The sequence below is a fragment of the Lissotriton helveticus genome, chromosome 8 (genome assembly GCF_964261635.1).
Source record: "Lissotriton helveticus chromosome 8, aLisHel1.1, whole genome shotgun sequence".
Taxonomy (NCBI): Eukaryota; Metazoa; Chordata; class Amphibia; order Caudata; family Salamandridae; genus Lissotriton; species Lissotriton helveticus.
In genome coordinates, this window is record NC_136069.1 from 452963546 (window position 1) to 453035634 (window position 72089).

Genomic DNA, 72089 nt, shown 5'->3' on the forward strand with positions numbered 1-72089 from the left:
CCGGGCTCGCCGTAATAATTTACGCATACTGGGGATCCCCGAGGGAGTGGAGGGGAATGATCCAAGGAGGTATATGCTATCCTTGTTTAAAGACTCATTTCCTGAGCTTGCTTCATGGGATTGGGAGAAGGAGATTCAGCGAGTCCATCGCTTTCCCTTTACCATCAACAAAAGGTCACAAGGATCAGAGAAATTTCCTAGAGCAATGCTTGTCAATTTCGGAAACTTTCTTTTACGGGAAGCCATCTTTGACTTGGCAAGACCGACTAAAAAAGACAATACAAAGGATATGCCTTTTTCAGCAGACTCGATTTTGCCCATGCAACGGTCGAGAGAAGATGGCGACTACGGCAACTTTTTTCCCCATTTGAAAAAATTGGCGCTACAGTCTTCTTACTGAATCCAGCCAGACTAAAAGTTATATTCAACGGCACAACGAGAAGCTTTTCCAGCGAAATTCAAGCGCAATCCTATTTGGAAGAGATCTCCGACCACAGTAAAGACAAAGCAAATCTTTCCAAAGGGAAAAAATACAACAAATAGTGATCATATGTTTACAGCCAATGGGTCGAGACATAGGTAGAGAGGGTGAGCTGAGAATCTCCTTAAAAAAGTGGGTTGACAGGTAGTATTATAGTGGAATAATTAAATGCCTATAAACGACAACCGTTGATTAAAATCACCGACTAGGATTATCAGCCCTTCAGAAGTTACAGGGGTTAGGGCCTAGAGCCACCAACTTCCGAAGGATCAGCGAGATGCCAACAACCTGGGCCTACGGGCAACAGGTAGCCTCATTAGATGGAAGGGGAGAGGGGGGAGAGTGGGTGGGTCTTAGCTGTTGTGGGGAAGACGGGGGAGGGGGAAGGGGGCCGCGGTACAGGCAAATTAAAAGGGTGGAATCTATGATCAGGCTTAAAAAGATTAAAAAAGGAAAGAAGGGGAAAAAAAAACAAGACGTAATTTTATTAGTAGTACACCAAAGTTACTAAATAAATGGCTAAATTGAGAATATTAACCATGAACATATGTGGGCTCAGCGATATAAAAAAAAAGGCAAAGATTAGCAATAGGTTTACACTCAATAGGAGCAGAAATAATATGTCTTCTAGAAACGCATATAGAGGGGTCACGGAGACATCTGTTTAAAGACCTGGGATACAGAGTAGTTGTCGCCACCACCCAACCAAATAAAACTCGGGGGGTAGCTATTTTAGCGCGAGGTGGGGGTTTAAGTTTTTTAAGATCAGCTTCAGACCCATATGGCAGATGGGCTATTACAGAGTGTCAAGGTATAAGTGGGAAAAAATGTACTGTCTCTTCAATCTATGGCAATGTTACAGACGATCCCACATTGTTACAGTTCCTATCTAACGAATTGGCACACTGGCCTGTTCCTATGATCATGTGTGGGGATATCAACATCAATCTCCCACCAATTTGGCTTTCTGATCTAACATTTAAATATCTAGGCCGGAAACCTAGAACTTACAAGGCCTTGTTGGACATTTGTCATGTTCATGGGCTGGTAGATTGTTGGGAGATGAAAACACCGCAGAATCATGGGTATACCTTTTTTTCCCACCCCCATCGCAAACTGGCTAGATTGGATTATATATTCATCTCTAATGTAATCCTATCTAAATGCTCTATAAATAGGCTGCCGAGGGTTTTTTCAGACCATAATCCTCTTCTTTTGAGTTTTGATATTGACATTACTAAATCTGATCGCAGTAACTGGACCTTTGAAAGAGCTCTGCTAGCCAACGATAAATATTGTACCCATATGGAACAATGGATCCCAGAATTTTTAAGTTTCAACATGGGTAGCGCCCCGCTGGAGGTAGTATGGGATTCATTAAAGGCAGGGATAAGGGGGGAAAACCTTAGATTTTCTATCCAAAATAACAAAGAAGCCAAACAAAACTTAAAAGATCTAGAGAAGAATTTTGCCAGAAAAGAAGAAGATCTAATTAGATTACTTCAAGGGGGGAACAACATTGAAGAGGCAATTAGAGATGTAGCGATAGCAAAAAACTTAATATCTGAAATATTCACCTGTAAAGCAATCATCAAAGCTACTGCTAATAGGGAAAAAATCTATGAATGGAGTGAACAGATAGGGCACCAATTAAGCTGTTAGTGTAAGAGAACAAAATTCTAAAAATACGATCAAATCTATAAGAGACCCCGTTCTCGGCCTAACTCATGATACAAACGATATAAGGACGCCTTTAGGCGATATTATGCAGAGCTTTATTCTGAAACAGATATTAAACAAGATAAAATCGACGAGTATCTATTTTCGGATATAAGGCCCTACCTATCCAAAGCAGATGAGGGACTTCTCGCTGAAACTCCTGACTGGATAGAAATTTTACTGTCCATACGCAGTCTTCCATCTGGTAAGGCATCAGGCCTAGACGGTATTCCCGTGGAATTTTATGTCAGATTCAGTAGCCCACTCAAAGACATTTTAACCCAGTTGTTTACCCAGGTCTTCATGAATGGAATCCTCCGGCTTCTTGGGCATGTGCAAAAATTATAGTGTTCCCCCAAAAAAATAAAGATCCCACAGAACTAGGCACATACCGTCCTATTACCCTAATTAACAACGACTCCAAAGTATATTCCAAACTGTTAGCAAGTAGATTGGCACCTCTAATTCACAAAATTGTATCTGTTAGACAACACGGGTTCGTCCCTGGAAGATCAACTACAGATCACGTCCAGAGGGTGATAACTCTCTTTGACATTGCCGAGGTAGCAGGAGACCCTATGGGCCTAATTTTATTAGATGCTGAAAAAGCATTCGATAGGGTCTCCTGGGAATATCTATGGTCGGTCATGGCAAAGAGTGGGATCAGGGATCATTTTATTCAAGCAGTGCAGAAAAATTATATTGCTCCCGAAGCGGTCGTTATGATTAATGGGGTAACATCGGACATCATCAAAGTGACGAGAGGTACAAGACAAGGGTGTCCTTGTTCCCCTCTACTCTTTGCCATTTACATTGACCCCTTTATCGCAAAGCTAGAAATGAATCCGTCCATACTACCTATTAAGACATCGAATGATGAAACTAATACTCTAGCCTTTGCAGATGATGTTGCGATTGTTACATCTGATCCAATTACAACAGTAAGGATAATGGAGGAAGAAGCTAAAAAGTTCGGGGAGATTTCGGGATACAAATTAAATCAAACTAAAACCCAGATTGTAATAAATAATAACATCAGTTTGGATGATGCAAGAGTCACTGATAATGCATTATATCTTGGCATTAATATCACATCCGATCTGAATAAACTAGTGGCCCTCAACCTAGACCCTTTAGTGAAACAGACTAATAAAACATTACTGAGACTTCACAACCTACATTTAACAATAATCGGAAGAAGCAATCTCATTAAAATGGTTTTTTTGCCTAAATTTTTGTACTTCTTCCGGACAATTTGTCTTAACTTTGACCTAACACTCTTTAACCAAATAGATAATATGCTATCTCGCTTCGTCTGGGGCTATGGAAAAACACGAAGAGCTTATAAACATATCACACACTCAAGGGATAGAGGTAGCCTAGCCCTCCCTAATATTACATTTTATTGGTGGGCTACAACCATCAAATACAGTCGTTTACTGCTAACCCCCAAACAAGAGTTTATGCCCATCAGCTCGACTCCAACTCCACAGGAACTCATTTTGGGTAATAACGCCAATAACCACCTTTGGAAATTATCCTATGAATGTCATGTAAAAAAAGAACGATTTAAAACACTTAAGGGTATCTATACAGTCTGGAATATGGTTCGGAAACATCTGGGGATTGGCAGATTTTCATTTTATACTCCAATAGAAAACAACACCAATCTGCCCGAAATTTTTATGGATTCCTGTATGCGGAGATGGGTTAGTTTAGGAATATCGAAATTCGGATCATTTTACAATTCAACGGGTTTTTGTTCATTTGAATCGCTAAAAAATAAATATGGGCTGAATTCGCATGACTTTTTTAAGTTTTTGCAATCGAGAGATTTTATTCTCAAAAAGGGGGGATCTAATGGTTGCTTTAAAAAAATTCCGACAATTAACACTGTGGTCAGCTCCGCCAGTGTAAAAATTGGAGACATTTATAAAGACCTAGTTGCTGTACTACCAGACGATATCGATAAACATGCAAATATCTGGCAAAATAAGATCAATATCACAGAGGATTTAGCCCACAAAGCACTCGAACTATCCAGCACTATTTTAATGTCGACCAAGCTACAAGCTCAGTTCTATAAAACTTTTTTCGACCTTTATTATACTCCCGAAAAAATTTCAAATGGGGGGAAGGGAAGGGGACTCTGTCCCAGATGCAATCGACCTAAAGTCGATCTGATACATATGCTGGCTACATGTCATACTTTAGATAATATTAAACGAGAAGTTTCCAACTTCCTATCTGAAATATTCGATGTCGATATAGAGATTAGCACAGCAGAAATCATGTTAGGAGAAGACCAAGTTAGTAGACCCATTGCCATGCAGGGACTCATATATATTGCTATGGCAGTCTTAAGAATCTGTTTGACTTCCGCATGGCTGGATCAATATCCACCAACATTTCAACAGTGGCGGATGCGCTTTTTAGCTACATATAATCTTGAAATTGCCATTTATAGCCGGAAAGGTATCAGGAAAAAAATAACGGGATTAAAAATTTGGGACCCAGTTAGATTATGGCTATTGAGCCCAGCATAGAATCAATACGGTTGAGACGCATCGAGTGTTTTGGAATGTAACGATGTATTTCTTTTCGCCTTTTTTTTATTTATTTTTTTTATTCCTTATCCTTCGAAGCCTGTATATTCCTTTTTTTATATATATATTTGTTTTATTTTAATTATTATTTTTTTTTTTTTAAATGTCTGTATAATTTTTTTATTTTTTTACTGCTCTATTTGTACCGGGCGGCAGGGGGGGGAGGGAGGGGTAATGGCGATGTAAAAATAAAAAGTTAAAAATCTCAATAAAAATGTGTTAAAAAAAAAACAAGTTCACTCACACTCAATATAAAAATTACTTGCTTCTTTGATGAAAAACCATTCAAATTAGAGATTAAATTTGAAATGAAGAAATTTGCTGGCTAACGCTTTCTGAACAAGCTTAGCCAACATGAACCATCTTCAGTCATGGGTAGCCCTTATGCTGGACGAATTCTTTCCCATTCGAGAACCTGTCCTGATCACCTTCATTCAGCAAGACCAAACTTCAGACTGTTAATCAGATACCTGCCCTGCCAAACATTTTCAGCAACTGGAACTATCTATAAACGCAGAGATTCTCTCTCCAAGGCTGTGCCCCATCATGTTGGAAAACAGCACTGGTTCGACCACTGTTGAAAAAAAAATTCTCTGAATTGACAATTCTAGGCAACTTCCAGCCCATCTCTTTGTTGTGCTTTGTTTAAAAAATACTTCAGAATAGTATTCCCCCAACTACAAAACTAGCAGGGTCCATCCAGGCCACAGCACTGAGTTGGTTGCTGTTTTATTCCTAGGCGACCTTCATAAAAGGACTTATGCTGGGGGCTCAGGGACCTTATTCCTCCTGGACCTTTTGGCAGCATTTGATACTATAGATCAATTCAATCATACAGAACAGACTATCTGTTATCAAGATCAAAGGCCCTGCCCTGTCCTGGCTGAAATTATTTCTCTTGAACTGTAAACAAAGGATATTCAAACCACTAAGCTTTTTAACCTCCTTGGATGTCAGTTTTGCTTTTCGACAAGGTCTGTGCTTTTGTCGCTCTTTTTTGACATTTTTGGGTCCTATTCAGAAAGGTAAATTTAAAAGAGAGTAAATCTATGTATGTAAATTAACTCTTACACTTTGTAGTAAATTTACCCTTTCTTGGCTATTCACCTTTTACAAGTGCTAGTTTACTACAAAATGTAGACTTACACATCTCCACAGCCTGAATTCCGGGGAGGAAGTAAAAAATGTAAAACATTAAATTACATTTATTTTAAATAAATACATGTATATATATTTAACATTTGATTCAAAGAATATATAATTTTAATAAGCAAAAAAAATTAATTTATAATAAAAAAAAATCTTAAGGGATATTATTTTAAGTCCCTTTCTCCATTATTTTCTATTTGAGGGTGTTTCAGTAATTGTGAGTGGCCACGTGTGTTGCTGGACTTACTCCAGGCCTGAGGTGGAGTACATTTGCAAGTTTTTTGGGGCATGTTTGGCTGTAGTAACTTTACAAGTGGAGAGGTGTAGCGCAGAGGAGAGGGTGACTGACGCTGGAATCTGGGGATCATGGTTCGATCCCGGCATCGGCGGCAGATTAGCCCATCACCATGTAACTCTGGGCAATAGCTTGCTTAATCTTCCCGACAGCCCCCAGCGCCTGGAGACCCTTGCGGGTGATTGTTTGCACTTTATGTTATGTTATATTTAATTTATACAGCGCTCAGCTACTCGAAAGTGTCCTGGGATCGCTTCAGAAAAAGAAAGAAATGCACACCCAACAGGTTAAAAAAGCAGTGTTTTTAGTTTTTTCTTGATATAGTGGATCATGGGTGCCCCGAAGAGCCAGGGGCAGCAAGTTCCAGGCAAGATCTGCTTTACGCACAAAAGAATTTCCGCCAAGTCGCTGGCGATTAAACTTGGGGGTCTGCATCAGCAGATGAGCAGAAGAGCGCAGCTGTCTCCCTGGTATATAAAAGGCAAACCTCTTCTGAAAATAGATAGGGCCTAGACCATAGAGGGCCCGATGAGCAATTGACCACATTTTAAACTTGAGACGAGATTCAACTGGGAGCCAATGCAAGGAGTGCAAGTGAATGCAAACAGTATACCTAGATGACAGACCCAAAAGAAGTCTGGCTGTCGAGTTTTGCACAACTTGCAATTTCTTCGCAGGGAAACCTGGATTGCCAACCAAAAGGGCATTGGCATAATCTAAATGGGACAGAATCAATGCACGGACCACAGTTTCTCTGGCACTGCTTGGCAAAAAGGGAAGAAACTTCCTCAAGATTTTCAAAGTGCCAAAGCAAGTACCGGCCAGTTTCTTCACTTGCGTTACAAAGTTAAGATTTTCATCAAACCAGACGCCAAGATTTTTTGCGGCGCCTTTCCTCTCAGTAGGACGAGGAAAACCAGAAGGCCAGAGCCTCTCTCTAAAATCCGTTGTGAAAGAGCCATACAGCAGCACTTCAGACTTTCCTTCATTACATTTCAGCTGTGCATTCACTAACCAATGAAAGACTGAAGATAGACAGTGTTGGGCTGTCACAACCGAATCGTCCTCCTTGCTCCAAGTAAACAACAACTGGGTATCGTCGGCATAGGCCATCAACTTAGCCCTCAATGACTCCGCAAGATAAACCAGCGGAGCCACGTAGATGTTAAAAAGGAGAGGGCTAAGTGATGACCCCTGCGGTACACCAGTAGTCACCTGCATAGGTGCAGAGGCACACGGAGGACGCCAGATCTGCTGCAGCCGACCCTCCAAGAAGGACGTGATCCATTGCAAGGCTGTGACAGATATACCTATTTCTGAAAGGTGGTCAAGGAGCAGGGAATGGGGCACAGTATCGAATGCCGCTGAGAGATCTAGCATAACCAAAGCTGCTCTCCCGCCGGCATCTAAACACTCCCGAATCGCCTCGGTCACCTCTAACAGTGCTGACTCCGTGCTATAAGAGGCACGGAAGCCGGATTGTGCCGGATGAAGCAAACCTGCCCCCTCAACATAGTCGGTGAGTTGCAACATAACTACCTTCTCGCATACTTTAGCCAGACTTGGCAGAAACGAGATAGGGCGGTAATTCTCAGGCAACAGAGGGTCAAGTGATGGCTTCTTAAGAAGGGGCAGAATCAACGCATGTTTCCATACCTTTGGAACACAAGCTTCACGCAGTGATTTGTTTACCATAAAATTCACTTCTAAATTAAAGGTATCAGCCACATCAGACAGAAGCCTGGCTGCACACGGGTCATTAGGTGAACCGGACATAAGGGTCTTAGGGATCCTAAAAGAGCTATCGGAATCCACAGACCTAAATTCAGAAAAGGTGGGAGCAGGTTCTGCCATTGGCATTGGCTGCGCCAACACAATACTGGAATTCCTGGGAGAAGTTGAGAACGTCTCTTGGATACTAATTATTTTGTCCCTAAAGAATTTCGCCAGGGTGAAACAAGTGCAACTGCCGCCTGGGTGCTAGGGGCCAAAACGCTCTGCACAATAATAGCAAAGATTTCTTTAGGGTTGTTGTTGGCCCGCTCCATGCGAGCGGAATAATGCGGGCCTTTGGCCACTCTGATCACCACATAATAAAGTTTTTGTTTAGCTCTAAGAGTGTTTTTATCAGTTGAACGGTGGCCATTAGAGCGCCGGGCTCTCTCTACTATTTTGCACGCATATTTCAGAGTCCTCTGCTCAGGCGTCAACCAAGGCTTAGAAGGGGACTCTTTCCTCAACTTTGGCTGACATGGTGCCAACAGAGTAACCACGGAGCTTGCAATCCAGTCAGCAAACTGAGATACATTTTCCTCCTGATCACCCAACAGGGAAGGCCAGGAAGCTGCCAGAGAATCACTCAGCAGGCCCGGGTCCAATTCCTAGTGGATGGAGGACGGTGGCAGTTGGCTGGTAATGAAGAATTCATCATAGCCCATGAAAAGAATATGGGAAAATGATCCAACCAGGCGATCAGCCTCGACCTCATCACTGTTATAGGGAAATTAGCACAGATGGTATAAAAGTGTGCACTCCTAGATGGGTAGGAAGCATAACTCTTTGTGAAATATTGGCAAGGTGAAGGACGTCCAAAAGAGCTGTAGAATCAGTCATCTCAGTGTGGTCAAGGTGGAGATTGACATCCCCCAGAAACACATAATTTGAGAATGGCAGTGCACGCTCTGCCAGCGCGTCCCCACAGGTATCCAGAAAGACCCTGGCTGGCCCAGGAGGCTGATAAATCAAGCACTCCCCAAAAAGTAAAGTGGGCTGAAAGTTGTAAGCTAAAATCCAGAACCGCACAGTCACCCCCAAAGTGTGGATATTTCGCTGTAGAGGGTCCAACATTCCCTATACCAAATAGCTACTTTACAAATGTGGATTATTATATTATAAGTGTAGTTTGTGAATAGGCATGCTAGTGTGTGGGTGTATGTCCCTTCATAGCCTTCTCATAACGCCTCCTTACTCCTCCCTAATCGTCTCCCATTTAGTTGTAAGTATTCCCTATTTTCAGACATCTCCCCTACTATTAAAAGGGAGGCATGCATGTGCAGATATCTCCGCAATCGGGTCAAAGATTTCCACGCAGAAAAGATAGGAGAGGTGTGGGGCACACACCATCGCACTTCAGTTAGTTAATAGAATTTTGTGGTATGTGAGCAGTACTTTTGTGTGTGCTAATAAATGTAATACAAAATGTAGTTTGCGAATAGGCCCCTAAACGTTAGTGCATTTGCTTCACTACCTGAGAACTCCTGCCCAGATTTCCAAAGTTGTCAAAGACCATCGGGTAGCAAGCAAGGTCAAAGTCAAATGATGTGTGTGACGTGGGGTTGGAAGCCTGCATGGGCCTGGGCTGCCTTTAGGTGGGGTTACTACAGGGCCTGGCTGCAGGGCAGGCCCTGTGTCACACTTCTCGATGTACATGGTCAAAGGATGTGCCCAGAATGGGGTTGGTTGCCTCAGGGTGGGTTGGTCACAGGGCCTGGCCGCAGGTCTTTAGCCGTGGACAGCGTGGGGGTTGGCCATACGACCTGCTTGCCGTCCCTGTGGCATTTAAAATTGCAATTACACAGTACCAAGGGCTGTTTGCAAGGAGTGAAAATGTTTTCAAAATGATATGAATGCAGAGAGGGAAGCCTGCTATGGGCAGTAAACCTCCACCTTTGCATTTGTTAAGTGCTGGTGCAAAGTGCATTAGCACATGACCCTGTCCATTAAATGGGTAAGGGCCACAATGCGAACAGAAGTGGCACATTGCAGAATGGACAAAGGGCAAGTGTGAATGAACTCATATGAACGCTGTTTGGCACCCCATCCCATGACCAAAGGTTTATCCTTGAGGAAGCTGTTCTTCAAGGGCAAAATCCACATTTCCAATGTTTACTAACTGACATTGGTAGTCAGTAAACTTCGGATTTTTGCAACCTCTATCCATCCATACACTTCCTTTTCTACAGCGGGAAAGAGTGACTGCCCATTTACAATCACCTTTTCCAACAATTCGCACCGACTCGCAATGTTACCAGTTTCATGTCCATTTGTGAGTCGCGCTAATGTTAGGACACATACATTTTTGTTTTTGCCTCTCAACGCCTGCCCTTGTGCTCAGTGCCAGCTGTGCGAGAGAATAAATGTTTGCATCATCCAATCCCTGGTCATTATTTATCCATAATTCACCAGCTGTGCATGTTTGTGCAGAATAAGACAACGTCCGATTGCCATGTGACTGCTATGTGAAGCGATTTTCAACGACCCTGCCTATAAAACAAAATTTAAATGAAAGTGAGCGGTAATAGCAGTGCAAATAGCAGAGTAATTTTTTTTTCCAGCAGTCCTTGGACGCAGGCCCTCTGTAAGGGATTATATTGCTTGAACTAAATAGAAAGATAGGCCTATCTGGCGAGCACAAAGCTCTGAGCTTTCCGCATTAGCCGGTTTTCAAAAGCATTCATTCTACCACACGTAATGTAGCAAGGTCAATGAAATACCACTGCGCTTACATAACAGTGTATTTACAGCACACTTGCAGCTACGGATGCAGGCCAAATATTGCATTCGTCAATCACGACGCTTCTTCGATGTGAACACAGTACCACAGAAAAAGTTTCCAAGCATGTTGAATGCGTCTGGTATTTTGTGAAAGAATGCCAACGAACTAGTGCCAAAAAACAGAAAGTACTACAATTGCATAAGAAGCAGCCATTATGTTGAATTTTAAAGAACATTGAATTGCTGTGTTTCGTGACATTTCAAATCTAGCGCGAATAAATATTCAAACTTCTGAAGCAAATCGTACACAGCTGACATTCAACTAACTGGACTTTTTGGATCAGAAGAGATGTAAACAAAAAGCTTCCCTGCAGGTAAGGCAAATGTGTTTTGCAGAAGAAAAAAGGATCATTGAAACATTATTGAAAACAACATCGAGATTCAGAAACGTTGTGTCACAAATATCGATTACAGAAAATATTGTTTCCCTATATTTATAATAGTAAGTACAAAAATATCGATGTCAACACTAATATCGTTAAAAACATACACAATATCGTTTTTTAATATACATGATTTAAAATAGTAAATCTTAAATATTTAATTATATACCATTGATATAATGTAAATTAAATAAATGTACATAATATTTAATCCTAAATATAAATGTATACTTATATAGGCACACACATATGTGTGTGTCAGTTTATATATGCATATGTGTAATGTAACACTATTATTAAAAATATATATTTTACAATATATTCAATGTAGGGGTTATTTAGGTTATTAATTTACATCTACTACTATGAAAAGCATATATATATATATATATATATATATATATATATATATATATATATATATAAATATTGACTGACGAAGGCTTCTGCCGAAACGTTTGTTTGCTGCAAGAAATAAACTCGCTGTTTATTGTCATCACCGGAGTGCTGTTTCCTTTCCCGATGTGGAGGAGGTTTTGAGCGTTTTATATATAAATATATATGTATATATGTGTCTGTGTGTGTGTGTGTGTATATATATATATATATATATTACCTACTGGCGATAGCCAGTAGGTATATATAGTTAGGACCTAGCTACCATAGGAAATCCGCAACATTCTTTTGGGAATAACTTTGGCGCCGGTTGAGGAATTTGAGTGTAATTTTCCAAAATTTAGGCCAGCTCCGCTCCGCTTCTTCCCTGGAAGTTTCGGGGGGATTCGTCATGCGGGGGACGAGAAAATAGGGAGGTCCCAAAACGTGTTTTCCCCATGTTAATTTCCATAGGACGAATAGACAAGGCTACAGCCCGAACCGCTGAATGGAATTACACCAAACTTTGCAAAATTGTAGGGACTGGTACGCAGAAGTGCCTTTTCTATATTTGGTGAAAATTGCTCCAGTGGTTTTTATGAAAATTAACTTCAAAAACACATATATATCTATATAACCTTACTGTAAGCTTACTGTAAGCTTACTGTACTCTGTACCTTCCCGAGTACGAGCTGCATTCTGATTGACTGCCAGTGTCTGTCAACACTCCAATACAGAAATTGTTGGCAGCCATCTTGTACCTCGGTAGACTGAGGCACAGGAAAGCTGAAAAACAAACATGTAGAACTCAAAAAGGGGGCAGGGAAGAAGCACCCTGACCCCCTAGGCCTGCTCAGGGGGTCCCACAAGGACCCCCAAGGCAAAAAAAATAAAAAATTGTTTTCAAAATTCAAATTCTTCATCCAAGAAGTGTTGGCACCCATCTTGGGACCAATATACACGATAGCACCTCATTTAAAAGCATTGCAGTTAATAGAAGGTTTTAGGACTTTAGTTACATTATAAATCATTTGTTGATGGTACCATACTCTTTTTAGGAATTGTGGTGTGTTCTAAGGTGATTTTACCATGTGAAAATGCCTTCTGCTGGGATATCATGAATCATGTTTGAAAGAAAACTATTATCTCATGCTTTTCCCACAGTGGTTTGGAAGGGGATCTATAAGCTAAACTGAAAGCATATTTTCTGTAAATTCACATTATCTTTCTCAGTCATGTGAGAATGAAGTCTGACATTCTCAGTAAAACATGTACATCCAACAAGGACAGAGACTGTCAGTTGATTCCTTTGTGTTCTACTGCAGCTTCCCAGAGTGTTCTAAAGAACAACTAGAGCGCTAACAGTCCTACTTATTACAAAGGTATGGCACACCTGAAGCCATCTTGATTGGAATAAAGTGGTAACTCTTAAAACATTTAATTTAAAAAGGAACAAAATGAGGGGGTATATTTTGCCATAGAAAGTATGATTAGTGCTGCACAAAGAAAAATTAGGGCACATTTTGAGTGACTTCTCAAATCCTCTTCTATTTCATTAAAAAATCTGACATGCAGTCTCCCAAGATGGCCACCAGAGACAAAAGAGCCCAAATGTAGCCCAAATAGCACCCAGATGTAGCCCAAGTATAGCCCAATGACAGAATGTCCCAGAGTGTTCTAAAGAACAACTAGAGCGCTAACAGTCTTACTTATGACAAAAGTATGGCACAACAGAAGTCATCTTGATTGGAATGAAGTGGTAAGTCTGAAAACATTTAATTTAAAAAGGAACAAAATGAGGAGGTTCATTTTGCCATAGAAAGTATGATTAGTGTTTCAGAAAGAAACATTAAGGCACATTTTGAGTGACTTTTCAAATCCTCTTCTATTTCATTAAACAATTCTGACATGCAGTCTCCCAAGATGGCCACCAGAGACAAAAGAGCCCAAATAGCACCCAGATGTAGCCCAAGTATAGCCAAATGACAGAATGTCCCAGAGTGTTCTAAAGAACAACTAGAGCGCTAACAGTCTTACTTATGACAAAAGTATGGCACACCAGAAGCCATCTTGATTGGAATGTAGTGGTAACTCTTAAAACATTTAATTTAAAAAGGAACAACATGAGGGGGTATATTTAGCCATAGAAAGTATGATTAGTGCTGCAGAAAGAAAAATTAGGGCACATTTTGAGTGACTTCTCAAATCCTCTTCCATTTCATTAAAAAATTCTGACATGCAGTCTCCCAAGATGGCCACCAGAGACAAAAGAGCCCAAATGTAGCCCAAATATCACCCATATGTAGCCCACGTATAGCCCAATGACAGAATGTCCCAGAGTGTTCTAAAGAACAACTAGAGTGCTAACAGTCTTACTTATGACAACTTATGGCACACCAGAAGCCATCTTGATTGGAATGAAGTGGTAAGTCTGAAAACATTTAATTTAAAAAGGAACAAAATGAGGGGGTTCATTTTGCCATAGAAAGTATGATTAGTGCTTCAGAAAGAAAAATTAGGGCACATTTTGAGTGACTTCTCAAATCCTCTTCTAATTCATTAAAACAATTCTGACATGCAGACTGAAACATGCACTTTGAATACCTGCAGCAGACTTCCCTGGTGAGCAGTAGCTTTACTACAGTGATATAATGAGCAACTAGAGTGCTAACATTCAGAATTTATGGCAAATGTGTGACACATCTGAATGCCTTCTTGATGGAACCAAAGTAAACAAGCATTGAAAATGCAATAGATCTCGCCCTCGTTTAAGTTAAAGCCATTCTGTTTGTAATGAGGTGGCTTTTTAGCTTTGCTTTTAATAGTGTTTTTCAAACCTTTATGTAAATAACATGCATATGTATGCATATATGTATATGTATGCATGCATTTATATTTATATTTATATAGATATGCAGATTATATATGTTTATATATGTATGTATATATATATATATACACAAACATATATATAAATGCATATATATGCATATATATGTGTATATGTGTGCGTGTAGATAGACCGAGGCACAAGAAAGCAGAAAAACAAATGTGAAGAACACAAAAAGGGGGCAGGGTAGATACACCCTGACCCCCTAGGCCTGCCCAGGTGGTCCCACAAGGACAAAAAAGGCCCACATTTAAAAAAATAAAAACTGGTCTGTTTTTTTTAAAAATTACCCCCCGGGGGGACCAAATCGCGGTGGCTTAGTGATAAAGAAGTATGGGGGATCCACAATCCCCCCACACTGCCCCGGGGACCGCCACCCCCATGGGCAAAGCAACACAGCCCCTTGGCACATACTGGAGGCTCCTGGTGGGCTACTTGGCCCTCAGGGACTCCCAGTATGCAAGGGGAATTAGTTCCTATTTTGCAAACACGCCAGGGGTTGCGCTGCAGAGAGGTGTAAAAAAGGGTGTAGCCTCATTACACCTCTCTGCAATGCAGCCCCCTGGCGCATACTCCAGGTTCCAGGTGGGCTAGTTGGCCCCCAGGGTCCAGCAGTATGCAAGGGGAATTAGTCCCCCCTCTGCAAACACGCCCGGGGGCTGCGTTGCACAGAGGTGTAAAAAAGGGTGTGGCCTCATTACACCTCTCTGTAATGCAGCTCCCTGGCTTATACTGGAGGCTCCTGGTGGGCTAGTTGCCCCCCAGGGACCCCCAGTATGCGAGGGGAATTAGTTCCTCCTCTGCAAATGCGCCAGGGGTGCGCTGCAGAACGTTGTAAAAAGGGGACGTGCCCTCTGAACACCTGCCTGCAAAAATGTAGTAAATCAGTATAAAAAAAAACCAATTAATATATTTAAAAATTGTCATTTAAAAAACCTTCGAAATTCAAAGGAAAAACCATAGGTGTCAGGCCTTATATAGTTAGGAATTAGCATTTAAAAACCCTTGCAAATTCACTTAAAAAACCATAGGTTTCAGGCCTTATATAGTTAGGAATTAGCATTTAAAAAACCTGGCAAATTCACTTAAAAAACCAAAGTTTCAGACCTTATATAGTTAGGAATTAGCATTTAAAAAACCTTGCAAATTCACTGAAAAAATCATAGGTTTCAAGCCTTATATAGTTAGGAATTAGCATTTAAAAAACCTTTGAAATTCACTGAAAAAACCATAGGTTTCAGGATTTATATAGTTAGGAATTAGCTTTTAAAAAACCTTTGAAATTCACTAAAAAAACTATAAGTTTTAGGGGTGTTATAGTTAGCTGGACATTTCACTCATACAAAACTATTGAAATTGCTCCTATATAGTTAGTTGTAATAACTATATTTCGCGCACCCGCAATCCACTGCTGATGATGTCACATATTAGATCATTCATGACATGGTCAGTGACATCACTGATGACATCTCAAATGACATCACTGATGACATCATCCACGTGACAATCAGATATACCTTTTCATACACTATTAACATTTTTCACCACTCTTTGTAAAATAGAGTATCATATTTGAATCCATTGTCACAGCAATACAAGCATCTAAAAATCCACTCAGTGATTCATAGATGTATACACACATCTAATCACTTACCTGTAGATTCACTCATACATGCTGTCAATGAACAATAGAACACTATCAAAAATACTTTTACACCTATATCGACATTAAACAACAGCACACATCCTATTCACATATGAAGTTATCCTACTCACTTATGCAAACAATGGATCATACTTACATATTTACTTAGCAAAACACTTATACAAACACCACTTCATCTATTCATTTAGATAGTAAGTCATACTTAGTGAATTATAAAATCATTATTACAAGTATACAGTTATCCATACAGTCACTCACACAATCATTGAGTCTTATGTATACTTATTTATATACAACAACTGACACATACACTGCCTTTTATTTTTCTAGTTTGTTGGACATGTACCATTGAGAAATATATTTGCTCATCACCACACCCATAAAGAGATTCACTCACCCAAACTGTTAGAACATGTAGTTTTAACTTCATATATCTACTGAATCAACTATTCAAACATCTTTGGACAGTCACACACCCCCCACCGAACCACACACACTTTCACACTCCCATACAAATACTCAGTTAACTAATCAATAACTAATATAGACTTTCACATAGCTAGTAACCAATTGTAGAATCAGTTTACACAACAACTGACAAAGTGATACAGATATTCACACAGTTTAGTCACTATCCACTATATTTAGTGAGACATTATAAATTGGTCAAGTAAACAGTCAATTACACTGCTACTAAATCCTCCATCCAAATATTTATTTATATATATCCACTCATTCTTCAATGCAAATTGCTATATATATAATGCATATTTAAATAACGAAGCAAACCACATTCACTGGATGATGTCATCAGTGATGTCATTTAAGATGTCATCAGTGATGTCACTGACCATGTCATGAATATGTGACATCATCAGCAGTGGATTGCGGGTGCGCGAAATATAGTTAGTACAACTAACTAATATAGGAGCAAATTCAATGGTTTTGTATGAATGAAATGTCCAGCTAACTATAACACCCCTAAAACTTATAGTTTTTTGAGTGAATTTCAAAGGTTTTTTAAAAGCTAATTCCTAACTGTATTAGTCCTGAAAGCTATGGTTTTTTCTGTGAATATATATATATATATATATATATATATATTCAAAATATCCACAGAATAAGTGTCTTTGCGCTCTCAGGCAAAAAGGCAAAAGGGATCCCAAATGTCAATAAAGCAGTTTATTACACAACGCGTTTCAGCAAAGAAGCCTTGTTCACGTGTAAACTCACAAGGTGAACACCAGTGTTAAATAAAGTTTTACGTGCTACAGACCAATAGTCAACACAAAGGTAGGACTAACAGAAAGTAATAGTAATGGCAGACATGTTGGAATGGTCAGTAAAAAAGGTTATTGGCATCATGCCACAGGGAAGATTGCCTCTCTTGTTCATAATATAGTTGCCACAATTAATTCAATGAAAAATGCATACATTTCAATATGTGAAGAATAGAAGACAAATCCTTGTAAAATACAGAAGCATTGCGCATGTTTCAAATTTCCGTGAAATACAGAAGCAATCGGCATGCATCATTTTCAATGGTGAGATATTAAAGTAACATTAGTATTACAAATTCTTAGAAGTAGACATTGGCAGCACTTGTTCGAGGCAAAACACGGAGGGCCATCTGTTGGAACTGATAAGTCATTGGAATTTCCAATCTGCAGACAGGTATATATCTGTTTCAGTATATGTGGTATTAAATTACTGTGTGAGTACACCAGTAGAGAATATCAGTATACTCTAGGTCGTATATAACAAGTGAAATACAATGTAGTTGATCACATGAATCTGTTCACAAAATTTTAAGTATATATATATCGAACATGCTTGGACTCAGATTCAGTTGGAAAGGATATATATCAACAAAGTGCGGCATGGTGGAGTGCCTAAACTGAAAATAGCAATAAAATAGCCACAGAGTCCCGGCTGGTACCCTTGGAAATTTCTCATCGTGCTGCCCTACTGCCAACCCAGCTGTAGATTAGGGGAGTCAAGTCTACCCAGTGATGTGAAGGTTCACAATTAGCCAGTATGTCTTTTATATGGAAAAGTCGAACCTCAGTAGTTGGTGTCTCAGAATGTGGTACAAACTCGAGCAGTGATTCCTGGAGTGCAAAGGTTGGGTACGCCCGTGTAGGTGAAGTCCAGTGGTGGGCCCCCTTCTTTCCTCCTAAGGAATGAAAGAACGAAATCAAAATGTGAATTAGAAGTAGAAATAAAAACATAATTGATAAATATAAACATTGAAAGAACATCATAGCAAAAAAGAGTATTAACAGAAAAAACATCATGTTCATAAAATGTCAGAAGAGGATATGAAGAGTCAGACACATAGCATCATATTGGTATCATTCAACAGATACTGGATCATAGATAATCATTATTCTCTTAGATGGATTGCCAGTTCCTCATCCATGTTGAGACCTCCCAGGAATCTAGTTTGGAACTCAATTATCAGTTTAGACTCTCGTTTTCTCAGATTAAGTACCCTATCACCCCCTCTTGGATGCCTGGGGACCTGTTCCAATATGAAGAAATTTAAATCAGCAATATTGGAATAGTGTTTCTGTTCGAAATGGCGCGCAACAGGGTATTTGGGGTCTTTGTTGGTGATGGCCCTGAGATGCTCAAGGATTCTTTTTTTGGCAGCACAGCTAGTGCTACCAATGTACCACAGTTTGCAGGAGCATTCGATGACATATATAACAAAAGTGGTACTGCAGGTAAAGAAAGAGGTCAGATTCTTGGTGATATCATTATATTCTACAGATCCCCTGTATTTGCTGTGTTTGCAGGCTTTACAATGGCCGCAAGGGTAGAAACCCACTAGACCATGTTCAGAATTACTTTTAGTGTATTGGGTGATGTCATTTCTAACCACTAAGTCACGTATATTTCTGCCTCTTTTGTAAGTGATGGTAGGCCGATCTGCAATGTTGTTACCTAAAATGGAATCAGTTTTTAGAATCTCCCAATTTTTTGTGAGAAGTTTTTTGACTTGTTTAGACTCAGAACTGAAAGTCAAAATGAGTCTAGTAGACTCGTCATTCTCAGTCGTGTCAGATGGCCGATTGTTTTCAAGTGTTTCGGATCTTCCTATCGCATCTGCTCTTTCTTTGGCCTTTTTGAGGACCCAACTGGGGTAACCTCTGCTTTTAAATCTAGTTATGATGGTTGCTTGCTCCCTCAAATAGGCATCGTTAGAGTTACAGTTTCTTTTCGCCCTTGCAGGCTTCAGGATGGCTGCTTTGTGCATGTAGCACACTGTTTCCTGCCGTGGCCTTGCGATACAAAGAAGTACAGATTTTTTGATCTCTAATCTCCAGTTTGACATCTAAAAATTCAGTTTGGCTCTCGCTGATGTTACCAGATAGGCATATGTTATAGCTGTTACAGTTAAGTTTGGTGATGAAGTCTTGGGCCTCAATTTTGGTACCTCTCCAGATAATGAAAAGGTCGTCGGTGTAGCGAAGCCACACGACGACCTTCCCAAAATCGTCTGCTAGTGTACTACTGCCATGGATTTCCTGCTCCCAGTATCCCATGAACAGATTGGCTAAGCTTGGAGCGAAGCAAGAACCCATGGCAGTACCACTGATTTGCCTGTAGAGGGCGCCATCAAAAGAAAAAATGTTGTTTGTCAGACAGAAATACATCATTTCCATTACCATTTTGGAATATTCACGATAACATAACGGTCTATTAATCAAAAAATGTTCACAGGCTTGAAGACCATGTTGATGGTTAATTATCGTATAAAGTGATTGAACATCCAAAACAATAAACATATATTCAGGTTCCCACACTATATTTTCAATTTGACAGAGAAAATCTTTGGTGTCTCTAATATAGCTGGGTAATAAGGTGACAAAGTCTCGAAGAAAGTGATCCACAAATTTTGAAATGTTTTCACTGATGCTGCCAATGGAGGACACTATAGGGCGTCCAGGGGGATCAGTGGCATTTTTGTGGAGTTTAGGTAGTAGGTATAGAATTGGAAGTTTAGGGAAGTCTTTCTTTAGATAGCGGTATTCTTCCCAAACAAGGAGCCCCTTGTCTTTCCATGTCTCTAATTTCTCCCAAATATCAGTGATGCTCATATTATAGGCATCGATGTTAACGGGAGTATAGAACTTGGTGTCACTAAGTTGTCTGAGTGCCTCATTTACGTAGCTTTCTCGATCCAGGATAACGATGTTTCCACCTTTATCCGCAGGACGTATCACTATATTGGTATCCTCATACAGAGCCTTGAGTGCCTTTCTTTGGGAGAACGATAGATTGTTTCTGAAACCTCTATTTCTCCGGGTGTTATTCATTTTCCTAAGGCCCACCAACCCCTTAATCATGCAGTCATGAAATGTGTCTATGCAATCATGTGGGAGTGAGGGCATAAAGGTTGATTTGACTCTAAAGTTAGTTTTGGCATGTGCATCTTGAGTCAGGCTCATATCGTCAAGGCATTGAGTGATAGGCATGGGTAGATCATCACTGCGAATATCAATGTTTTCATTCAGATCCGACATGACCAATAGAGTATCAGCATCCTCAATAATTAGATTAGAGGAGACAGTGTTGCTTATATTGTTGGTGGTGCTGTTTTGACCCAGTCTTTTTAATTTGTGCCATTTTTTTAGTTTTAATTTACGCACAAATTTGAAGACCTCTATTCGTGTGTCAGTAAAGTTAAGCCTAGTGGTGGGACAGAAAGAGAGGCCTAAACAAAGTGTCTTTTTGTCAGTATCAGAAATAGTTCTTTTGGATAAATTTACCACAGTTTTATTTACCGTTTGTGCATCCATTAGTAGTTCTTGTTGGAGCGTGTCTTTCTGGTTCCCACTGCGCCCTTTGTTTTGTCGGTGTTCCCACCGTTGTCTGAGTCGTTTCTTCCGATTTCTCCTCTTCCTCGGCCTCTGCCCCTTCCACGTCCCCGTCCTCTCGGTATGGGAGATGAGTATTCCTTCTGGTTGTGTTTTTCTTTGTGGCGATTTTCCTTCATCACCCGGAATTCGTCTAAAAAATTCTTTCTGCGTACAACTTCTTCGCTGGACACACTTCCCATTGTTGCATCAGATTCCGTGTCACTGATAGACGGATGTTCTTCTAAAACCTCGCTAGTGTTACCAGCGCTTCTGGAAACATCATCTTTCTTATATAGATAATCGTACTTGCGGCTGAAAGTAAGTATTCTTCCGCAGTCGTAGTCAGCATAGTCGCGATTCATTTTGCGTTGTTTTCGCAATTTGATCTCATCTTCGTGTTTTGTGAGGCGTTCTTTCATGGCGTCTAATGTTTTCTTCAGAGTTTCCTCATCCATTACTGTGGATAATTCCGAAATTATATCTCCAATCTCTTTGAGGAGACTCTCTCTGTCAATCCAGGCATACTGGATTAAGATTTCCAACATTCCCTTGGAACTTGCTGCCGAATGTTCAGACCAAGCCTTCAACATTAATGGATTGGGTGCCTCGTATGTGGGAGTGATGAAGATTCTCAGACCGCGGGGTACCATGGATTGATCCACATAATTTTGGAGGGAAATGGCTTCCCACCACTTTCCGATTTCTGCCCGTTTCAGCTTTTCCAATTTCTTAAGTTTTGTTTCAATTGGCTGATTCTTAGGTTCTGATGCCTTAGTACTACCAGCGTTAGTCATACCGCCAGGCTTTCTGGAAAAAAGAGCGAGAGCAGCCGCTCGTCTTGTCGTTTCCTCTTCAGACATGATTATGCTCGAATCAAACTGCAGCTGTTTGGGAAGAATACCGCTATCTAAAGAAAGACTTTCCTAAACTTCCAATTCTATACCTACTACCTAAACTCCACAAAAATGCCACTGATCCCCCTGGACGCCCTATAGTGTCCTCCATTGGCAGCATCAGTGAAAACATTTCAAAATATGTGGATCACTTTCTTCGAGACTTTGTCAGCTTATTACCCAGCTATATTAGAGACACCAAAGATTTTCTCTGTCAAATTGAAAATATAGTGTGGGAACCTGAATATATGTTTATTGTTTTGGATGTTCAATCACTTTATACGATAATTAACCATCAACATGGTCTTCAAGCCTGTGAACATTTTTTGATTAATAGACCGTTATGTTATCGTGAACATTCCAAAATGGTAATGGAAATGATGTATTTCTGTCTGACGAACAACATTTTTTCTTTTGATGGCGCCCTCTACAGGCAAATCAGTGGTACTGCCATGGGTTCTTGCTTCGCTCCAAGCTTAGCCAATCTGTTCATGGGATACTGGGAGCAGGAAATCCATGGCAGTAGTACACTAGCAGACGATTTTGGGAAGGTCGTCGTGTGGCTTCGCTACATCGATGACCTTTTCATTATCTGGAGAGGTACCAAAATTGAGGCCCAAGACTTCATCACCAAACTTAACTGTAACAGCTATAACATATGCCTATCTGGTAACATCAGCGAGAGCCAAACTGAATTTTTAGATGTCAAACTGGAGATTAGAGATCAAAAAATCTGTACTTCTTTGTATCGCAAGGCCACTGCAGGAAACAGTGTGCTACATGCACAAAGCAGCCATCCTGAAGCTCTGAAATGGAGCATTCCCTATGGGGAGTTGCTAAGGGCGAAAAGAAACTGTAACTCTAACGATGCCTATTTGAGGGAGCAAGCAACCATCATAACTAGATTTAAAAGCAGAGGTTACCCCAGTTGGGTCCTCAAAAAGGCCAAAGAAAGAGCAGATGCGATAGGAAGGTCCGAAACACTTGAAAACAATCGGCCATCTGACACGACTGAGAATGACGAGTCTACTAGACTCATTTTGACTTTCAGTTCTGAGTCTAAACAAGTCAAAAAACTTCTCACAAAAAATTGGGAGATTCTAAAAACTGATTCCATTTTAGGTAACAACATTGCAGATCGGCCTACCATCACTTACAAAAGAGGCAGAAATATACGTGACTTAGTGGTTAGAAATGACATCACCCAATACACTAAAAGTAATTCTGAACATGGTCTAGTGGGTTTCTACCCTTGCGGCCATTGTAAAGCCTGCAAACACAGCAAATACAGGGGATCTGTAGAATATAATGATATCACCAAGAATCTGACCTCTTTCTTTACCTGCAGTACCACTTTTGTTATATATGTCATCGAATGCTCCTGCAAACTGTGGTACATTGGTAGCACTAGCTGTGCTGCCAAAAAAAGAATCCTTGAGCATCTCAGGGCCATCACCAACAAAGACCCCAAATACCCTGTTGCGCGCCATTTCGAACAGAAACACTATTCCAATATTGCTGATTTAAATTTCTTCATATTGGAACAGGTCCCCAGGCATCCAAGAGGGGGTGATAGGGTACTTAATCTGAGAAAACGAGAGTCTAAACTGATAATTGAGTTCCAAACTAGATTCCCGGGAGGTCTCAACATGGATGAGGAACTGGCAATCCATCTAAGAGAATAATGATTATCTATGATCCAGTATCTGTTGAATGATACCAATATGATGCTATGTGTCTGACTCTTCATATCCTCTTCTGACATTTTATGAACATGATGTTTTTTCTGTTAATACTCTTTTTTGCTATGATGTTCTTTCAATGTTTATATTTATCAATTATGTTTTTATTTCTACTTCTAATTCACATTTTGATTTCGTTCTTTCATTCCTTAGGAGGAAAGGAGGGGGCCCACCACTGGACTTCACCTACACGGGCGTACCCAACCTTTGCACTCCAGGAATCACTGCTCGAGTTTGTACCACATTCTGAGACACCAACTACTGAGGTTCGACTTTTCCATATAAAAGACATACTGGCTAATTGTGAACCTTCACATCACTGGGTAGACTTGACTCCCCTAATCTACAGCTGGGTTGGCAGTAGGGCAGCACGATGAGAAATTTCCAAGGGTACCAGCCGGGACTCTGTGGCTATTTTATTGCTATTTTCAGTTTAGGCACTCCACCATGCCGCACTTTGTTGATATATATCCTTTCCAACTGAATCTGAGTCCAAGCATGTTCGATATATATATACTTAAAATTTTGTGAACAGATTCATGTGATCAACTACATTGTATTTCACTTGTTAGATACGACCTAGAGTATACTGATATTCTCTACTGGTGTACTCACACAGTAATTTAATACCACATATACTGAAACAGATATATACCTGTTTGCAGATTGGAAATTCCAATGACTTATCAGTTCCAACAGATGGCCCTCCGTGTTTTGCCTCGCACAAGTGCTGCCAATTTCTACTTCTAAGAATTTGTAATACTAATGTTACTTTAATATCTCACCATTGAAAATGATGCATGCCGATTGCTTCTGTATTTCACGGAAATTTGAAACATGCGCAATGCTTCTGTATTTTACAGGGATTTGTCTTCTATTCTTCACATATTGAAATTTATGCATTTTTCATTGAATTAATTGTGGCAACTATATTATGAACAAGAGAGGCAATCTTCCCTGTGGCATGATGCCAATAACCTTTTTTACTGACCATTCCAACATGTCTGCCATTACTATTACTTTCTGTTAGTCCTACCTTTGTGTTGACAATTGGTCTGTAGCACGTAAAACTTTATTTAACACTGGTGTTCACCTTGTGAGTTTACACGTGAACAAGGCTTCTTTGCTGAAACGCGTTGTGTAATAAACTGCTTTATTGACATTTGGGATCCCTTTTGCCTTTTTGCCTGAGAGCGCAAAGACACTTATTCTGTGGATATTTTGAATACATTAATGCAACCGGACTGCTTCGCCGGCATCTGCGCCAACTTCCGCTGGGTTCCAGCACTCCAGAAGAAGCTGTTTGTTGTTCTTTCATATTTATATATATATATATATATATATATATATATATATTTATATATATTCACAGAAAAAACCATAGGTTATAGACCATATATAGTTAGGAATTAGCATTTAAAAAACCTTATTTTACTCACACAAAACCATTGAAATTCCATATATAGTTAGTTGCACTAACTATATATCGCGCACCCGCAATCCACTGCTGATCATGTCACATATTACATCATTCATGACATGGTCAGTGACATCACTGATGACATCACTGATGACATCTCAAATGACATCACTGATGACATCACTGATGACAACATCCAGTGACTGTATGTTTCTGTAAAGTTAAAATATGTCTTACATATTGAAGAATGAGTGGATGTATAAGTGTCTGGATGAAGGATTTAGTAGGTGCGTGACTGACTGTATGAGTGAGTGATTAAATGTGTCTCACTGAATGCATGGGTTAGTGACTAAACTGTCTTAATTTGTGCATCATTATGTCTGTTGTGATGTAAACTGCTGCATGTGTTGATCATTAGCTATACGAGAGGCTATATGTGTTATTAATTGGTTGCCCAAGTATTGCTATGGGAGATTGAGTTTGTGTGGGGGTGGCTGGAAGGTGTGTGACTCTATGCATAGATGTGTGAGCAGTTTATTCACTAGGTGTATGAGTTCAAGACTGCATGTGGAAACAGCTACATGGGCAGTTGACTGTGTGCATGAGTGTATTGATGAGTGAATGGATATCTCAATGCTACATGTCATAGTAAGTACATATGTTAAACACAGTACATGTGAGAGTTGGCATATATAAATAACTGTGCATGAGAGCCACTGAATGAGTGAGTGGTTGTATCGATCATTGTGAACTTGTATCAGGGATTGTATAAGAGAGTAAATATGTGTTAGTATATGTTTCAATAAGTAAGGTGTGTTTAACTGTATAGTTGAAGAAATGGAGGTGAGATTGTTTCTTTGCATGACTGACTGGGTGTGTGAGTAACTCCATGGATGAGTGGCAGTGTGTGAGTGTCTGTATACACTGAGTGTATCTAAGGTTATATTAGAGTCTGAAGAGGTTTATCGTATTAGCACAAGAATGATGTCAAATGAGATGTCATCAGTGATGTCATCAGTGATGTCATTTGAGATGTCATCAGTGATGTCATCAGTGATGTCACTGACCATGTCATGAATGATGTAATATGTGACATGATCAGCAGTGGATTGCGGGTGCGCGATATATAGTTAGTGCAACTAACTATATATGGAATTTCAATGGTTTTGTGTGAGTAAAATAAGGTTTTTTAAATGCTAATTCCTAACTATATATGGTCTATAACCTATGGTTTTTTCAGTGAATTTCAATGGTTTTTTAATAGCAAATATCATAAGCTGTCGAATGTCAACTACGTGGTAAGTAAAAACATTTTCGTGTTTATGCACACTGATCTGCTTTGAATGCTGCCCCCCACCCCTCATTTCTATTAGGAGTACTCTCTCTTTGCAGATAGTGAAGGGTAGTTAACGCAGGCCTTTGCCCCCGTTGCCCCCGTTGTAATCCGTCGTGCCTGCTTCTCTCTCCATTTGATTGATTGTTCTCTTTGGTTCATTCTCTATTTACAAACAAGCACAGAGTCGCAATACTCTGTTTAGTCTTTGCAGATAGCGAAAAATCGTGTAAAAAAACAAAAGGAATCGAGCAAAATCAGTAGGCCACTAATGGGATCTCTTTTTGACCTCCCTAAAATAGAAACATTAGGAACAACCTGTTGATAATACCAATGTGTATGTACATAAGCGGCGTTCATTTGTGTTCACAGTACCCCTTGTTGATTGTTTGAATCGAGCATTGAATTGTTCGAAGTTGATTCTCTTAAGAATCTTCTCTGCCTGCAAACGAGGAAGAATAGGAATATTCTCTCTCCCTTTGCAGATAGTGAAGGGTAGGTAACGCAAACCTTTAACACGTCGTGCCTATTTCGTTCCTCATTGATTGATTGTTTCCCCAAACATTGACTGTTTGGGAATTGGTTCTTTTTGGAGGTATTCCCTGTTTGCAAATATACGTAGGAAAATCTTTGCAAATAGTGAAAGGGTACGTAATGCGGACCTTTCTCCCCCGTTGTAATCTGTCATGCCTATCTACTCCCCACTGATTGATGCACCTGTTTCACCCGGACCATTTACTAGAGATACGTCATCTGGCCCGACCAGAGAGCACCCCTAGTGAAAAGGACATATGCAATAATAACGAAGTGATCACTGTATCCTGTTAACAGAAACTTTAGCATGAAACAACCTGGAAAGAAAAGAATAGGAAAACGAAAATCAGTAGGCCACTGATGAACATGAACTTTTATTAAACAACGAACAAAGAAACGATAACATAACGTAATGATAAAACCTATTAATGTCCTAGAAACAAGAAAACGTTAAAATATGCCAGTGGTGAGAGACCAGAAAAACAGTAAGAGAAACCAAATCACCCCTCGCTGTCCCACCGCCTGCCACGCCAAAAAAATCGATAGACTAGGGAAAATGCAAGTCAGTAGAACATCCGCCCCCACTCTGGAAACTTCCAAGGTGGGTCAGGGTTGCGGCTACGCCCAGCCGGGAGCAGCCCATATAAGGCGGGTCCTGCTGCCACGCCTCGGCCAGGAGATCCTAATGTAGGGTGTAGCCGGAGGAGAGGCCGAGGCCAGCGGGACCCGGCCAGGGGATTGCCTTTACAACGCTGAACAGTTGCAGGGGGGGGGAATGTCTCCTCGACCCTCCCCTCTCTCTCCCAGTCCGGCCGCGGTGGCCCTTGACAGTTTCAGGTAGTCCCGCCACATGCTCTTCCGGTCCGGCCACCAACGGTCGGGGGGCCGAGGCCGACGGGATCCGGCTGCAGCCGATAAACCAAGAAACCCGTTCATGGGGCCAGAGCCAGGGGCGTCCGGCCGACATCTACCGGAAGCCCGGCCCGAAGATGGACGGGACACTTCTTCTTTCTTGAATAATGGCTGCGACAACACTGGGGGGGGATGTCTTGCACATGCCTCCGACCCCCCCCCCCCCTCGTCCTCATCGCCTGGTCCGGCCATAACAAATCTCAAGCGAGACGCCGTGGGGTGCACTGGGAGGGAGAGACGGTGCGAACAGGCCTCTCCCGCCTCCCCAGGTGGAGGCTTCCCAGCTGCACCCTCAGCGCTCCAGGCGCCCGGAAAAGGGTTCTTCCACTGTGGCCATGCTGCAACGTCTCGCCCGGCAGGGTGGAGCCCGTCCGCTCATTTGACCCCGCGATCGCCAGTAGCTACCGAACTCTCAAAATGGCGGTCGACCTGGCAAGAGCGGGCCCAGCATAAAGAAATGGCCCGGTCACTGGTTGACTCCACCACCGTAGTCCTCCACGACCTTGAAGATTCTAGAGGAGCCGCGGGAGTCTCCGACCCCCGATGGGGAATGACTGCCATGATCGCCCGTGGAGTGACGAAACTGTATCCGCGGGACGTCGGCGCTCCCATGCTGGCGCCAGCCTCACTTTGAATTACTAGAATCCTGCAGACCTCAGTTCCGGTGAAAGCACAGTGTGACCCGGTAGGAAAAATTGTTGCACCCCCTCCCCTTTTTGACTGATAGTTCAAACCACCGATCCTTTCCTTTGCCCTTTTAACGGAACTTTGGACTGCCTCCCCCTCTTTTACATTTTCTAGAGAAAACAAAACATTAACCACTACATTAGCATAGCAGTTGACACCAGAACTGTATTCAAATTGAAAACCAACAACATCTTCAACAGAATCCTTTTTGTTTCTGCTGTGACCCTGCTACAGCACAGGCATTGTCCCCAGCAGTAATTCTGCAATGCCGGTAAGAATAGCTGTGGTGCCTACTGGACTCACTCACCCCCGCGGCGCCCCACGCCGTTATTTGCTGGGCGGCAACTTACTAGACATCACTTTCGTGCCATCTAGATTTCAGCGCGTTCTGCTGCCTTGGAACTATTCGCACAACAGACTGCTACTGACGACCCACCCCCAGGCAACATCTTCTGAATTTTCATAATTTGAAAGAACTAGTAACATGTCCTCATCAGGAATTCAAAAGAAATTGCCACGGTCTCTTCGTTGTTTAAATGTTTTTACTGTTTTTGTTTTGTTGTATATATTTATATGTTATTAAAGTTTTATATTCCTACTACTTTGTTGGAGTGCTATATATTTTTAATGTGACACATAATTGTAAAAACTTTGATGTACAAAGAGTCATTCCTGGAATCTTCCACTTCAGGCTCGGTCCCCTCCCCAATCACAATACAGGATGGTTTTCAGATAGTAGGAACACGTGTGGTGTGACGGATCTCATCGGGTGTGGGCCTTGATCTACTATAACTCCTTTGAAGAGGGGTGATTCTTTACAGCTGGGGCCATAAACTACATCTGCAGGGCTAGGTGATAGCCTGGACAATCGGACACAGAGGAAGAGGAGTGTCAGAGGGTGCGGTAGTGAATAGGGCGAAAGGGAGGTGTCGGGCGGGCACAGAGTGTGATTTTCAGGGAAGAGCAGCGCAGATGGGGGGAGGTTTATTGCCGATGCATAAGACAGAGAGCGGGGGTGACCAGTGCCTGGGGAAGATGCTTGCGAGGGTGGGGAGCCATGCTACGAATCGACAGCGTGCAGAGAGTGGGTCTGGTCAAGGCATCTAAAATGGCTGCCGTGCACGACAAAAGTGTGGCATTTCAAAAAAGGCAAGATGGCGCAGACAATGTTTTTCAACACTTCCTTATTTCCTTCGAATCGAACGTTAACAGACGTTGGTGCATATTACCAAAGTTAAGCGATATTTATCGCTAACGATGCTTACCAACGAATTTTTTACCGCTAAGCATCGTCAGAAATTATCGAAGATAAACCTTGCTATTATCAAGGTTTATCGCAAATGCGATAATAAACGGCCGCAATGCATGAATATCGCTAAAAAGTCAGCGATATTCATGCATTACCGAGCTAATGCTCTTAGCCATGTTATCCACCTCCCATTGGATAACATGGCTAAGAACTGCTCAGGGCAGGTGTTACTTTTTGGAGATATTCGCGCTTAGCGCGAATATCTCAAAGTTGGTAATAGGAGATAGATATCTTGCATGTTGTAATGCAAATTATTGTGATATATGGAACTCATACCATAATCTCTCAGGAAAGCAGAAACTGATCCTTTTGGGACCGCCTAAAAAGGCCTAGGGGGTGAGGGGTATTCTACTTTGCCCCCTTTTCACGTTCCGAACTATTTTATTTTACTCTCTTCTGTAATTACACAAAATAGCAGCGATAAGATGCATCGGAGACACACAGTGAGAGAAAGGAGGCCGGAGATGAAGAAGAGATGTCAAATACACATTGGAGATAATATAGTGGCAGAAGGGAAGTAAATATGAGTAAACTTACCATGTAACATAAAAATGTTGCACTCTATACTATAAGTCTCATTTTATACTACAATCACTTCGCTACAACCTCATAAATTAAAAATAAAAATGAATAATGTCTCAAACAAGTTTTGATTTCTAAATATAAATTTATTCTTCAGAATTTTCTAAATTTGAAAGAACTAGTAACATGTCCTCATCAGCAATTTCCTCATGAAAAGTCTGCAATGATGATTCTTGTAACTCTATGGTCTCCAAACATTCGATAAATTCGCCATCAACAGATTGATCAAAAAAATCATTCAAGTCATCTCCTCCTTGTGACAATATTTCATTATTGGTGCTGTCAATTTCAATCAATGTAGTGGAATCATTCAAGTCATCTCCTCGTGACAATATTTCATTATTGGTGCTCTCAATTTCAATCAATGTAGTGGAATCATTCAAGTCATCTCCTCCTTGTGACAATATTTCATTATTGGTGCTGTCCATTTCAATCAATCTAATGGAATCATACAAGCCATCTCCTCCTTGTGACAATATTTCATTATTGGTGCTCTCAATTTCAATCAATGTAGTGGAATCATTCAAGTCATCTCCTTGTGACAATATTTCATTATTGGTGCTGTCCATTTCAATCAATCTAATGGAATCATACAAGTCATCTCCTCCTTGTGACAATATTTCATTATTGGTGCTCTCAATTTCAATCAATGTAGTGGACAATTCAAAAGAAATTGCCACGGTCTCTTCATTGTGAGCCATTTTATTTTGAAATTGCTTGCTGTAAATTGCAGAAAAAAATAATCACTTTCATTTATCGTTTTTAGTAATACATAATATAAAACTAACTTTATCAAGTATTTAGTATAACAGAAGGACTGCAAATAAATAACAGAAAACATTTTTCAAATTATCTTCAAGTGTACAACATAGTTCCCCTTACAAATTAACAACTCACCTTTTTAAAAGTAGGAGAAGTGTTAGTACTGTGTAAATCAAACACCAGATATTCACCACCAAAAATTCCTCACAAATGTACCTCAGACAGTAGTATCACAAAATGGCTGTGGTTTCCTCTCATTTGACATATATACATAACCAATTAACTTTCATCACACACAAATACAAAACCAAAGTAACATTTTAATTGGTTCTAAATTTCAACACTTTCAAATGTGTTTTCCCCATGCAATTTTCCATAGGACATTTACATACGTCTACAGCCTGAATGGCTGAACGGAATTACACCAAACTTGGCAAAATGGTACATCAAACCTAAGAGGTCAGGAAGGATCTACTATGCCCCCTTATGGTCATTTCCCCCTTCGCTTTGGCCTCCTCTTGTCTCTCAATCCTACCGAGAGACAAGATGGCGGCCGCTACGGACTGTTTGGAATGTTGACAGACGCCGGAGAACCAATCAGCTTCGCAAAGCTCCGTAACGCGAAAAGTACGCGAAGCGGAGCGCTGTTACAGATATATATCTTTTTTTGAACGTTAATTTCTCAAAATCCACTGGAGCACACATATTGAGACCTAGCAAAGGCACATCGGGCTACCAGTCCCTAATATTTTACCAAGTTTCGTGCAAATCCATTCAGCCGTTCTATTATTAATATTATATTTTTTTTTTGCCCCGCGGGGCCCTTTTAAAACCTCCACATCAAACCTAGGGGGTCAGCGAGGATCTACTATGCCCCCTTATGGTCATTTGCCCCTTCGCTTTGGCCTCCTCTTGTCTCTCGATCCTACCGAGAGACAAGATGGCGGCCGCTACGGACTGTTTGGAATGTTTACAGACGCCGGAGAACCAATCAGCTTCGCTTCACAAAGCTCCGTTGCGCGAAAAGTACGCGTACTGGAGCGCTGCCCGGTCCGCTGTTACAGATATATATCTTTTTTTAAACGTTAATTTCTCAAAATCCACTGTAGCACATATATTGAGACCTACAAAAGGCACATCGGGCTACCAGTCCCTACAATTTTGCCAAGTTTCGTGCAAATCCATTCAGCCGTTCGGGCTAAAAGTGAGGCCAACCGCCCTATGGAAAACTCAATGTTAAAAACACGTTTTGGGACCCCCCTTTTTTCTCGACCCCCCCTGGACGAACCCCCCCCCAATTTTTAGGGGCTGCTCAGAAACAAAATGTGCCATTTTCCTGAAAATTTCAGCCAATTCCGTCCACAAACGCCAAAGTTATTTGACATAGAAGTTTCAAAAATCCCATAGAGAAAAAATCCTAACTATATATACCTACTGGCAACCGCCAGTAGGTAATATATATATATATATATATATATATACAGCTCACGGCATCCACAGGTCCTCACCCTGTTGAAGGATCGCAGCACTCGTGGGGGTGGTTCACAACAAGTTTATTAGTAAACCTAACAGCATAGTAAGACGCGTTTCGGCATCGGCCTTCCTCAATTTGTTACACAAAGGTGTGTGGCGGCCATTAATTCTTTATAACCATTGCATATAGACATTTCATAAAAATGAACAAGGGACACAAACACATCTACTCAAGGTGCCGCCATATTCTAACGTGCAAAACACTCTCGTAAAACATCTAAGATGTCAAACTGGTTAGAATACCATTATATAATAATATTCTAGAAATGTACATGTCTATATACCTGTCTTTATAACTACGATCTTGCCCTGAATGGGCATTACCCATGCATGCGCCCTTGTTTGTATCACATTCATCTTGCCCTGAATGGGCTGCACAATGGTTATACTACTGTATTTCTCCATCATTATAGAAACAATAAAATTCAAATTTCATCAGTTCATAGCAGGTTAAATGGCCATCCGGCCACAAGTACTGGCTAAATCATCTTTAAAATCATAATTCCTAGATACAATTAATTTCAATTGTGGCCAGCCGGCAACAAATACATATCAGACAAATCAAACATATCAAAAGACATAAATACGACATATTATCCCAAATGTACTGCTAATTCCTCGTGCATGAAAGTCCCTTCGGTGTTTTGCTCTGGAGATCTATAATATAACGCAATTCTAATCGCCTTAATTTCTGTAAACGATCATCTCCTCTTGCATTAACTGGAACACTATCTAAACAGATGTAAGACAACAATCCCTGTTGCATTTGTGTTCTTTGTCAAAATGCCTAGCCACAGGATAGGACTCATCGTTGTTATTGATAGCCCGCATGTGCTCCAAAATCCGCAATATTACAGGATGAGTTGTGCTCCCTATGTATCTGAGCTCACAAGGACAACTAAGACAGTAAATTGCATAAGGGGTAGAACATGTTAGGAATTTCTGTATGCGTCTAGGTGTGGCCAATCCTGGTACCTTATAGGTAAGTGTACGTTTGCTGTATTTACAGGCTTTACAGCGCCCGCAAGGATAGAAACCATTCAAAGGTGGCAATTTGGGTTGTGCTATATGTCCTACATGATGGCTTTTGACTAAATGGTCCTTAAGGGCTCTGGCTTTTCTGAAAGGATTGGTAGGCAAGTCTTCCCTAATAGTAGGATCAGTGAGTAAGATGTTCCAGTTCTTACGAAGTATTCTCTTCAGTTCACCTGCATTCTCAGAAAATGTGGTGAGTACTCTAAAGGCACCATTCTTTCTCTCTTTTTTATGGGACAGCAATAGATCTTTCCTTTGAATTTTGCTGACCTTTTTGAGGGCTTGTGTGAGAACACCCTCACTGTAACCCCTTATTCTGAAATGTTAAAGACTCGATCTGGCAGCCTTACGAAACTCTATATCATTCGAGTTATTTCTCCTGATCCGTAACAGCTCACCATACGGTATGCTTTCAATCAACTTTTTGGGGTGACTGCTCGTTGCATACAATGTCGAGTTCCCCGCTGTGGCCTTTCTGTAAAGTTTGGTCTGAATTTCGCCTCTCTCATCTATGTACACTGTAAGATGCAAGTAATTAACTGATGTTTTGCTAATTTCTCCTGAAAATCTCAAATTCATTTCATTCCTATTCAGTATTTCTATGTAGGTGGCTGCTAATTCTGTAGGACAATCCATAATGATAAAAAGATTGTCGATATAACGATGACAACCGACAATTCTGTTGTTCCACTCTTGATTGACATCGGCCCAGGCAACATGCTCCTCCCACCAGCCCACGAACAAGTTCGCGAAACTGGGGGCGGAGCAGGTTCCCATAGCCACTCCCGACATTTGCTTATAAAGCTGTTTACCAAACAGAAACATACTGTTATTCAAGCAAAACATTATGAACTCCGATAACATTTTGTTGTGTTCATAAAATCTTACAGGACGTTTATCTAAGAAGCTCTGTACAGCCCTAAGCCCATCATCATGTGCAATGCACGTGAATAGACTAGTAATGTCCAATATCATCATGCTATAAGTGTCTTTCCATTCAATGTTTTCAATGCAATTCAAATTTTTTTTAGTATCTTTCAAATATGACCTCAAAGATGTCACCAAAGGAGAAAGAAAAGAGTCAATGTACATTGGTAGGTGTTCAGTTAAACTACCATTTGAGGCCACAATAGGTCTCCCAGGCGGATTATTCTTGTCTTTATGGACCTTAGGTAGATAATAGAAGGTCGGGATGATTGGACACAGACACCTTAGGAATAAATATTCATCACTATTTAACATGTTGATATTATACCATTTAGAAATCATGTCATGGTATTCTTTGATGCTGTTGTTATATATATCTTCATTCACTTTCAGATAAGTGTTGGTATCACCTTATTGTCTCAGTGCTTCTGTTTCATACTGTCTGTGTGTAAGAAGTACGATATTTCCTCCTTTGTCTGAAGGTTTGCATATCAAGGAGGAATCCTCACACAGCTTTTTTAGTGCTTGTTGTTGTTTTGAGGTAAAATTGCCCCTTTTATCCGTGTGTTTGTTCTTATTTCGTAAACGTACCAGATCTCTTATAACTGCGTCAGAGAAGCTGTCAATGGCATCTGTTCCTGTGATGGGCATGAAGTTGGAGGCAGGTTTAAAAGTTCTCTCTTACTCTGAGGAATATATCAACCAACTACTGGACAATTCTAGCAACAACTTTCTTTCATCTGATGTCCCCTCCATCGACCTCACTTTTAAGGATAAAATCTCGCGTTTAGAACGTCTTGAAAAGAAATTGATCAGAACTCGGTGGCAAGGCCACCTACTAACTAAATATCTCAAGGAAAACATCATTCCTATCGGTTTACAGATTAAGATCGAACCTGCCATTTTCATTGAAGTCCCTAAGTTTAGGGAAGGCTTTAGTCACATCTCTAACAACTGCTCACGCCATTGGATGGTGTTGGGTGTGGAGACTGCGGCTGAGCAGGTCAAAGTAATTGCTTCAGAGATTGCACAACTTAAAGCTGAGATCTCTGCCCATGCCAGTTTTGCCTCTGCCAAAGATACCCTTATCAATCTAGACACTTCCCTTAAGGACTTTGAATTGGTCACCCAGAATAAGAAACTTGAAAAGTTAGCACGTGATTTGAGGCTATACGATAAAAAAAAGACTTATCCATATCTGCAGGACGATTATTATTGTCAGGATAATCAAGGCAGATTCACGAATAGGGGCCGCAGCTCCTTTCGCGGACGGCGGAACTATTCAACGTTTTCCGCCTCGTCCTATAGTTCTGAGGGCAAACAGGACCAAGCAGGCCCAAGCCACGTATATTCCGGACCTAATAATACTTATCCATTCCAGGATTTTGGATATTTTCCACATCAATTCAATCCTTTTTTAGTCCCTGGCCCGGCTATCTGGAGACCGCCCAGAGGAAGAGGCAACAACTGGCCCAGAGGTCAAGCGCGTGGCCAATAACAGAACGTACCAACATGGGATGTGGGCCGAGGCCAATCTACCAAACATGTCCAATTCCAACCCGAGCAGCATGGGGAACGGACAACACGTCGCAAGACCTACCGGTGGTAAGGGTGTCACCCCTATCCACCACTGTGGTTAATATATCCTCGTACGTCCTGACCGATGATGAGCTGAAAGTGCTCAATAAAGGGCTATCGTACGTTCCTACTCACATACCTCACAACTTCTCTGTCAAGACTGAATTGTGTAAATTTTTCCGTAAGATTAGATTAAAATATTTTTTCAAAAATGCACCTTCCAACCGCAAACAGTCTTACACCGGGCTTAAGTTACCATCCTCCTTTGTTCCACCGGCACATGCCATGTCTCATAAAGTTTTGGCATATGAGGCAGTAGTATGGAGAGATGTTTGTCAAACACTAGACAAGAGAACGTATGTAAAATTCAACATCAGTCAATCTGAGAAAATGGCCCTACAGTCACTTGCGTCCAATAATAAGGTGGTCATCAAGCCCTTGCCGATAAAGGCGGTGCTATTGTGGTTCAGGATGTGGCGATGTATGAGAAGGAGATCCTTCGTCAATTGGAGGATGGAGTCAGTTACCATCGACTTCGGTCAGATCCATCCTCTTCTTTGGCTCTTGAAATATTGGAGATAACTAAGGAAGGTTTAGAACTTGGTTTTCTCACAGAGCAAGAGTTTGAGGGCCAGATGTAGGTAATTTTTATTTACCGACCTCTTAAATACCGAGTCATACCGACTCGGTATTTAAGAGGTCGGAAAATAAAAATACCGAGATGTAGGTAATTGCAGATGTGCAATTACCGAATCGGAAACAGTCGGTAATTTCCGATGTGGTAAATACCGACCAGTCAATGCCCATGCATTCCTATGGGCTTTGAAGCCCATAGGATTGATTGGGCATATACCGGTCGGTATTTACCACATCGGAAAATACCGACTGTCACAAGGGTGCAGGGGGTGTCACTTTGACACCCTCTGGCACCCCCAAAAGAGGCTCGGGTGCCATGTGGCAGGCATACCTGCCCTAAGGGCAGGTCTGCCTGTCATATGGCATAGGTGTGCATGCACACATGTGCATGCACACCAGAAACGGTATTTTACCATCAAGTAGTATTTGATGGTAAAATACCGATGTTGTACTGCTTGTGGGACTCAGAAGAGTCCCACCTACATACCAATTGTCCGGAATCAGTAATGATACCGACTCGGTATTTTACATACTCGGTAAATTTACCTACCGGTAAATTTACAGAGTCTGTAAATTACAGGGACCTACATGTCAAATTGCTTTTACCGGGTGGTAACGGCCGAATTCGGCCGTTACCACCCGGTAAAAGCCTACCTACATCTGGCCCTGAGTATCTTAACCAACCCAACCCTAGACTCCCTACTATATATATGCTCCCCAAAAATTCACAAGAGCATGTCTGACCCCCCTGGCAGACCCATTGTCTCCGGCTGCAGTTCCATGTTGGAACCTTTGGGTAGATACGTCGATCACTTTCTTAAACCCATTGCTGAAAGCACCAGCACGTATCTGAGGGACACAATGCATGCTATCGGCATTGTAGAAGATCTTCCTTTTGATACAAACAACCAAATATTGGTTACGTGTGATGTAGTTTCACTGTACACGTGCATCCCGCAGGACGAAGCACTTGCCGCGATGACCAGATCTCTGAACCAACGCCCTGCCCCAATGGCAGTCCCCACTGAATTCATTATAGCGTTACTTAGACTTGCCATGACAAAAAAAAATGTTGTCTTTAAAAATCAATTTTTTCTCCAGACTAAGGGGGTCGCCATGGGGGCTCTCTTTGCACCGGATGTGGCCATTATCTACATGGCTACCTTCGAGGAGAATGTTGTCCTTAACCATCTCAATCCATTCAGAGACCATCTTGGTCTCTGGATGCGATATATTGACGACATTCTCTTCGTCTGGAATGGTACTCCCAGCCTATTAACAACTTTTCACAACTGGTGAATGATCAGTCCTCCCATCTTCAATTTACCACACATTCAGATCCCAAGAAAATAGATTTTTTGGACATTACTATTTTTGAAGATTCGGGTTGTTTAAAAACAACCCTGTACCGCAAACCGGCGGAACGAAATTCATTGTTACAGTACAATAGTCATCATCCCCGGGCACTCCGTGATAATTTGCCTTTTGGGCAATTTCTTCGCATCCGAAGAAATTGCTCGTTCAAGGAACATTATATGGAACAATCTGAAGATCTATCGAATCGTCTCCTTGAACGTGGTTACCCCAAGAGACTTATCCGCCGGGCCAGGAAACGTGCTTGGTTTAATCCGAGGGAAGATTTACTCATCCCAAAGAGAAAGAGCGACAGCCAGAATGATCGCATAGTTTGTGTAACTACTTTCTCTACAAAGAGCAATGCTATTAAGCGCACAATCAACCATCATTGGGCACTTGTCGCAGATGATATAGATCATAATGAACTTCCCCTTCATGCTTTTAGAAAGGCCAAGAGTGTGTGTGACTCTGTGGTTCGATCCTTTCTACAGAGTCCAGTAGATCCATCACTTGCAACTATGTGGAATCTGCCACTCATTGTTGGTCATTATCGGTGCGGGACATGTAAAGCCTGTGACAGTGCAATACAGACCAAAGAATTTGAGTACCTAAACATTAAAACATCTATGAGGTCTCATACCAATTATAATTCAATGAACATCATTTATGCCATTGTGTGTCCTTGTGGCCTGATATACATCGGCCAGACCCAGCAGAAAGCCAAGGTCCGAATTTTACAACATATGAGTAAGATCCGTTGTGAAGTTCAAGGGGCGCCCTTGGTTCAACACTTTAAAGCTGCCCTTCACTCTCCAGAGAGCCTGAAGTGGGTAATTCTAGAACAGGTATCTTTGGGCCCTAGGGGTGGCAGTATTGCTGATATTCTAAATATAAGGGAACTCAAATGGATGTTCCGCTTCAACTCCATCAATGAGGGACTCAATGAGTTTGATAGTTCGTTCTCTCAGCTGGCTTTGCTCCATTAGACCATTCCCTTCTTTTTATGAGTCTTCACTATGTACCATTATCCCCACTGTTGATGTGATCTCTATGTATCTAGGGACTGATATGTGCTCTGTTCAATTTCAACCATATACTCTGTTCAATCTATATTATGTGGACACCATCAATGTGGTGGCCTTTACCGTCTTGGGACAGGTACGCCTATATAACGACGTCCGATTTTTTAAGTGTGGTTGTCTTAATGTATGTATCATTAATCAGATTTGTTTATTTGTGAATTGGTCTATACCGTCCTGAGACAGGTACACCATACTTTGTATTCTATGCGTGTTACTCTATTGGACTCTGTGGGTTCTATAATTATTATCATGATGGACCACCTTTTATAACCATCCGGTAATATTTCCATTCTTTGCACTTTTGATGAAGGCTCTACCCATAATAAGTCCCCTGAAGCTCGAATTGTTACTCATTTTGTAACGACTGGTTCTGGAGCACTGACATCCAAAGTGTCCCAATCCTTGAACCTTTGATTATTTGATTAATTGGTTGATCACAGCTTGGTTTGAAAGGCTCTCTTAGACCCATCGATCACAATCACACCATAGCGATTCGCTTAGATTCATTGAAGTTTTTACCGTTTAAAGATGTCCGCCAGTGTACATTGGTTTTTCTACATTCCTTGCCCTCCTTGATTTCGATGCTGGTTTAGACCACGTGATCGCATTCATAGGCAGTAGCGTTCTGCACTCCCGGTCAAGCTGTTTCAGATTGTTTCCTCGATACGGAACCACGCATTAGGTATGTGTCCGCAATTGTGTGACTGGTAATCATGATGTTCAAGAGGCACAGGCTTTATAATATTGTGGTTTTCCATCGATTTTTATAAGATTCCTCTCTTATCCCATGCAGATGCTGGTCTGAATAGTACGTGGGATATTGTTTGTAATCCACATCTCGGCATTCGATTCCTTCGGTTACCGGTAGGCGCCCACCCACTCTATCTGATTTTGAGCATTGGCTGTCTAAACTGTGTTTTTGAGGTTTTTCCGAATGGTTAAGTGTTTATTGGTTCTACATTCACAGAGATGCTATGATATTTGAGTGAACTAGCAACCATCTACACATTCATGTGCTGATTCTGCCATTTACACGCGGCTGTCCCCTTATCGACTGTGACAACATTTGGAATTGAACTTGTATTTTAACTGTAAGTTTTCTGACTGTAACTTCCATTTGTCTTTTGTTAGACTGCCGGTTAGGTATTGTCTTAGGTAATTTTCTTTTCATTTCCATTCAGCATGACGCGTCTCTTCGATGCAATTAACCTATATAGGCATTGTCATCATCCTGCTTCCAGAGGTTGATTTAATTGTCCAGATTCTACGCCCTAAGAGGGGTAGTTCTCTCTCCACCCTCTGAAAACGAGCATCCTGGTATGTCTTGTTTTCTTAAATTTTTTATTGGATGTGCTTAGTAGTTCTGAGTAATTACTTTTATGGAGTTACCCCTAATTTGTGAATTCTTATACTAAAACAGGTCTGTGTCCCTGTCTTCTGTCCTGATGAAGACCCCACTGCAAGGGATCAATTCAAGCCTGCTTCTCTAAAGGGGTCGAAACGTCGACTATTTTCCTGTTTTCCAACTTCATTTCAACATTGTGTTATTTATTACACTCATGAAGTCTGGTTTTTTCTAGGTAACAATTGAACCAACGGTCATTTATTTCTAAAATTGAAATACTTGTGTATATAATATTGTGTGGCCCTTTTGGCCCTTGTGTTTATGTCACTTATCCCTCCCTATACTCACTATACTCACTGCACACTTCCTTCCCCCTTCCCAGAGCACGGAAATTTAAAGAATTTATTAATTTTGTATATCAACTGTTACCAAAACTTTTGGCTCAGCTTCATTGTAATAAAAACAATGGTAGCGGATTGACTCGTTTGTTTATATATTTAGATTGTCGGTTTATTAATAATTTTGTGTGTACTTACTGGGGCCCCTCTCTCTCAGTGCATTAAAAGTACTCGCTCCTCCTTTTTGTTGCACTTCCATTTCCATCAATGATTGAGTATTGCCTATGTTCCCATCAGTCCCTTGATTGATTTCCTGGCGTAATCCTTCCATAGTTCTCACCGCCACCGAATCTCTGCACTGCAAACCATCCTCTACAATTCCTCTTGTTTCAGGAGGTTTTGCTGGGGGCGGTTTAAGTTTGAGAAATGTGTGCAGTTTAAGTTTTCTCGCATACTTTAAGATATCTATTCTGGTTTGGGCAAATTCGAAATTTCTTTGAGGACAAAAGGAGAGTCCTAATTTCAAAATCGATTCTTCCTCTACGGTGAGTGTCTTAGATGTAAGATTGATGATGGTTAAGTTCTTATCAAACACTCACACCCAGTCATAAGATCTGGGTTTAATCCATCACCGTTCTTTAGCCCACTCTGCCACCCCAGTTCAGACATGGCTATATGCAAATCAGTCTGACCCTGTGCCTCATGGGAACAGTCCAGCCTGAACTGCCAAGCCATGCCTTCCCTGGACCGGAAACAAGCTTCCGAGGACCGGATCTTTTGACTGGGTGTGAGTGTTTGATTGGTTCAGATGCTCCGTCCATCACAACCCCCTTTTGTACCGCTTTGGCCTCCATAAGTGTGGCAGGGTATGCTCAGACGTGAGTCCCTTGCTCACTTTGCCACTGGATTCAAGCAAGCCGGGCTGAAGAAGGCTGTAATGCCAGAAACCGGTCCTCGGAAGCTTGTTTCCGGTCAAGGGAAGGCATGGCTTGGCAGTTCGGGCTACACTGTTCCCATGAGGCACAGGGTCAGACTGATTTGCATATAGCCATGTCTGAACTGGGGTGGCGGAGTGGGCTAAAGAACGGTGATGGATTAAACCCAGATCTTTTGACTGGGTGTGAGTGTTTGATTGGTTCAGATGCTCCGTCCATCACCACCCCCTTTTGTACCGCTTTGGCCGCCATAAGTGTGGCAGGGTATGCTCAGACGTGAGTCCCTTGCTCACTTTGCCACTGGATTCAAGCAAGCCGGGCTGAAGAAGGCTGTAATGCCAGAAACCGGTCCTCGGAAGCTTGTTTCCGGTCCAGGGAAGACATGGCTTGGCAGTTCGGGCTGGACTGTTCCCATGAGGCACAGAGTCAGACTGATTTGCACATAGCCATGTCTGAATTGGGGTGGTGGAGTGGGCTAAAGAACGGTGATGGATTAAACCAAGATCTTTTGACTGGGTGTGAGTGTTTGATTGGTTCAGATGCTCCGTCCATCACCACCCCCTTTTGTACCGGTTACACCAGTAAAAGGCAGGTGTTAATTCTCTACTGCTAATGCGTCTTATCGCCTGTTTTTGGATCGCATCGCAGATTTGGCTGGTTGTTGAAAATATCGTGAAGTGGTTTTTTCATGTTTTTTTGCGTGGGAATTGCTACTCTGCATATAATTAGCGTTAGTTGACGCTCTCATCCGTGGCGATGTTTTTTGTGGAAGCTATCACTGGAAAACTGCAGAGATCGGCAGTTTGCACAAGGTTGAGAATGGAATGATAATTCTTTTGCCACTTTTGCTGTGCTAAAGTGCTGATAATTCGGTGATAAGTCCTTGAGAATACGGCCCATCATTTGTTTTGCTTTTTTCATCCGTATTCGCACACCCAACTACTTAAAAAAATTTTTTTTATTTTTTGGGGCCCTGGGGGTCCTTTTGGGATCCCCTGAGCAAACCTAGGTAGTCAGGGTGTTTGTACCCTGCCCACTTTTCTTGTTTTTTCAGCTTTTTAAAAAATCTTTTCTTGTGATTAGAATGTAGCTACAACAAATTGCTAATAAACACAAGAGTTCATTTTAGAACCACCCTATAACCCAACAGTGGGGACTTATCAGCGAGTTATCGACACTTTAGCACAGCCAAAGTTGTGAAAGAATTATCGTCCCATTCTTAAGTTGGTGCACACTGTCACATTGCGCACAGGCTGATGGCACCAATATAGCGGACAACCAGCATCCCTCCGCAGACAAAGCTGCTGGCTGTGCTACACCTGTTGGCCTCTGGTACCTTCGAATCAATAACTGCCAGAGTCGGAGGAGTCTCACAGCCAGCCCTATTAAACTTCCTCACACATGTTTTAGATGCATGTCCACAAAAGTAACGGCGGGCACCTGTATCCACACCACATGCTTGTCCCAATTCGTAGTCTTCCTGCGTAACCAACCCCAACCTCAGTGGGATACGCAACAATGGACGAGGCCATTACCCTAGTTAGGTCAGCGGGCCATGGTGCCCTCATGGCGAAAACAGATATTAACTCCGCCTTTCCTCTCCTCCCTGTTCACTCGGATAGCTTTCACCTGTTGGGTTTCCAGTGGGAGGGGTAACTTACTTCGACAAGGCGATGCCAATGGGCTATTCAGTGTCCCGAGCATATTTTGAGCAAGTTAGTACCTTTTTTGGAATGGGCTTGCATGGCCTTGTGCCTCTGTTCTCCAGATCCAAGAATGTGTTTTCTGAAATGGATGTGCACCAGGTCATGAAGTCCAGTAGTCAACAGTAACAGTACTTTATTACAAAAACATGAATTAACAACAAGAAAACATCAAACAACAAGTGACATTCCCAATGGGGAACAGCATCAGGAAACTTGTGGATCCAAATAACTGCAGATCCTCCTGGAAATCCCAATACAATTTAAGATTCTGAAAGTCCGGATTCAGAAACCTGTAGGATAAATGGTGACAATTGTCAAGCGCTAGTATGGTCACAAACGTAATCTGGTACAATGTATTGCATTTGGATAAACCGGAATACTTACAGGTATGATCAATCCTGCACAAAAAGAGCGTAACAGACGTTTGTGATGTCATAACCTTCGTAGGAAAGAAAAGGAAGGTTATGACCACATAGACTTCTGTTACGGTCTCATTATGCAGAATTTATCATACCTGTAAGGATCACGGTTCACTTCAGCTTGATACACCTGCAGCTTCACTTCACCCACACTGTGCAGGAATAGCTGGAGACCAAGCAAGGTAACCATGCCATAGCACGTTTCTCAAACATGTTGGGGGCAATTGATTGTACGCATGTACTACTTGTGCTCCCTGCCGACACTGCACACAATCACCGCAACAGAAACCACACGCATTCTAACAAAGTGAAGGCAAAACTGGACCACCGGGGCCTGTACACTAATGTTGTCGCAAATTTCACAGGCAGTGTGCATGATTCCTTCATCTTCTGCAACCAACCCATGCCCTAGTCCCCAGACCGGTCTATCGCCCAGCGAGGACTGTCCGACCCTGCGCACCCAGACCTCAACGCTCACCTGCCGCCTCTGCCACCGGCATGTGTCCAAGAGGGTCCACCAAGTGCCGGAGCAATGCCTCCGCCGTTGCTGAATTCTGTGGCATAGGTCCCCAGCGCATCCTACTGCACCGTGCCAAGGAGTCTTGTTTGTACAGACTGCTGCCTTTGGTGTACACATGGTCCAGCTGCGTTCACAATTCATATCCGGTCTTGATTGCCAGGATGGCGTATCGAGGCCTACGCATCATCGCAGACTGCACACCCACTCAGCTCTGTTGGCACTAACTCAGTGCATCTTAAGTCATCGCCACGTGGCGGCAGGCCCGTGTCGGCCAAAATGCCTCGGCTGCCACTAACTCTGTGCACCTCAAGTCATGGGCCCTTTATGATAGAATATCATGGTGCGGACGCCATCTTGTCACCTCCGGCAGTAGAGAATGTGATGTGGTAGGTCCCTAGGCCCACATGCATAAATATTAACCGCACAGACACACCCATATCGACAGTGGAAATGGTGTCGAGCACGTGCGCTAGGCCCTGTTTATTGGCAAGGTCACATGTCCTGTGATGCTTGTACTGGATGGGTGTGGCATGCTGACAACTAGACCTGTGATCAGGAAAGCACTAAAGTGAAGACCTGGGACATGTAGGGTTGTTGTCCCCCCCGGTAAGCGTAAGTGGAGTGAGCTAGCCTGGCGTATGCCAGTCCAGCGTAGGGATGTGAACAATGACCCCTGGGCTTTGGGCGTGGTTCTGTCCTTGGCTGGACAAGGAAGTAAGTAATATGTGTATTTCTGTTGTAGTGTCGGCACCACCCGGAGCTCTATCGCTAATGTTGCACCTTGTGACTCAAGTCCCACAGCATGAGCAACATGGACTTAAGGGGATTCACTAACCCTACATTCATCCATACTTCTACACTTGAATGATCATAGGCACCTGTGTGAATTTGAATGTGTAATGCATATTCAGTGGAGTGTTGTCTTAAGGTATTTTCTTCTCTTATTTTTGGGATAGCCAGTACTATGTAATCATCCAATCACCCCGCCAATCCCCAAAACTTTACCATGCACTCTCCTTGCAGTACTCTAATCATTCAGTAGGGACCCATGTACTCAAGTAATGACCCAGGCACTAATACATGCACTGCTATAATCCTCTGTACACTACCCATGCAGTCCTCTAACGAACAACACACTACTCATTTGCTCCTTCAATTCCCAGCTAGTACCTATGCAGTCTAGCAATCATCTTGTCACTTCCCATGCACTCCTCCAATCTGCCAGCCAGTACCATGTATGTATCCAATCACTCCACCAATACCCGAGCAGTTATAAATTCACTATGCGCTTTCCTTGCAGTATTCCAATCATTTAGTCAGTACCTATGTACTCATGTAATGACCTATGCACTAACACATACACGGCTGCAATGCCCTGTGCACTACCGTTGCAGTCCTCTAACCACCTACACATTTGCTCCTTCAACTACCCATGCAGTCCAGCAATCACCCTGTCACTATCCATGCACTGCTCCAATCACCCGGCCCCCTTTCTCGACCACTCTGCAAACACGACTACTAGTTAAAAAACCTTTGAAATTCACTGAAAAAACCATAGGTTTCAGGTATGTTATAGTTAGGAATTAGCATTTAAAAAACCTTAGAAATTCACTGAAAAAACCATAGGTTTCAGGGACGTTATAGTTAGTTGTTAGTACAAAACCAGAGAACTTCGGCCGTTATAGTTAGTATCAGTATCAGTCTGTCTGTTGGTGTGTAAGCGACTGCATTGGTTGGTGAGTATCTACATGAGTATCTATATGGGTTATTGATTGGTTGTCATTTGAAATGTTATCAATGATGTCATCAGTGATGTCACTGACCATGTCATGAATGAACTAATATGTGACATCATCAGCAGTGCATTGCGGGGGCGCGGGTTATAGTTAGCTGAATTAACGATAACGGTCGAATTTCTCTGGTTTTGTACGAGTAAAATGTCCAACTAACTGTAATGGAGGGTTCAAAGGCAACGCCAGAGGAAGAGTAACGAGAAGCAGGAAATGGTAAATTCTAACATGCCCAATGATAATACTGTCAATAATTTCTCCACTACAACATTAACTACTGCGGAAACTCAATTACCTTCCCTAGGACTGACATTTTGCCCGGAGAGCAATTTCAATTACACTCAATCCTACATTACCTGCCCTAACATTTAAAAGGTCACCTGATATGAGAGATAATTTGGTAAGAAACAGCCCAGAAGTCATTTCTACTAGCTCTTGGCTATCACCCAAATGTGTTTTTTTAAATGTAGCTCTTGCAGGGCCTGTAAGTTTGGGACTAGTACAAAAGAACACATTACTGCATTCAGTGATACCCCTATTAAGATACAGGGGTATTTTACCTGTCGCACAGACTTTGTGGTCTACGTGCTTCGGTGCATGTGCAGCTTGAAGTATGTAGGGAGCACCAAGCTCCAGGTGTACAACCTCATACTACAACACCTCAGGGCCGCAGTCAATTCTGATCCCAACTATCCTGTTGCAAGATACTTGAAATTAGCCCATAATAACAACTTGAATGATTTGGATTATTTTGTCATTGTCATTGGGGCTGTTCCCAAATCTATTCGTGGAGGTAATGGAGTACACCAGTTAAGACAAGTTGAATCAAAAGTTATCCTCAAACTCAACACTAAAATGCTGAATGGGCTGAACATGGGCGAGAATCTGCACAATTTCTTATAAACCCTTTTTACTATATACTTGTATCTATTTTATGCTGAAATCCTTTAAGTATGGTTATGCACTAAACTTATAATTCCTTGTGTCCTTTAATGTATGTTTTTTACTTGTCACTTCCAGTCAAACTCTCCCTGTTCATCCTTGATTTTTTCGACCCTGTTTTTACAATATCCACATGCATTATTGTGGTTTGTTATTTTAGGACTTCATTATCACTCGCTTTCAATTACTTGTTTTGGTAAAGTAAGGGCATTTGCCCGTTGCTACAGTCGTAATGCTGCTAGCCATTTACTGTTTTTTTATATGCAAGTGCGCCCCCGGGACTCCAGGGGACATTTTACGCTTTTTAAAGTATAGCATTTAGGGATTCTTTTACACTAGCACATTTTGCACTTTTTTGCACCTTCAGCTACGCACCATTGTTAAGTAACTAATAGACTTAAGACAGCGTTTACAACTACAGACTATTTGCACTTGAGTATGAGTTTACATGCAATATTTTGCACAAATTAGTTTTGAGGGTTTATTGTTCCTTCGTGTTTGCCGACTATGTATATACATTAGGTATTCAATACTACTCATTTTGGTTATTGGCATTCATGAATGAAATATTCATCTTCCCTCCTTCTTTTTAATGTGGTTCTGAATATTTCTTGTTTTATATTTCAATATTTGTATTTATAGTCAATGCAATTTTTAAATATTGATTTCACATTGAAAATTAAATGTTTGTACTTTTTACTCGATGTGTAGCGATCCATAGTATGTTCTTTATGTCTACATGGCACAATACTTTGGTTGAATTGTACACAGGTGCGTTGCTTTTGCTAATTTTTTCTAATCACCCACACTATTTAATCACATGATGTCTTGTAGGGCGTTATGTGAACAAGACCGAGCTGTTTCAGTCGAAACGTGTCATGCTGAGGCACTGGCCAGGACTGACTGGTTGCTGTAGTCATGGATTATAAATAAAGCACAGAAGTTTCTTAATTTCGTCCCTTGTGGAGTCCATACAGGACTTGATTGTGTGCTTCCCGGACCACACTTCCCAAAAATGCACAGTCTCATTTGAGCCTCCCATCGGTGGGTGTGTTATATATAAAATGGGGAAGTGGGTCGGCGGTTGCGCACACCGCTTCCGTTAAAGCCCCTGAAGAGAAGCACATGGAGCTTCGAAACGCGTCAGGCAGATCCCGTACGGAGCGGCGTCTACGAGTGGATCCCCGTCCTCACCTATACATAAACCAAGCTGCTGTTCGCGTGCTATTCAAAGGTGGACACCTTCGAGCATTAATATATATATATATATATATATATATATATATATATATATATATATATATATATATATATATATATATATATATACATCTACACATGACCACTTGCAAAAAAGTAATCCTGGGACACAGCGGGGTAAGTATCGGGAGCCCTTTATTCACAGCAGTGTACAGCATGACGCATTTCGGCGATTTGGCCTTCTTCAGATGCTGGTAACCTCCAGGTGACGCCTTCTCCCTCTTTTGAACCTCCTTGCGCACTCCCATAGGTGGGAGGTCAGCTGATCCATTGGTAGTTCGGGCAGAGGCAGTACTATGTCCAACTACCTCTCCCTGCATGCACCAGAAGTAGTCCGTGTGGCAGCCGGATCGTGCTCACATGAGCGCTGAGTGTGCCTCGCAAAAGAGGGGCCGTGTTGTTGCAGGCGTGCCCATATCTCTTGTGCCCAGGGCTCCCTCCGGTCCCCAACGCCTCCACCTCCAGCAGTAGAACAAGTGGGGCCCTGAAGCGGGAGGGAATCAACCCGCCTCCCCGTGCAGTCACAGCCTGTCAATGACAGCGGTCAAACAACTTGCTCGTAGCTGGGGCGGTCACAGGGAACTATCGATACCTCGATTCACAGCAATGTCCCTGGACTCTTGTGAGACGGGTCCCAGTACCGCGTTCCTGGCAGACTCTGTTCTTTGTAGCGCTGTGTCAATTGTACCTTGGTTGATGATTCATCAGGAGAGTCTAATTAAAAACATCCCCTACGGGGAATTCCTCCGAATTAAAAGAATTTGTTCAAGCAATGAAGAATGGAAAAAACATCAACAAAAAGCTACAACTAGATTCAAAAAGAGAATGTACAACCAAGGAACAATTGACACAGCGCTACAAAGAACAGAATCCAAACTCAGGTCGGGGCTAATAAGAGAAAAAACAAAGTCGACAGAAGTAGAGAACAAAATAAGGTTGATAACAACATTCTCAACAAGCAACAAACAGGTGAAGCACATTCTCAGGAAAAATTGGCATATTCTACACATGAACAGTACTGCAGCAAAAATTGTAGGAGATCACCCACAGGTAACCTACGAAAGAGCTAAAAACCTGCGAGATAAATTGGTTCACAGCTATTTCAAAATACCCAAAAACCCAGCTTTTTGGTTTAAACCAAAGGGATTTTATAAATGTTCGGGATGCAAAGTTTGCGCGATCGCCACAAACCAAAAAGATATTCAGAGGGCTGATAAACGAACATGGAAAATACAACAACTGATAAACTGTAAGAGCCAATTTACGGTGTACATAATAGAATGCCTCTGCGCACTAAAATATGTGGGCAGTACAATGTGCGAACTTAAAAAACGAATCCTTGATTATGTGAGGGCGACAGTGAACTGTGACCGGACCAACGCTGTGGCAAAGCATGTGGAAAAAATACACAAAAGTAATTGGAAAGAACTTAAATTCTACGGAATCGAAACAGTAGCAGGTCACCCGAGAGGAGGTGATCGTGAGCAGAAATTACGACAAAAGGAATCCAAGCATATCCTTAACTTCAGGACTTTAACCCCTCATGGTTTGAACCAGGATGAGGAACTGCATTACCACCTCTAGTCCTTACTCCATCTATCAGCCCCAGTATCATATGGGTGAAACTTTGATCCCTCGAAATACCGTATCAAGGATTCCACCTAGGATGGAATTCCTTTTAACTTATGTATGTATTTTTTTCTTTTCACACTCACACACATTAATTTCCTTAATTCTAACCACGCCGCAGAAAACACAAAGATAGATCCCAACACCTTAAACGTCAATCAGATTCATGATAATCATAGCTAGATCAAGTGTTTTGGGAAAACTTGGGGGACATGGAAGTTATCAAAGGCCCACTGGAGGGAAAAAGCGGAACAAATGGGTTGCGAATTGTCAAATGACAGGATATGCAGCCCCTATAATAACGCTAACCTGATTATAGACCTACTGGAAGGATAAAGCGGGATACAATTAGAACGCCAAAATAAGAGTCACCCCATAAAAGAGACCCACGATAAACTGAGATAAGGATATAGCTATTAGAAAAGTTAAACATTGGGGGTATAATATCTATCACATAATGCTTAGAGAATTAAGAACTACATATACCAACATACTTAGCGGCGTAGGAGATGGAGTTACGATAATCAGGTGACTTCCTGTTGCACAGAAACATTTTTTTCACTTTTCCTCACTTTTTATTTAAACACACAACAAACAAACAATTCGCAAAACTAAGCCTCGTGAGAAAACGGCGTGGGCCGCGAAACGCGTCGAGCAGGATGGTGGCTTTGATTTGAAATGCAAAATAAATACTAAAAACGAATTGGGATTACTGGCCGTCTGTGAAAGCTGAGAGTGCGTGAGATATTTTGCCTTGCAGAAAAACGGACTGGATATATATATATATATATATATATATATATCCCAAGAGCCGCTTGAAAGAATCGGATGCCGCGTGTTGTCCTCCAGCATACAACGAAAAGCAGACACGAACCTAAAGTAAGTGCAGAAAGTAGCGTTTATTTCTCGCTAGTCAGCCATAACGCGTTTCACCACAGAAGTGGCTTGATATATATATATATATATATATATATATATATATATATATATATATATATACACACAAAGTTGTAGCTGTTCCCAAGCCTCTATGTCGGCGGGCTCACGGCAGGGGTAGCCACCCCCTTAAATAAAACACATCCAAACCTGCGTATTCCTTCCTTGAATCAAGGAAAAGAACAACACAGGAGCCGTGGCCTCTATCAAAGTGCAGGTTTATTCCAGACACAACGTCCTACGCGTTTCGGAGTGAATCTACTCCTTCATCACGGGCAAACTTTGTACATTTCAACATGGATAATAAAGTAAAATAATGTGTCACGTGATAAAACAACATAAACAAAATACTTAGTACTCATACTTCCTTCAATTAATCATATCGAGTTGCACAACATATATTGTTCATTTAGCATATTGTATGTTGTTTAGCGAGTGGCAGCTTGCCAGAATCATATTCAAAATAGTGTCAATGACCCGTGTTTGTGGAAAACTAAAGCTTCAGTTCGTTTGTTTAGTCTTTGACAACATTATAACAATTGGTTTCATGCTATGTCAACAAAATTAATATAGTCGTTGTCCAATGCTTTACTAAATAAAGTAAAAATGATTAATCACACCAAGTTCGGCAAATGCGAGACTCGAACCCTCGGTCTCAAAAGACAAAACATTTCTTCAGCCTGTTAAACGCTTGAGCTAAACAGTTTTACCGTGCTCAGATTGGAATTTACGTAGTGTCATCAACATTGCTTTTTAGTATAAGAAACCATGCTCCATGTAAAGCTGGAAAAACTTATATATAAACAGTAAACGACTGAAGGTATCGCCCTAGTGGGCCAAAACTGCTCATTTAGAGCACAAAATAGTTCATAAGTTCAAGTTGTAGTTGGGTCAGACATAATCTTGCCCCAGTGGGCAAATGCTCTTGGTCATCTGGGTAGGCCTTCATCACTCACTCTTGTACATACATCTGTAACATATAGGAAGATAAGACAAAGTCCTGTTAAAATCTTCCTAGGCAAAAAGGTGGTTTCTGAAGAGAACGCACAAAATTCTAAAAACAGCAATCAGAATATTAGCAGCAAAATTCATTACAATTAATTAAACTTGAAATCAATGTAGATGCACTGACAATTCTTCGTCCATATTTAATCCATGGGGCACCATGGTGTTAAATCTGATAATGAATTTGGACTCTAGCTTCCTAAGTTCCAGCAGTCTATTGCCTCTCCTCATGTTGGGGGAAACACAATCAATAGCTGCAAATTTGACAAGGTTGGCATTGCTTTTATGGTACTCATGAAAATGACGGGCTACCGGATAGGTATTATCATTCTTACTGATTGCCCTTAAGTGCTCTAACACTCGTTTTTTACCTTTGTGGATGGTGCTCCCAATATAATACTTTGAACATGGACATTTGAGGGTATAGATGACATATTCGGTATTGCAATTGAGGTGTTTTTGTATGACCCATGGAGCCTCATTGTTATTGAATTTCAAAGATTTAATGCTACTGCTGAATTTACAGGCCTTGCATTGATTACAAGTGAAAAAGTCTTTGACCGCATTCTCTTTTCTTGGGGTTGGGATCATATTGCTGCACAGCTGATCACGTAATGACTTGGGTTTTCGAAAGGTTAAGGATGGGTAATCTCCTATGCAATCTTTCAGGTCATTATCAGTTTTTAAGACCTCCCAAAATTTATTGAGGCATTTTCTAACTTCCCAAGCATGTGTGTTGTAAGTAGTGATGAATCTTATTGCTTCTTTGGGCTTACTCAAAGATTCATCTACTTTGGGAAATATAAGCCCTTGTGATTGAGAGCATCCGCTCTATTGATAGCTTTTTTAACTATTTTAGAACTATAGCCTCGTGTCAGGAATCTTTCACTCATGATTTCTTTCTCTTGTTCAAATTTCTTAGTTGTACTACAGTTTCTGCAGGCTCCTAACAGCTCCCCAAAGGGTATGCTCTGTATGAGATTGCGTGGATGGCAGCTGTCCGCGTGAAGTAGACTGTTGCCAGCCGTGGCTTTTCTAAACAGAGAGCTCTCAATGGTATTGTTTTTTATCTCTATTTTGAGATCTAGAAATTCCATGGAGTCTTTGCTTATCTGATGTGTGAATTGGAGATTCATTTGGTTGTTGTTTAATGTTTTCACAAATTCAATGGCTTGTATGTCAGTGCCACTCCACACACACAAGATGTCATCTATATAACGCAGCCAGAGGACGGCGTGGTCTTTGAATAGCCCGATCTTGTGGACAACCTGCTCCTCCCACCAGCCCAGGTATAGACCTGCGAAGCTGGGGGCGAAGCAGGTTCCCATCGCCATATATATTCCACAAGCCTCGCACCTCGCACAGTTACTGCAGAACCACGAAAAGACGAGCATAGAACCCGGTTTGGTGCTATTTTTATTTATTCGGAAACACCACCAGCTGCTATCACAACGCGTTTCGGCAGATCTCTGCCTTGATCACATGATATATATATATCACATCAGGATCCCAGGGATACAACCATCCACAGGAGTGACGCAACACCAGGAAACAGACTCTGCAGGCAAAGTTGAAAGTTAATGATGATTTATTCTAGCATCAAATGTCCAAATGACGCTTTTTGGCCGCCAGACATTCAGACTTGCTCACATAGCACTGCAATGGTAAGTTAGTGATATATACAGGTGTAAGTGCCAGTGTTTTTACTATGTCCATCATAGTGACTGGACTGTTTTGCAACGTGTGGTGACTGTGTGTAAGATGCTGTAAAACGATGGGATGACATCACAAATTTTACTACAATGAGTAAAGCCAGTGTAAACAGTATATATATATATATATATATATATATATATATATATATATATATTTCTCTAAGGTAATTTCCATAGGAAACATCAGCCATGGCTACAGCCCGACCTGCTGAACGTAATTTCAAAACAATTTGGCGAAAGGGTAGCTCTTGGTTCAGAAAAGCACTTTTTTCGTTAAATGGTGTAACTCAGTTCAGTAGTTCTTGAGAAATTTGTATGTAAAAAATATTGATGACCGCTGTGGATCCATGAACCCTCCCAATCTCGAGCCTGACTCTGATTGGCTGCCAACACTTCAAACCAGACAGTGTTGGCAGCCATCTTGTGACTCAGTTGATCTGAGTCACAAGAAAAAAGGGGAAAGAAGTATTAATATGAAGAAAAGGGGGCAGGGTAGAATCACCCTGACCCCTGAAGGCCCAAAAAAAGCATTGGTTTAAATATTTTTGGTGGGATTCGTGCAGGGTCTGCAAATTCTGATGACATTTTTTAAAAACACGAAGCACAGTCTTTTTGGGGGGTGGTGGTGCTACCTCACTGGGGCAATTTAAATGATATGCAGGGTGCCTGCGCCCCCCAGCCCCCGGGAGTACCACCTCCGCAGGGCTTTTCATTAAAAAAAGGCATGCGGGGCTCCTGCCCGCCCTCATGCTGTCCTGGAGACCACCACATCCCTGTGGCATTCACTAATTATGGGTGGGAGGGCTTCACAGGCCCCACAAATTCCGGGGACTGCCACCTCTCCGGGGTTTTAAAAAGTTTAATAAAGTGTGCGGGTGCTTGTGCCCCCCACACTGCCCCGGGAACCACCACCGCCCCAGGACTTTTTTCTTTAAAGGCTGACGGTGCCTCGTGCACCCCCGCAGTCCCAGGGACCTCCACCTCCCAGGGACTTTTTTTAATTAACAAGGTGTGGGGGGCTCGTACCCCCCACACTGCTCTGGTGACGACCACCCCCCTGGGGCATAAATATGGTTGTCCGTTGCAGACTCCTGGTCCCAGGGACCACCACTTCTCTGGAGCTTTACATGCATTGGAGGGGGCTGCACGGCCCCCCTCGTGGAGTCCTCCATGGCCCTGGGGACGGCCACCCCCCCCAGGGCTGGTTTCAGCAATGTCAAAGGGTACCCACCCCTGGACATTGTAGTTTGCTATGGCAGGATGGGAGCACTGCTCCTGCCCTGCTATAGCAAACTTCTGCTTCGCTTCATGGAAGCAAGAGCAGGAAAACTGCTTTTGCTTCCATGAAGTGCAGCAAAGGGAGCTGATTGTCAGCAGTTCCTTTTGCTCCAAAGCAATGCTGGCTCCCGTGGGAAGGTGGAGAGCCAGCAGGGACTGCCGGAGCATTGGGGCTTCCCCCTGTGGTCCCCAGATTGAGGCCAAGCCCTGTGGATGCGGTCCTTGGGGCTTAAAATGGCCAGGGAAAGAGGCCTCTCGGCTCACCTCCTTTTAAAAAATAAATTAAAATTTTGGCCCTGGGGGATGGGGTCCCCATGGCTGAAATCAGACTGAGAGGAGAGCCGGGTGGCTCCTCTCACTAAAAATAAATAAAAAATAATTGGCCAAGCCCCGGGGATGGGATGCCTGGGACCAAAAAAGGCCTGGGGAGGGGACCACTTGGGCCCCCTCCCTACAAACAAAAAGGAGAAAATGTCTGGGCTCGGGTATGGGGATCACTGGGGCCAAAATCAGCTCCACAGCCCCTCCCCCCTTTTAAACTAAAGAATTAAACAAACGCCCAGCCCTAGGGGATGATGTCCCGGGGCTGAAATCGTGCTTAGGAGGGGACCACGCTCCCCTTCCTTTTTTAAGTTGCTCAGGCACAGGGGGATAGGATCCCCGGGGCCCTAAAGAGTCAAGGGAAGGGGGGCCATACAGCCCCCTTTCTGAAATAAAAAGAAAACAGCAATTTGCCGGATGTCCCAACCCCTCCCTGGACGACTCTCCAAAGTCGCCTCCTGGCACAATCTTGGTTGGGCAATTAAGTCCCCGTCTCTACTGAGGGTACTTAGGGGCCAACTAGCTTGCCAGGTATCTCCAGTAAGCCCTACGCAGCTGGTTTGCTGAGAGGTGGTAGGAGGCCATTCCCCTATTTGCACCACTCCGCAACTGAGCTACCTCTTAGCAATCCATCTGTATGGGGCTTACTGGAGGTAACAAGAGGGCTAGTTGGCCCCCAGGTACCCTCAGGAGGCAAGGGGACTTCATCCCCCAACCAAGTGAATGCCAGGAGGCACGTTTTCAGAGTGGTGGAGAAAGGGGCGTGGCCTGTGTCTATCTCCTAGCAATCCCACTGTGTGGGGCTTACTGGAGGTAACAGGTAGGCTAATTGGCCCCTAAGGACCCCCAGCAGCAAAGGGGATTTCAATCTCTTTGCTGCTGCCGTAGTTGCACTGGCTGCCGATAGCGAAAATAATTCAATTCAAGTCTCTATGTGTGGCCCATAAAATCTTGACTTGTCAAGGACCGCAGATTTTAGCGGATCTGCTGGTTCAATATGTACCGAGCCACCCTCTGCGATCGGCCAATTCGGGCTTGGTTTGTACTCCCCGTTTTCACAGAGGCAGAGCAGGCGGTCGCTCTTTTAAAGTTCAGGCGGCACGCCTTTGAAATTCTCTTTCAACTCCCAATAGAGGACTTCAGAACCATCTGGCTTTTAGAAAGGCTTTAAAGACCTGGCTCTCTCTCTTCTTCGAATGATCTCAGCCTTAGATAGCACTGGGACGCCCAGTCACTGGGGCAGATATGCGCTTTATAAAACTTTGAATAAATAAATAAATAAATCCCCATCCAAAAACACATCAGGGAGTGTGTTTGCAGGGTGGTGGGCAAAGGGGACTCGGCCTGTTATGAGAACTGAACTTAGGAATCCTGCTATGTGGTACTTACTGGAGGTAATCGGAGGGGCAGTTGGCTCCCAAGGATGTTCTTGGGGTCCAACTACCCCTACTGTTACCTCCAGTAAGTCCCACACAGTGGGATTGCTACGAAGTCTTCGGAGGCCATGCCCCCTTTCTCCACCCCTCTGCAAAAGTGCCTCCTGGTACACTAATGGTTGGGGGATGAAATCCACTTTACTCCTCAGGGACTCTGGGGGCCAAGAAGCCCTTCTGGTATCTCCTGCAAGTCCTTCCACCACCACAAATGGGACAGGCCCACTAACTTTAACAAATAACAGAAGAAATGTTAGATGGGGCCATATACAACAGTCTCCCTCCAAGCTGGCTAAAGTTTACGAGCTAGCAATCCCAATGATATCTAAAATGTGGGATTCAACACAGGCGGATGGGCCCATTGTGGATCTAGAAAAATCTGGGAAAATACACACAGAGCTAATAACGAAACTAGGGGGTGTATTCTTCCTCACTGTGCGCAAGTGGAAAACTAATCGAAATAAATGTTCTTGGTTTAACGAAAAATGCCGCAAGGCCAAGAAGGACCTCCTGGATGCGACGAAGGACAGGACACGAATTAAGCTTTCTAGGGCCAGGTATAAATGGACCATCTACCAGGGAAAAAAACTGGAAATTAGAAAGGTGGGAAACTCTCAGGATTGCCCTTAACAATGAAGATCTGGAAAAGTTGTGGGCAATAGTAAGCACGGGCGATAGGGAAGGGAGATCGGTCATTGAGCCCTACATAGCGCCTGAAACTTGGCAGACCCACTTTGGGTCACTGTATGCCATTGGGGATGGTGGCTCTGTTAATTCCACTACCCCTAGTATTATAGCATAGGTCCACTTGGTGGGGTTCCCGGAGATCACTATGACCGAAGTGGGAAATGTGATTAATAAGTTACACCGCAATAAAAAGCCAGGTTTAGAAAAATTACCGGGGGACCTCTCCCGGGACGAACCCAAAATATGGGTACCATATTTGTGTGCCCTATTTAATGCCGTCCTGAGGGTTTGGATCCCCTCCATACCTGGCGTGGGGCAGAGATAGTTCCCATATTTAAAAAAGGTTGTCCTCTTTCACCCTCTAACTACAGGGGGATTAGTTTAATCAACATCACCCAAAAACCTCTCGGACGGGTGCTTGTGGACCATCACCAGGGCTGGTTGGAAGAAGAACAAATACCAAGTCCCTACCAGGCCGGCTTCAGATTAAACATGTCAACCATAGACCAGATATTTAGATTACAATTACTTTTCTGGAAAACGGTGACTCTAGAGGGTGGCAGCCTCTACCTTATATTTGTTGATCTGAAGTTGGCTTTCGATCTTGTCCCTCGGGAGAAACTCTGGAAGGTGATAAGTAATCTTGGAATTCCTCACAACCTTCTCAAAGTTATAGAGAGGCTCCACCTGGGAAATTTGACCCAAGTAAGTTTTGGAAAATATGGGGAACTTACTTCCCGTTTCCCGGTTCAAAAGGGGGTCCGGCAGGGATGTGTTTTAGCCCCTACCTTATTTTGTCTTTTTATTAATGGTCTTGTTGACCACCTTATAAACATAAAGGACAACGACGCTCCCAAGTTAGAATCAGGGAGGGTGCCTGCACTGATGTTTGCTAACGGCACCCTGTTACTTTCAAAAACATCAATGGGTATCTAGCGCACTCTTGATGGCTTTGCCAATTTTTGTAAGTTGCGAGGGCTGGAGATCAACTTAACTAAAACTAAATACACGGTCTTCAATCCCCCCGCATGACTAGGTCAAACCCTTCTCTAAATGGCACTCCTCTAGAAAGAGTAAAGATTTTTGACTATCTGGGTGTTACCCTGTCAGAGCATTTTAAATGGGGGCCCCAGCTGGCCAAAGCAAGACTCAGGCTAACCCAGACAGTGGACGGTATAATGAAAACATACAGAAGCTGAGTTTTTATACCAGCCGCCCCTGTGGTGGAAATCTACAAAGCACAAGCAAGGGGTGCCATGCTATACGGGGTGGAGTTGTGGGGGCATTGCTCTACCACCAACCTAATGAAGGTCAAGAACAACTTCATGCGGCAGCTTATTGACCTACCTCATAGTACCCCCTTATTCCCCTCCGTGTGGAAATGGGCATCAGGCCCCTTGATGAAGAGATTGCCCTGAGACCTATAACATTCTGGAGGAGGCTATGGGTTACCCCAGAATTGTCCGTCTATAGGGCTGAGGTAAATGAGCTCCTGACCATCTGTATCACCAAGAAAATCCCTTGGCTTTCTCACATAAGGGATCTTGCCTTTAAGTTAGGCAAGCCGGGCCTCTAGAGAACTCCCGAACTATCATGTGCTATCATTTTCAGTTTAGAATTAGTAAAATGCTACAGACAATTTAATTTAATGTCCCTATAAGAAAGTGCCACATTTGGTTGTTTGACAGCAGAATTTTTGTTAGTTAAAAAGAAAACATTTTCTGGATTTTATTCAACCCCCACCGGCAGTGAAATTGTATGTGCAATTTAGATTTTGGACCCTCCCATTACTAGCAATTACCAGCAAATGGGCTAACGATCAAAATGGGGATTGTCCTGCTTGTAATTATAAGGTGGTGTCTGACATACACATCCTGTTCCTCTGCACAGCCTATCGGTTGCCATGCAAGTGTTGGGTAATCCAACTTTATAAGAACCTGGGCTTTGTGCGCTGTGCAGAGACCTACAGAGTTTTAAAGTACGACACCCATCCACCAATAGTCTTTGCTGTATCCCGTTTTTTAAATTGCATGTGGCACATCCGACGAGCTATCTTAAAGTAGAACCTTCGGGGAAGTAGAAATGCACTGAAATTAGACAGGTTTATTAGTTGCATCCATGTTTTGGGTTTATCACATATTTTTAGATTTGTAATAACTTTAGGATGCAGCCCTCCTTTAGTTAGCTGCTTTTATCTTCTTCTAATGGGCTGAAGATTGTATCACAAAGCTGTTTACTTCTCTATGAGATTTTTAATTCTTGTGTGTTCAGCGGATTACCATTGTTCCAATATATGAATTTGAGAAATCCACATTTTTTAATTACAAATGTACAATATCTGTTTTACTGCTACCTGTACTTTGATGGCCCCTGTGGCCGAAATAAAGTTACTAAATGGAAATAAATATATATATATGTACTCCAAAAGTTCTCACCAAAACCGCCGCTCACCTTCCAGGTGGGTGCTGCCATAAAGTGGTGGTGAACCTCATAAATTCTTACAAATTACTCTGCTCACACAATGTCCGTAGTGCACGCACAAGTTGGTTCAATTCAATCATAATTTATTGTTTCACTGTGGCTGACAAACACGTTTCGGCCATAACGACATTTGTCAATGTCAGCGTGCTGCCCATTATTCAAACAATATATACATCACATCCCATATCAAAGTGAATGACGGACTACAAAAAACATATCACTTCAAAAGAAAAATCGTGGCCATCTTGAAGTGGTCAAATTGACGGCCATAGCTGTAATTTTGCTATCTTATTCAACATATTCTTTTCAATTCATAGAGGAACATACTACTCTGAAGAAAATCCACATATTCATGTTGTCATACTTATTCAAGACAGATATCTAAAGTTGTAAGCATTATTACACGATCCGGACTGAAATGCACATATCGGTTTCTGTTCTTATTGTAGCAATCTTGCAACAGGCGGAAGAACAGACATAATTCATTTTTATGCTTTTATACCTTCAAATTGGCCTCTTTCTTTTCAATCTCACTCATAAGATAATATCATGTCTGACGTTCATTTCCACAGTCAATTTGCCATATATTGGCCACATTCTGCCCTGAATGGGCAAATATCAATGGTTACGGTCATTCTTATCCAGACCAAAATGAGAATTGCTATTAATGTCTTTCTTCCTTGGATGTTCCATCCTCTTTACAAATTAGAGCCAAATAATACTTTTCAATCATAAACCATATTTAAGATATAAAATCAGTAATGATAATTCATTACGCCAAGCAATGTTCCTTGATTACAGTGTTAGTGAAATTGGGCATGTGGGAAAGCGTAACCGCAACTATTTATAACCTCTCAGATTTAGAGACGGCTATATTGGTTATTAAGTGGAAAATTCCTATTGTTTCATATGGTCCAGAAAATAGGTCTAATGGTCCTCATTTCAACTTGTCTCTCTTATGTGTACCTCAACAGGAGCAAACTACTGGAAGAAATCAAACGCCTGGAAGATCTTATTGCACGGGATCCGGCAAAAGATGCAGTTGAGAATCTGAGACAACAAATGCAGGCGTGGCTGATAAAATATGAAGAAGTAATTAGGCAACGTAAACATGAGAAGTTTGCTAGAGATCAACATGATTATGAGGCTCGAAGAGTTCTAACGTTTGCCAAAAAATGTGATCTGCCCAGGTAGTCAGTACAAGAGGCAAGAAACAAAAACACAGCCTCGGCGTCGGAACTGGAAACAGATCAATCGCAAACAGAAGGAGGCAGTGGGAGGTCATCAGAGAACATAAGTGGAAAGGGAACATTTTCTCAAGAATACCAAGTGATACAGCAACCATGGTGGCAATTTCTGTGGGCGGGCGGAATTTGCGAAGTTGTCTTTCGCAAAAATTTAATGAAAGGGCAAGAAATCTCTTTCTAACACGTGGAATTTTGCGTGCTCACAGAGATTTTGCTGCGCCCCTTGACAACCCGCTGCCATAATGCCTAGAATGCCTGCGCTGTACCAAGGAAAGTCACCTTATTCCAGAACCACCAGATTTCCAGAATGCCCATAATATACTGAAGTTGACCACTGCTTGCCTGGTGCACCTTAATGCCTAAAGAGCCCTCAACATGCCAAGGAGAGTTACATTATGGGGCTGTGGGCACCTGATACCACAGGTGAAGGCCTAAACATGATGAGGGGAAGAGCCTTCAAATGCCTGCTCCTGCCCGCCGCTAGAAAGACACCCACATCCAACCATACACAGGCACCCAGATGTACACTCAAGCCCCATAATGCAAACATACAAATAGAAGGACACACACAAGGACAAATGCATGCATGGTACGAATGGAGGTTCAAAGCCATTGTCAACCGGTAAGCTCTGGAAAACTTTTCTGCCCTGTTGGAGCGCTCCCATAAGAGTGGTGCTGCTTTTCGCCTCCTCTTCCTGTGCCCCAGCTCCTGTGGCCAGTGTCAGTAAGGTATTCATACAAGAACCCCCCCTTATTTTGCCCCTCACTCCCCAAAGGGAATGTGTCTGGACCAGGGGCCATTGGCATAGCTAGGCATTATGCCGCCTTTGCTACTCGTGCATTTGCTGCCCCATAATGTGGCAGGTAAGAGCAGGGGTGGTGATACAGTAGCCCGCAAATCTCATGACACCGAGGGCGGACCCCCCCCTTTGCTACGCCACTGTGGAGGCCTACCTCCAGGAGCAGAACCTGACTGGACTGGGTGGGGTAAGGTGAGCAAAGCCAGGGAAGTTACTGGGCAGCATATTAGGACACTGGGTTCAGCCCAGTCATAAAGTTATGCATAGGAATTATGCCTGGGAAATTTCTCCATCCCCAGCCTCCTGGTCACAGGAACTACACAGGGATTGTGCTCGAGAAACTCATGGATGCAAAGACCTCCATCAAGGACTACAGCTAATTGTAGATGGTATATATGAGGAGAAAGCACACCTGCCTAACCTCGACAGTGCTCACAAATTTTTTGGGCTGATTAATGTTTTACTGAATTTGAGCTTCAACTCGGGCACCTGCTTTATTTATATCTGTAAGTGCTTCATTTTGAGGTTTAATTTTTGTGATAGGAGCATCGTGCCAGAATAAATCCTGCCCTGATATTTATTATTTACCAAGAAGATGCCACCGTTTTGTGCCATACTTCTACTCAACTGGAGTACTTTCTACTGCCCTCATGCCCCCGAATTCCGTTCCGCCGCGGATCGCGGAAGTTTTGACATTTTCTCGTTCCGCGCGAATACAAAAATACTGACATTTTGCAAGTTCCGCGAGCGGAACGGAATTTGCCGCCCACCCCTAGCAATTTCCACAAAGAGCAAGACCCCCAGAACATGAAAAAGGAAACCCAGATGGGGTAACAAAAGAAACAAAGCAACAGTACACCCCCAGAGTAAAGAGAAGCTAGAGGGGATCTTGCAGGAATTAGCAAAAAATGATCTAACCATTGTGAACCTATCAAGAAGACAACTTACAACAATCAAAACTCAGGTGTTACGTAAAGGACTCACATTTTTTCCCACCAACAGATGGGACTATGTCCAAACAAGAATTGACCTCTATCAATTCTTTAGGAAGTTGAAACTTAGAAAACTTTTCCATGAAAAAATCAAGAAACCTACAAATGAGGCGGAAAATCCCTTAAAACAACCGACATTTTGACAGTGCGGGATTTACCAGCCCTAAGGGCCTTACATGAATTGGGTGGTAAAACAACACAAACAGGATAGGATTCTGTTGTGGATGAATCAGAGTTATTGGAACAAATTGATCTAGCCCAAATGAGTGCCAAGAGTCATTTAACGAAGAAATCAAGGTTCATCCCAAGGACAGCGTTTGACATGATCAACAGTTTTCACTAGGTCAATATTAAAGTTCTAGACAGACTGAGAAATAGACCCAAAGACAACGAGAAGAAATTACAGAACATTTCTAAAAAAGAACGGGAAGGGATCAAAGCATTGAAGGACGATCCAACAATAGTGATCAAACCGTAGGACAAGGACGGAAATATAGTCCTACAAGATAAAGTGTCCTATTAAGAGGAAGCTTTGAGACAATTAAGTGATACCATGTGTTATGCTAAGAGTTCTGGGAAGGATTATAACAAGAGTATCCTAGTTTCCATCAAATGATTATCTTTTGTAGGGAAAGGGGTATATTGGACCAAGGTGAATTTTAGTTTTTGAGAGTAGATTGTCCAATAACCTCCACCTTTTATCATATCCCAAAGATCCATAAAAACAATAGGAAACGAACTGGGCGACTGATAGTGTCCTTCAGAGGAAGTCTTTTGGAGAACACTTGGATTTTGGTTAATACCACACTTTGCCCTATTGTATACGATCTGGTATCATATGTCAAAGATAGCAATGATTTAATCAAACTGATCGCTACCATCATGTGGGAGGATGCGTTTCTTTTAGTGACTCTCAATATTACCAGTCTATACACCTGCATTAATCATGCTCAGGGTCTGGAAGCAGTAAAGACTTTCATAAAAACCAGACCCTTTAAATCTGCAGAACATAACCAGATGATATTACAATTCATTTAATTCTGTCTATACAATAACATCTTTGCTTTTGGAGATCAGCTATACATTCAGAAGCAGGGGACAGCGATGGGCACGTGCTTCGCCCCCAGCTATGCAGATCTGTTCTTGGGCTAGTGGGAGAAGCACATGGCATGGGCACATCACAACAAAATTTGGGCACAGAAAGTGGCTATTTGGGCCAGTTATATTGACAATATTTTTATCAGTTGGAAAGGTTCTCGTGAAGAAATTGAAGAGTACATTATCAGCTTAAACACTAATGATCATAACCTACATTTTTCAAGCCACATTAGTTCCTCTGAGGTTGCATTTCTAGATTTATTGGTATATGTGAATGGCAAACAAATTATGACTAAATTATACCATAAACCCACTGCGGGGAATACTGTGTTACACTATACCAGCCAACATCAACGCTGTCTGGTTAACAGTATTCTCTATGGAGGGCTACTCCGTCTAAAAATAAATAGCACCACATGTGAAAGTTATGAAGTGGCAAAAGATAAGGCACTGAAACGTTTTAGACAGATATCCTTACAGGAGACTGCAGACAGGGCTTACCAATGGATGAGAGATGAGCTCCTAAATAAAACAACAGGAGAGAATCAGGAAGGAGTAACTAGAATAATCCTGATGTACCCCATGAATTCAAGATAACTATGTCTGATAGTGGTTGTCTATCACTTGTACTAAGATTATTGATTAAATTAGAGCAGATTTGATTGGTGTGCTCTGGACTGTTAGAATTTTAGAAATAACAATTGATTGAGTCAATCACTGAACCATGAGTTAGCGCAGATAAATTACCTTCTTATCCAGCTTACAGGCAGCACCATTGAGCAGGTTACACTGCTATAAAAAATATGTCCCAGCACAGCTATTGCATACAGTGTTGGCAGTGGCAATAAAACTTGCCATATATTTGTGTATGATGATTCCCATAGGTGAAGCACAAGGAACACTGGACTGCCCCAAAGCATCCCTGTTTGAGCCACGTCTGCCTCCTGCTTGGCAGTAATGTCACAATGACAAACATGCCAATTTGCTGTGATGCCTCCGTATGTCACACAAGATTGGCATGTTTCACAAGAGTGCCTGTTGAAGAGTTTATCTCACACAAATAATGACCGGTGATCACCAGCTCTGATCTGCAGTCATTTTAGAATGTATAGCCTCCCAGATGCATGAGAGGCTTGCAGCATTATTTAGAATATGGCGAGCCGGCATGTCTGTTATGTTTAGAGATCCTCCTAACTTGGCACGGAAGAGAGAGCCGGAACGCTAACAGAACTCTGTATAAGCTTAGCCATAATGGACACACTCCCAACCACATCCATTCCCCCGCAACACACCGGCAGTATGATGACACCGATCGACCCCTGCTCTCCACGGAGAGAGAACTAGACAGCTGTGTATCATAAGAAACCGGAACACAACCGAATCCCATGAAAAGCTGCTGTATCCCCATGTGCGACAAGAGGTTGCAGACCTACTGTGCTATAGCAGTGCCTAGAAGACCAGGGCCCCGACTTTGTCAAACGTTCTGTCTTCCACCAGAAGCGGATAGCCTCCATCCATATCCTCTCAAACGCCCTACGCCCATGCAACCACAAGTAGGAAGATCACTGTGCCATTTAAACCCGGACAACCACTTTATGCCACGAGAGACTGGCAGACAACATGGGCTACAGTGACCCCACTAGATGTTGGCTGACTCTGTGTGCCACAAGAGAGGATGCCAGAAACATAAGTCCCTTCAAAGGATGCAAAAACAGTGAGCATCTTTTCTTAAAGACAACCAGTACGAACAACCCTTCACCCCTTCACATATGTTAAGGAAAGTAACAGTTGCTCACCTTGGGTTAGTCCCTGCAACCCCCAAGCCTGTAGCACTTCCAGCAGTGCCTCTTCACGAACTTCAGACATTTTCGCTGTCACCGCAGTTAGAATACACGCGCTAACCATAGATCGAAATAAACCATTCCGGGCAGTGCGCGACTGTGACGTACTACCTCTGTCAACAGGTTCCAGCATAAAGGACACCTCTGTCTACGGCGACAAGGTGGCCATCTTGGAATATGTCTTTAGTAACTATTGACTATGGAAATAGTGTGAGAATGCAAATATCTTTCAGATAGTATTGTTGGCAGGTCAGTGCGCACACCGACGCAGGGACAGGATGTGCCTAGAAGATGCTTTAGTTCTACGTGCTTCCATGCTCCGCACATATATATAGAGTCCATGATATCTTTGGCGGGTCTGTGGGAACTTAGGGGCCTGCCCCAGCACCAGCACAGCTCGAACCCACCTCTTTTATGGCTTCGCACCCTGGAAAGCACCCTGGAAATGAAATAGGTCAGGTGACGCATGATTCCACACCAGTCCATGCACACCCCTGTCCTGTACCATATCCTAACCACACATACAGCGCACTCTACTCCTGCACCCCAGAAATCCTCAGCCAGGCCAGGACTGCAGGTGTAGTCTTAATATTAGCACTACATCAACCGTGCAAGGGCAACCAGTCAACTTGTCACATGCACAACCCAGTGCTTAATTTGTGCCGGTGCTTTCCGGATTCTTAGCACCGGCACTTAATTATCGGGGCTGGGTGTACACGGATTGCTGCACGTCATTGTTTTTTATTTTTGATATAGTTTATTACCTCACTACTGGACTTGGCAGTAGCAAAGAATATTGTGCAACCACTTCTCGTCCACAGTACTGTCTGCGCGTCCATCTCCAGAATGGCCCAGTCTCACTCCTAACGAAGCTGTGGTGAGCCTGGCCTGCCCTGGCTGAGCCAAAAAGAGAATCTTGTTGATTGCCTGGAGGCCGCGGCTCTGAGTTTAACTTTAGTTACAGTGTGTCCGGCCCAGTGGGCGGTGCACTGATTTTGGGCTGTATTTTGTTTTTGTGGCGGCTGGGGCTGTGCGGTGGCAGGCAGCGTGCACAGATTTTTTCAGATTGCGCATTGCCACACATCCACGCCCCACCGCCGACTCCCTAACGCCGTTAGGCTATCGGCCATTCAAGGTCTGAGTGCCTGTGCGAGCCAGCGCGATTTCACCCGACCCTCCGACGAAGATGCGAGGACTGGCAGCAGCACCAGGTGAGGCTGGCAGGCTGGCAGGCCAGGCCTAGTCAGTTAGACTAATCAAGGCAGTGCATATCCCGGCCGCCGGGCCCGCCACGAACGAACCGGAACCGAACCGGTAAGTCTTAACAAAGTTAAGAAAGCAGAGCAGAGCTGCAGTGCTGCCTTCACACAGCTCATGGTCTGCCTTCGCCACAGTCCTTACATTCAAGCAATTTTTCACTTTTGGTGCAGGTTAAGTTGTTTATTCCTTTAAAATTACTACCGGTGTGGATATATATACACGCCCTGTACTACATTGTGACTCTGGGCGAGAGTGTTGTGATAAAGAGGGAGGAAATAGTACTGCAAGCATATTAGAAGCCTACGAAGCACCTGTTATTGTTTTCCACCAAATTTGTGTCTAGAGTCCGACTCCAGCTGCAGTTAAATAACCATCTTACACTCAGGCAAGTAACAGTACAAGGACATGTCGCCAGCTAGTCACATGCACTCATAACCACACCAACAGGCGACGCAACAGCACAGTGAACCCATCCGCCCAACACCGGACATTTTGAAACTTGCTTTTATATGGTGTACGCATATCTCTACATTTGCCACACTTGCCTCATACCATCATCTCCTGCATATTTTTCCTTTTCTCGCATAATTTAGCCAACCCTGCCAGTTATACTATAATAAAGTAAAGAAACTAAACAGTTCACATAACTTACCCCAGTAAAACAAGCGTCTTCAAATAGGTTGTGTCTCCAATGAATGTCGCTGATTCGCCTTCTTTGAAAATGTTCAGTGCTGCACGTTTTAAATACGTAAAAATGTCTAAACATGCCGCCCTAATTATGCAGCTTTTAGGACTAATGAAGGCGTGGCGGTGGCACCAGTAATACGCCTGCTCCCGATCACAACACAGAAAGTGAGAATTATCACAGCATGAGGCCCCAAAGTAATAATTATCACAGCATGCCGAGAGGCGCCCCACCTGCTGGAGCACTCAACTGCGCATTAATTATAGTTGAGTGCTCCAGCAGCCTGGGTCGCCTGTTGACATGCTGTGATAAGTGGGGTCTCATGCTGTGATAATTGTTACTTGGGCGCCTGACGTGCTCCGCATTAATTAACGCGCACAAGCCGATCCACTGTGAAGCGCGTTCACAGACCTGAATCGGCTCGTGCCCATACTAGAATAGGCTCGTGCAAAGGTCTGTCTCCAGGTCTGTCTCCCTTGGAGGCAAACACAGCAGCTATAAGTCTCGTTGGCGGCAACGCCAGCGAGACCTAAAAAAGCAGACAAAAAACTGCAAAATGTTTTGTAGGAGACTTATATAGCAGCAGCCAACACAGAAAGTGCAATTGTGCCTAGAATACAAATATATTAGCAGCCATCTGTTAAAGTGCAAAACATTTTGTGGGGTTCCAAAATACCAGCAGCCCACAGGCAAAGTGCGATCATGCCTTCAACCTGAATGCAAAAGCTGGCAGCAGGATAAGTGAAAAGATTTTATACCGTACATATATCACAATAACCATCTCAAAAAGTGCAATTGTGCCTTTATTAACTACCCTACTACTGTTTCAGGAGCCTAATTTTTTATTACCACCTTAAACTACCATGAGGTGTTAAATCTTTTTATGCACCCTATACTTTTTGCATATACCTCTTCAGTTTTTTGTCACCCGGATCATTTTGTTATGCTACTCTGGTATGTTTATTACTCTAGATTACTTCCAGCTCTGAAGGAACAATGACTGAGCGATCAGGGGAACTATTGCAATAAACGCCTGACCCCACTTTCCTATAAAGATGCTTTGCCTCCTACTTAAAACCCCAAAGAGTGCCACACTAGCCTCTGGATCAATCCTAGCCTGGACACCAAGACTAAGGGCAGGAAAAACTTTTTCCCAAAACTGTGCAACCCTTTGACAGGTAAAATAAATAGGTAGCCAACCACCTATCCCCTGTTGCTGGCAGCAAAATCAGCAATCCTTCACTGCTGGAAGAGAAGCAATTGTTTTGTGAGATGCTCAAGTGATCCCTATGCTGTGGGTTGATCAATTTGTAGTCCTGCATCTACCACTTTCTTAGTTTCCGGGTTTAATTGTTTATAGTTTTGTTGGCTGTACCCCAGACTATATCCTGGATAAAATTTTAATCTTCCCTAAAATTATTTGATCCACTGCTCCCATAGCCATATTGTGGATCTGGTTCACTGCATCAGGTTCATCAATAATCGGGTCATAATAATTCACCAAATTCAAGGGATTACCATTCGCATAAACTTTCAGCCAGATCCATCTACCTTAAGAGCCCCATATAATTTGAGAGACCAGCCATTCCACTCCTTTACCAAGGTACACTTCTAACCCTTACCTACAACCCAGCTGAAGCTGTTTTGGAATAACACGTTTTGGGAAATTGCTTTTAAGGTGGGTCTCCTGAAGAAATAGAACTTGTGGGCAAAACAAGGTTAACCATCTGGTTAAGCCCCTGTACTTCTGCTTGTTAGACATGCCCCTGACTTTGCAAGAAATAAATCTATCTTTAAGACCCATTACGTCTGTAATACACTCTCAGTTGTCCCCTCCCTTTATAGAAAAATACTGATAATTTATAATCTGCTATGATTCTTCTGTTTTTCGCTAATGGTGCATCCCACCACCCATGGATCCTCCCAAGCTGAAGCCACCCTGTACCCCCCCCCCACCAACCCCTAACCCCTGCGAGGAATGTCCACAACATCCCTCTCGTTGCAGCAGTCTCCCTCCCTGGGTGCCATGTTATTGAACCTCTGTGAATACACCACCCACCGTCCTCCATCTTCAACACCACCCATCTTCAATGCCACATTAATATTATCTAATCTCAATAAGATTCACATTTTACACTTGATTAAAACTCTTTTGCAGGAACTCCTGAGCCTCAACAAGATCAGTAAACATTTGAAACTGCCCTTTGACCAAGGCTCCTAACTTTGATTGTTGTGCAATTGTTTTTTGAGTGCCCGTGATTTAAACAAAGCAAACTTTTTCGCGGCAGACTGCAGAGGTCAATATTTCTGAAAATATATGACAGTGAGGTATTTCAGATGCTGAAAACTTTTTTCTCAATAGCTTTGGATAGTATGCATTCTTTAATGCGATGATCGGGGAAGTTCACCACTACTGTGCCTGGCAGTTTTGGTTTTGGGAATGGTTGAGCAGGACCCGATGTGCTCATATGATTGTCAAATCTCCTGAATGTTCTGACAAAACATGCGTCTTGATGAACGAATCTACCCATTGAAGGACTTGAGGACCCTCACAGCCTTCCGGAACTCAAACCAGGCATAAATTAGGTTGGCACAAGTAATTTTCCAGCTATTCAATTTTTATATTCCAATGACGATTTTTGCTTCCTGAATTGGCTGACTGGTGCATGCATTAAGTTGGCCTGATCCTCTAGTTTCAAAATTCTAGATTTGGCTTCCTATATTTTTACTGGAAAATTTGCCATCACTTCTTCAATTTTAGATAACCTCTGGTGCAGAGTAGCAATTTTAATTGCTTGTGAGGCTTTTAGCTGCTCAGTGACCCTTGTGTCATCCTGCATATCTGCTGTTGCGTCTCCTGGGACCTACATGGTACTGAAGTCTGGGGATGTTCTTCCAATATTGACTCTGAGTGAGAGGCTGGACTTGAAGACTGAGATTGAGACTGAGATTGGTGCGATTGCAAGGGGTCCATGTCCTATCACTGTGGTGGCCCTGTGGCTGAGCCTCAAGCAAGGACCTGTTAGACTCCTTGCAGACCCATATCAGAGGGCTGAAGTTTTCCAAGGAGTCCAGATGGCACTGCTTTCCCTATCGTGAACAGTGGACACTCTTTTGTTTTGATTTGATTCACAGTAGCGGTAGCATCCGTTTTGTCAGCCTGTTGTATGTCATCATTCTCCTTCTCATTCTCCTTAAGTTAAATTGATTTGCTGCCCTCTGTATTCTGTTTTTGTATTTCCGCCCCTGTTATGGAGTCCCCTCCAGGGACCTCGCCTTCTACTGAGGGGCACATACCAGTCCCGCCTCTCCTTCTTTAAGAGTTGCAGATAAGTTGTCTTCAAGACTCAGGGGACTTATTGATTGCCAGCCCTGACTCATAGCGAGATGGACAGCTGTGATCAGCTCTAGCCAATACTGACTTCACTTGTGCCACGCGTGTTTTTGCTCCAAGGACTAATGTTGAAGTGACATTCAAGTTCCCAATCAAGTTGGAAGCACTTAAATGTTTCCCCATAGTTGGTTTTTATGGTTTAAATCTTTTTCTTAAGTATGTTGTAATTAAAAACAATACGCCCACCTACAACCACTGGCCGGCGGGGAACACATTTCTTTAAAAGTAAACTTTATTCAAGAGTGAGATAAGGAAACAAAGAGAAGATGAAGGAAAGCAGAGAAATGGCTGAAGAAACTAGAGAAGATAGACAAATCACATCTTCCTGCAGGAATAAATGAAGCTGACCCAACTAGCATATCCTTTCTGAATGCGTCTTTTAAGAAACTAATTGGATGAGCACAATATCCAGAAAACTGAATCCAGCTAAGACTGAACTTCTACTCCTCTAGTCTAATGAAACCCCTTCTCTGACCATAATTGACTTGAAACTTTATCTCAAGGTGTAATCTCTCCAATCCTAGTTCCAGTCACCAAATCTCTTCCATTTACCACTAACATACCCCTCAATATGTCTGAGCACACCACCAAAAGGACAAAAACTCCATCATTTCAGTTATACATTTTGAGGAAATTGCAACCCTCCATTCCAACTCTGGCCTTCTGTTCAGCAGTAAAGCTCTAGTCCTCACTCATCTGAATGAAGCTTGTACAATTCATGCTGC